Consider the following 68,515-nt stretch of genomic DNA (forward strand, 5'->3'; position numbering starts at 1 on the left):
ATTATGAATTTAATTATTTAGTTTCTCCATCCATCACAGACAGGCCCAACCTTCTCTATACCTCTGTCCCCTGTCTTGGGACTACCTGGCCAAGACCAAGAGGAAGGAACTCCATAGCTTTACTTGGGCCTGGGGGTAATGGAAGAAGTTTTAATTAGGGTGAAGCAGTATTTATAAATTTGGGCCAGTGAGTATTTATTTAATGATGCATTTATGTTTTAACATGTTTATCTGCAAAGAATATAAACATTCATAGCAGCATGTATATACAGGCAGGTGTTTCTGTTATTTGTCTGTAACTTTTTTTGTATTGATTTCAGAGAGGAAGGGAGAGGGTGAGAGAGAGAGAGAGAGAGAGATACATTAATGATGAGAGAGAATCATTGATTGGCTGCCTCCTGCATGCCCCCTACTGGGGATCAAGCCCTTGACCAGAATCAAATCTGGGACCCTTCAGTCCACAGAATAATGCTCTATCCACTGAGCCAAACTGGCTAGGGCTTTTTGTTTGTTTGTTTTTATTGATTTCAGAGAGGAAGAGAGAGGGAGAGAGAGATAGAAACATCGATGATGAGAGAGAATCATTGATTTTGTCTGTGATTTAAATACTAAATGTGGGTGTCCATGTACACAGAAGGGATAGAAGGAATTGGGGGTTAATTAGATTGTGACATTATCCTGAGTGGCTTTGGGCAACCTTGACCATGACAAGACATTTAGATAGGCAGTTTTCTGTATGCTGTACCTTTCTGGGACCAGCCTCATGCTTTCCCACAATCTTAGACTTCAGAGTTGGGAAGCACTACTCAATCTCCCAGGTATTGTGGTAAGGTCAGTGAAGGTCATTTGATGGAGTCAGCACCTTGCTGGGATTTCCCACCCAAAAAAACACCAGGAAACACACTTCTACATCCAGTGAAAATATCCTTCAGGAATGCAGGTAAAATAAAGACATTATTAGACGAGGAAAACCAAAATAATTTTTTGCCAAAAGACCTGCTTTAAAAGATTTGCTAAACGAAGTTCATCAGATAGAAGGCAAATGATACCTGAAGGAACCTGGAGCATCAAGGACAGAAATTGTAAATATCTGGGTAAACATAATAAACTATTCTCCTCTTGAGTTCTTTTTAAAAAAGATTTTATTGATTTCAGAGAGGAAGGGAGAGGGAGAGAGAGATAGAAACATCAATGATGAGAGAATCACCCTCTACTGGGGATTGAGCCCACAACTGAGGCATGTGCCCTTGACCGGAATCAAACCTGGGACCCAACAGTCCACAGGCCAACACTCTATCCACTGAGCCAAACCAGTTGGGCTCCTCTTGAGTTCTTTTTAAAATATTTGATAGTTTATAGCAAAAATTGTAATTCAAATTTTCACAATTAGAATTTTACGGTTCTAATATATATGACAACTATAACATAAAAGGTAGGGAAGATAAAGGGACTTATATGAAGGTAAAAATTCCACTTGAAGTGGCCAAATTTTGATTCTAGGTGAACTATGAAAAGTTACTTATGGCCCTAACCGGTTTGGCTCAGTGGATAGAGTGTCGGCCTTCGGACTGAAGGGTCCCAGGTTCGATTCTGGTCAAGGGCATGTACCTTGGTTGTGGGCACATCCCCAGTAGGGGGTGTGCAGGAGGCAGCTGGTGGATGTTTCTCTCTCATCGATGTTTCTAACTCTCTATCCCTCTCCCTTCCTCTCTGTAAAAAATCAATAAAATATTTTTTTAAAAAAAGAAAAGTTACTTATGTTTATTGTAATCCCTAGAATAACCACTAAAAATAATATACAAAGAGATATGGTCATAAACACAATAAATTAAAACAAAATACTAAAAAGGTGTTCAAATTAGCCAAAAGAAGGCAAGAAAAGGGAGCTGAGAACAGATAACAAAATGTTATACCTAGCCCTAACTGGTTTGGCTCAGTCGGCCTTCGGACTGAAGGGTCCCAGGTTCGATTTCAGTCAAGGGCATGTACCGTGGTTGTGGGCACATCCCCAGTGGGGAGTGTACAGGAGGCAGCTGATCAATGTTTCTCTCTCATCGATGTTTCTAGCTCTCTATCCCTCTCCCTTCCTCTCTGTAAAAATAAAATCAATAAAAAGTATATTTTTAAAAAAATGTTATACCTAATTTCTATATACCATACGAGAGGCCAGGTGCACAGGATTCGTGCACTGGTGGGGGGCGTGGCCTGCAGGAATCGGTCTGCTGTGGGAGCACCAATCATCCAGGTCAGCCGAGCGGCTGTGGACCCACCCTCTGATGTTGAACGTCTGCCCTCTGGTGGTCAGTGCCCGTCATAGCGACCAGTTGTTTTGCTGTTTGGTCAATTTGCATATTAGGCTTTTATTACATAGGATTATGAACGTAAGAATAGCTGTTGGAGAAATTAACTTCAGTTACCAGTCAAGTACAGCAGGTCCTTGAATAACGTTTTATTAAAAGTTGATGAGGCCTTAGGAACTTAACATTTGTTTATACCAATTAGGCTAAGGTAAAACTGAGTTCATTATACTTCATTTCACTTAAGGTTGCTCAACCTATCAATGATATTGAGAACTAACTGTATTCAACATCACCAAAGGGTCTGAATTTGAGGTTAATTAACTGCAGAAGATGTTTAGGGACTACAGCAGGAGGCCCTTTTGGCATGGACATCCCATTCACAAGGGGCCTCATATTTAGACTAAATAATATCTCAAGTAGTATGGTCAAAGACAGGATTGCAATAAATCCACTCTATATATTGTATAGTCCTATTATGACTTAAGGAATAGCACATTTTTTTATCCTATACTTTTTATGTATTGATGGTGTTTAACTCCTTAAATAGCATTTAAAATCTACCATAATCTCACTTATGTGTGGAATCTAATCAACAAAAAAACTGAAAAACAAAATAGATAGACATGGAAGCACAGCAAAGACTGAGGAATCTCAGAGGGAAGGGGGGAGAACTTTTGGCATCTCTATATATCTCTATATATAAAAGCCTAATATGCAAAGTGTCCCCTCAGGAGTTCAATCAACCAGGGGTTCGATTGCTCGCTATGATGTGCGCTGACCACCAGGGGGTGAGACTGAACGAAGGAAGGCCCCAGCTGGCAGCTGGCAGCCAGTAGAGATCTGGAATTTCGTGCACTGGGCCTCTAGTACATGCATAATCCCTGGACACAGACAATGGTGTAGTGAAGGGGGGGGGGCAGAAGCCGGTGGTGGGGTTCATTAGGGGAAAAGGGGCACATCTATAATACTTTCAACAATAAAGATAAACTTTTAAAAAGTAAAATCTACCATAATTTTTGCCACACTGTTTTGGAATTATTTTAATTTTTAAAATACTCAGAGCTCCCCCAAATGGAAGAAGCCTGAACCCCCTCTCTATCTCTGCAAATAATTCCTTTTACTGGGAATTTACTCTGTACCCGGTACTTGATTAACATCGCCTTTCTAATCGTCACAAGCCCATGAGGTAGGCAGTATAATAATTATCCTCATTTCAAAGATGAAGAAATGGGATTTTTAAAATATATATTTTATTGATTTTTTACAGAGAGGAAGGGAGAGAGGGAGTTAGAAACATCAATCAGCTGCCTCTTGCACACTCCCTACTGGGGATGTGCCTGCAACCAAGGTACATGCCCTTGACCGAATAGAACCTGGGACCTTTCAGTCCGCAGGCCGACGCTCTATCCACTGAGCCAAACCGGTTTCGGCTGGGATTTATTTTTTACTTTTTATTTTTTTTTAAAGAAAGTCGCCAATAGAGTCGTCTCTCGAACTCAGGAAATCTAATGGCCCCGCCTGAGCTCTTGTCTGAGTCAAGACCCGCTGCCTCAGCCTTTAAGGGTCCGGACTTGGCTGCCATCTAGGTGAGGCTGCAAGGGTTAAGGTCCCCGGAGGCCTACGGGCTCTCCCCGCCCCCTCACCCGCTTCAGGCCCCATCCCGGCGGAGCCCTTTCCCACCCTGGAGTCGGAGCCCGGGCGGTCGGCTACGCTGCGCATGCTCGGCCGCAAAGCACCGCGGGAAAAGGGCTGGGCCTAGGCGACCTTCCGGCCCCCTGGAAGTGGCCGTGAGAAACCTCCCCTGGCGAGCGGCCTGGAGAGAAACTCGTAAGCCTCCGTACGTGGCCCTGGTGTCGGTCTTTACGTCTGTGCCTTACGGATGGACGGAGAGTTTCGTCTGTGGACGGGAGGAGGAAGGGTCTTGTTGGGTAGAGTTTCTAGAGGCACCGCCGCGCGTGCGGTTTCCGCCCTCGGGGCGTCGGGAATTCGGAGAGGAGGCCCCTGGTTTGGGTTCGTGGTCTCATGGATGAACTGATGCTCACGGAGCCGGAGGGTTGTTGCCCCCCACTTGCGGCGTTTCTCATCGTCCACGGCGTCTGTGTCGTACTCGGGCTCTCAGCCTTTGGTTTCTCTGCGGCTTCCGTTTCTAAAACGTTCGTCTGATAACATTGGTGGCGTCTCCTTCATTAAGTGGTCATTGGTTTCAGCTTGGAAACCTGGAGCTCCTTTTGCAAATTGAATTGTGCACTCCCGATTTCAGCTTAAGAAGATAAATTATTTAAGAGTTTGACTTTTTTTTTAAACGTTTTTAGGTAAAGGTAATAGGATTTCTTTTTTGTTTTTAATATGTTTTTATTTTTAGAGAGATAAGGGAGAGGGATAGGAAGAAACATCAATGAGAGAGGAACATCACCCGTGGGCTGCACGCCCCCAACTGGGGATCAAGCCCGCTTTCCGGGCATGTGCCCAGATGGGAATCCCACCGACCTCTTAGCTCCTGGGTCTACCCACGTTCAATCACTGAACCGGTACACCGGCCCGGTTTAAAAGTTTGACCTTTGGTGAATTAGGATTTGATCTGGGGTTAGATGAAGGTGCAATTTTTAGCACTTTGTGTTTTGCTTTAATATGCAGGATTGAGACAAAACCGGTTTGGCTCAGTGGATAGAGCGTGGGCCTGCGGACTGAAAGGTCCCAGGTTCGATTCCGGTCAAGGGCATGTACATTGGTTGCGGGCACGTCCCCAGTGGGGGATGTGCAGGAGGCAGCTGGTCGATGTTTCTCTCTCATCGACGTTTCTAACTATCCCTCTCCCTTCCTCTCTGTAAAAAATCAATCAAATATATTAAAAAAATATATATATATATGCAGGATTGAGCCCTGACCGGTTTGGCTCAATGGATAGAGCGACGGCCTGCGGACTGAAGGGGCCCAGGTTCGATTCCGGTCAAGGGCATGTACCTTGGTTGCTGGCACATCCCCAGTAGGAGGTGTGCAGGAGGTAACTGATTGATGTTTCTCATCGATGTTTCTAACTCTCTCTCCCTCTCCCTTCCTCTCCGTAAAAAATCAATAAAACATTTTTTTAAAAAAATATGCAGGATTGAGAGCATCGTGGTTTGCATGGACTAGTGTTTGCAAACGGAAATGTTTTCAGCTTCCTCAGGATGCAATATCGGCACACTTTTCAATTAAACTCAACCAAAAGCTTGAAAGTAGATGAGTGGAGAATTTCCTCTCAGGAGTTGAATCCCCAATAACATCTGACAATTACTTGTACTTCTCATCCCAAATTTTATAAGACAAGAAGCCCTTAACATAACAAGAACCAAATTACAACACCTTGCCCATTTAACTCCTAGGTTGTGGCAAGAATATTACAGGAGTGGTTGCCCTTGCTAAATTAGTGAATTTGCTTCTGGGGTTTTCTGTGCATGAAAAAGGGTAGGTGTAAACTGTAACCTTCCTCGTCAATGACATAGCTACAAGGAATTGAACTATATTTACCCAAATGGCAGGAAAAGCTATTTTTTGAAAATCTGAAGTAAATTTTTCTTTTTAAAATGAGATGCAGTCCTGGCCGGCATTATTCAGTGGTTAGAGCTTTGGCCAAACACTGGAGGGTCACGGGTTCAATTCATGGTCAAGGATATGTACCTGGGTTGTAGGTTTGATCTCGCCCTGGGTCAGGGTGTGTGTGTGTGTGTGTGTGTGTGTGTGTGTGTGTGTGTGTGTGTGTAGGGGGTGGGGGGAGGGGAGGGCAACCAATAGATGTGTATCTCCCACCCATGTTTTCTCTCTCTCTCCCTCCCTCCCCCTTCTCTTTTCGCTCTCTTTCTCCACCAACCTCCCACTACCTTCCACTCTCTAAAAATCAATGGGGAAAAATATCCTCGGGTGAGGATTAAAAAAAGAGATGTGAATGAAATGTTTGCTGAACCTCAAAGGCTACTTATTTATAGGATTAATTTCAAAGTTTTTTATTTTCGAAGACCTTCCTGATATGATTCCTTTCTGCTTTTCCAACTTCATTTCCTTCCACTACCACTCTTGTATTTTTTTAAAAATATATTTTATTGATTTTTTACAGAGAGGAAGGGAGAGGGATAGAGAGCTAGAAACATCGATGAGAGAGAAACATCGATCAGCTGCCTCCTGCACATCCCCCACTGGGGATGTGCCCACAACCAAGGCACATGCCCTTGACCGGAATCGAACCTGGGACCTTCAGTCCTTAGGCCGACGCTCTATCCACTGAGCCAAACCGGTTTTGGCCACTCTTGTATTTTATCTTTAATAGTAACTCCACTCCTTACTGGTATAGTTCCAATATGCTTTTGCACATGCTGCCCCTATACCTGGAATATCCCTTATTATTGCTTCATAGAAACCTACTTTAAAACCTGGCTCAAGCCCTAACCCGTTTGGCTCAGTGGATAGATGGTCGGCTTGCGGACTCAAGGGTCCCAGGTTCGATTCAAGTCAAGGGCCTGTACCTTGGTTTCGGGCACATCCCCAGTGGGGGGGTGTGCAGGAGGCAGCTGATTGATGTTTCTCTCTCATCGATGTTTCTAACTCTCTCTCCCTCTCCTTTCCTCTCTGTAAAAATCAATAAAATATATTTTTTAAAAAACAAAACAAAAAAAAACCTGGCTCAAGCCCTGTGGGGATGACTCAGTCATTGAGCCTCGACCTAGGAGGTCAAGGTTTGATTCCCAGTCAGGGCAGATGCCAGGGTTGCAGGCTCCGACCCCAGTGTGGGAGTGTGCAGAAGGCAGCCAATCAATGATTCTCTTCATTGATGTTTCTCTCCCTCTCCCTTCCTCTCTGAAATCAATAAAAATATATTTTAAAAATAAAAATTATTGTGAATTTTGTTTTCTGCTCCATAATATATCCCTCTTTGGTGTAAAGAGGTCTCTAGGACTTGTTTTACTCTAATGTGCATCTGGAAAAGGAAGTCATGGATGTTATTCTTTTTTTTTTTTTGCTTTTTTTGTTCTTAGCTAAAGAAATGTTTTATATCATTTTCCCCTGCCTCAGAAATATGTTTTAGATTTATTTACATTTTCAGGGTACTTTCCATTACTTGTCTATTTGTATAGTGACCAACATGCTTGAAGGGGGATTTAAGATGCTGCAACTCATAGATGCTTTATTTTTAAATGATGTTTAGACTTGCATAGCATATTTACTTTCAGGTAAAGGGAATCTAAGTACTTAATGACAATCCAGTAATTAATTTCCAAGCACTTTTACTTTGCTGGTTGTGTGTAATGCTCAAATGGGCTGGGCAGAGACCAAGAAGCCATATGAGCTTTTTTTCTCTCTCTCCTTAATTTGAGAGAGAGGAAGGAGGGAGGGAGGGAAGGAGAGAGTCAGTCCCCAGGATGGAGAGGTGGTTGCTGGAGGCAGCCAGACAGATGGTTCTTTCTCATTGATGTTTCTCTCTCACCCTCTCCTTTACCCTTTATCAAAATCAGTAAAAACATATTTAAAAAAAGAAATGTCCTGCCCTAGTTGGTTTGGCTCAGTGGATAGAGCATCAGCCTGCAGACTGAAGGGTCCCAGGTTCGATTCCAGTCAAGGGCACATGCCTGGGTTGTGGGCTTGATCCCCAGTGGGGGACGTGCAGGAGGCAGCCGATCAATGGTTCTCTCTCATCATTGATGTTTCTATCTCTCCTTCCCTCTCCCTTCCTCTCTGAAATCAAGATATATTTTTTTTAAAAAAAGAAACGTCCAAACATGTACAGAATTTTTATTTGAGCCAAACTGATGGGATATGCTGGGGATCAAAATGTCAAATGCTGCCCTAACCAGTTTGGCTCAGTGGATAGAGCGTCGGCCTTCGGACTGAAGGGTCCCAGGTTCGATTCTGGTCAAGGGCATGTACCTTGGTTGCGGGCACATCCCCAGTGGGAGGTGTGCAGGAGGCAGCTGATCAATGTTTAATGTTTCTCTCATCGATTTTTCTAACTCTCTATCCCTCTCCCTTCCTCTCTGTAAAAAATCAATAAAATATATATATTTTAAAAATGTCAAATGCTCTGGAGAATAACAGTTTTTGAAGTTTCTTTTATACATTTGAAATTAAGGAAGAGACATAAGAAAGATTACATAAAGGTCAGAGAAAGCAAGGCAGGGATTGGATTAAAGAATAGTTAAGATTGCCCTGGCCGGCTTGGCTCAGTGGATAGAGCGTTGGCCTTCGGACTAAAAAGTCCCAGGTTCGATTCTGGCCAAGGGCATATGCCCGGGTTTCGGGCTCGATCCCCTGTAGGGGGCGTGCAGGAGGTCGCCGATCAGTGATTCTCTCTCATCATGGATGTTTCTACCTCTCTCTCCCTCTCCCTTCCTCTCTGAAATCAATAAAGAAATATATTAAAAAAAAAAAAAAAAGAATAGTTAAGATTATTTGCTCTCTTGAGGGTGGTTCCACCATAGTAGGGGACTTTTCAAAGATGTGTTAAACTAAATGCACCGAAACAATGGACAGGGCTTGCTTAAGACAAAGATAAACCTTTTACTAAAATGTTATAGGCCTGTCCTGAGCAGTGGTTAGAGCATCAGTCTGAGGTGCTAAGGGTCTTGGGTTTGATTCCTGGCCAAGGGCACATACCTCCATTGTGGGTTAGATCCCCAGCCCCTGTTGGGGTGCTTGTAAGAGGCACATGCTGCCCCTGTACCTGGAATATCTCTTATTATTGCTTCATAGAAACCTACTTTAAAACCGGCTGGCATGGCTCAGTCATATTTCCTGCCCCTTTCCACTCTTTCTGAAAATCAATGGAAAAAATATCATCTGGTAAAGCTTTAAAAAAATAAAAAGTTATAGGCCAGGGGCATGACTACCCCACCATGATCTGCCCAGTTAGGAATTTATGATCTGATCACCCTGTGAGGTTACTTTCCATAGAACCCCCTTTTTTTTGTTTTTAAATATATTTTATTGATTTTTTTTTACAGAGAGGAAGAGAGAGTTAGAAACATCGATGAGAGAGAAACATGGATCAGCTGCCTCTTGTACACCCCCCACTGGGGATGTGCCTGCAACCAAGGTACATGCCCTTGACCGGAATCGAACCCAGGTCCCTTGAGTCTGCAGGCCGACGCTCTATCCACTGAGCCAAACCGGTTTCAGCTTTTTTTTTTTTTTTAAAACCCCTTCTTTTGTCCACATGGGGAAGTATGCATTGGGGGAACACAAGTACTTCAGAAGCAGGTGAGAAAAATGTTTGAAAAGACACAGGAGAAGAAATAGGTCTTGGAATCATAGGATTCAGGGAAGGAGAGAATTTCAAGAAGGGAAAGAGTGGTTCTGAGGGGCAATTGGTTTAGAGGTTGGATCCGTGGATGTGTTTAAATGCTTATATATGAGAGGAATCAATAAGGAGGGGAAGGGGAGTTGATTCAGATGATAAATGGCTCAATAGGAAGGCAGTGGAGAGAGGTAGTGAGTGCAGGTGATGGGATTAATGTCAGATAGAAAGCTTTACATTTTCTAAGACTATTTGATAAATTAAAAATAATCAGGTTATTTTTGGATTTGGTGGCATTATGCTGTACTCAGACCAGGGAGAATAGAAGTGGAGAAGACTAGTCCCAGAAGAAAGTTGCGAAGTGGGAAGCAAAGCTGTATTGGGGAAGAGTGGATGAAGGGAAGAAAGTAAGTATTGGTACTGTGAGAACCTCAAGACCAAGCTATCTGAAGACCCTTTTGTGCTTGTATTAGCAGCAGGAAAATGGCACCAGGTGTGAACCTTGGTTCAGCAAACTCGGTTCTTGAGTTCTGGCTAAGGGAAGAATTCAGAGCCAAGACTCAAATTATAAAAGAACGTTTATTGAGAAAGTCACAGAGGTAGAAGTGGGCTGTAGGGAGTTGGGGGGAGTTCTGATCTCAGAACTCTTCATCAACTCATATTTCATTTTAGATATCTGGAAACTGTTCCCCAAGAAGAACGGAAGTGGAGAATTCCTTCACATCAGATACTCAAATGAAAGAATCACCAACAGAGGGTGGTGACAAGGCAGTGGCACCACCACTACTGCAGCTGGATGAAATTAAGACAGAACCCGACAATGCTCAGGTAAAATGGTGCTTGTTTTCTTTTTTCTAGAGCAGCATCAAATTATAAATTTTAGTTATTTAGATGCTGGTTTATTGGTTGAAAAATTTAAATCCCAAAGCAGTTGATCAAATAAAATAAGGTAGGTACTGTTCAGTGCCAAAACAAGTGTGTACAAGAATGTGATCTGAGAGAAGAATGAGCAGTTTGGAATTAGGTGTTTGGATTGATAAAAGGATGATATTATGGGCCTAAGGTTAACACGTTTTGTTTTTCTTAACTTGAAACAATTCAAATAACTAATATGTTTTGATGCTACTGCCTATATCAAGTTGTAGAATACATTTTAAATTCTTAGACTTATTTTCTTTTTAATTTTTTAATCTTTACAATTTTGGTTGTGTTTTTTTTAATATATTTATCCTATCTAATAAGGAGGGAATATGCTAATTGACTGCCCCGCCCTCAAAGATGGTGGCACCCAGTCCCCTCAGCCCCGCTGGGGCGGCAGGCACACAGCAAGGCCGGGCCCCCAGTCCCCCAGTCCCCCCAGGGTTCAGGTAACCAGGGCTGGCCAAGGCTTGTGCTGCTAGCAGTGGCAGCAGCAGAGACGTGATGGGGCGTCGCCTTCCCCTGATCGTCGGGTTGCCTCCTGCCCCCGAGGGCTCCCGGACTGTGAGAGGGGGCAGGCCAGGCTGAGGGACCCCCTCCAGTGCATGAATTTGCATGCACCAGGCCTCTAGTACATATACAAAGAGGGAGAGAGAGATCAAAACATCAAAGATGAGAATCATTGATCAGCTGCTTCCTGCATGCCCCCCACTGGGTGTTGAGCCTTGACCGTGAATCGAACCATGACCTTCTGGTCCATAGGTCGACATTCAGCCACAGTTTCGTGTTTTTATTCTTAAACTTTTTAAGATATTGCATGCTATAGAACTTATAAAGGATTAATTGGTTCAGGCTATGATTATTCTTTATAAAGTAAGGTCAGCTTTCCTTGGAATATTTGTATATGTTCTAGGTGAAATTTCTAATGAAGCAAAAAGTAAATTCAGTTTTAATTTATTTCTTGTATTTTGCCTAGAGAGACCCTAAAGTAAATCAGTGTCAAGTAAAGATGTGACTCCCATTGAGTTGGTGACAGTGCAGAATGTTGTCCATCTAGGAAGTGTCTGTTGCTTTTTCAACCCATACACATTAAAAAATAGATCAAGTTTAGACAGATTGCCTGTTGCTGTGAAAAAAAACAACAAACCTCCTTTGTAAAACTCATTCAGCCTAATCTAACAGTTTTTGTGTTCAAGGTCTTTATAAAGACAATTAGTCTTTATAGGTGAAGTCACATTTATAATAAAAGGATAATATGCAAATTGACCCTAACAGCAGAACGACTGGTTGCTATGACGTGCACTGATCACCAGGGGGTAGACGCTCAACACAGGAGCTGCCCCCTGGTGGTCAGTGTGCTTCCACAGGGGGAGCGCCGCTCAGCCAGAAACTGACTCATGGCTGGCCACTGCAGCGGCGGTGGCAGGAGCCTCTTCTGCCTCTGTGGCAGCGCTAAGGATGTCCCCTGAGGGTTCCCGGGCTGCCAGAGGGATGTCTGACTGCCAGCTGGCAGGTGGACCTCCCCCGAGGGGTCCCGGACTGCGAGAGGGTACAGGCTAGGCTGAGGGGGGAACACACACACACACACACACACACACACACACACACCCCGAGTGCACGAATTTTCATGCACCAGGCCTCTAGTAGAAAATAATGTAGTAATTGATTGGTGTTATTAGCCAAAGGTCACCAAAAGGGGAGTGTTTATCTATGTGCCGTGGTTCAATTCAATTGTACAAATTCACTGAATAGACTTTAGCATAATTTATCATTTTCTTCAGTTAAGTGGTTGTTTAAAATACATTGTGTTCACTATTTTCTTTCTTTTTTTTTTTTTTAGGAGTATTGTCAAGCCCAACAGTCCAAAACTAAGGAGAATGAACAGAAAATAAGCACTACATTTACAGACAGTGGTAATGGAATTATTTAAATTAATCCTATTTATTCTGACCAGTATGATAGCCAGTTTATTCTTTTTTAGAATGTCATTGATAGTGCATTGTTTTGAGTTATAAATCCAGAAGTAGCTTCTAAAATAAAATGGGGAAAAAAGCATACTTAATTTTATGTAAATACTGAATGTTTTCTTTCCTGTTTTATGTTTATAGCTTCACAGATGACTACAGGCATTCAGCCTTCTCTGGCATCATCTGGAATGAATAAAATGCTTCCTTCACTTTCAACTACAGCTATTCAGGTTTCCTGTTCTGGTTGTAAAAAAGTTCTTCTGAAGGGGCAAACTGCTTATCAGAGAAAAGGATCTACTCAGCTTTTCTGCTCCACACCCTGCATCACTGAATACATTTCATCTGGCAGTTCATCAGCTCTTCCGAAGAGAACTTGTGCAAACTGCTCAAGGTATATAATTCTAAATTATGCCCCTTTTGACTTCTCTACCAAGATCTTTTTTTTTAAAATATATTTTATTGATTCTCTACAGAGAGGAAGGGAGAGGGAAAGAGAGCCAGAAACATCGACGAGAGAGAAACATCGATCAGCTGCCTTCTGCACATCCCCCACTGGGGATGTGCCTGCAACCGAGGTACACGCCCCTGACCAGAACCGAACCCGGGACCCTTCAGTCCACAGGCTGACGCTCCATTCACTGAGCCAAACCGGCCAGGGCTCTACCAAGATCTTGATCAGAGTCTTTGCTGTAGTTTTCTACATTTTCATTTTTTCTGAAGAAATATCAACTTGGTTTAGGGAAAAGCTGCTTCTGTTTTCAGTTCCTCTAAGAGAGTCTTTAGAAATCTTTTTAGCCCTAGCCAGTTTGGCTGAGTGGATAGAGCGTCTGCCTGTGGACTGAAGGGTCCTGGGTTTGATTCCGGTCAAGGGCACATGCCTGGGTTGCAGGTTCGATCCCCAGTAGGGGTTGTGCAGGAAGCAGCCAATCAATGATTCTCATCATTGATGTTTCTATCTCTCTCTCCCTCTCCCTTCCTCTCTGAAATCAATAAAAATATATTTTTTTTTAAAAAGAAATCTTTTTTTGTTGTTGTTTATTGAGAGATTTGCACAATTTAAAATGTGAGTTCTGTTTCTCTTTAACTTTAAACAATGTGACTTCTAAAGCTTTTATTATATGCCCATTTTATTTTATTTAACTGTGTAGGGAGCAACCTTTCAAAAAATATTAATCGTATAACAGTTATTTTGGATCTTGAAGGTATAAATGAAGTTATTTAATTTTCTTGAAAAATTGAATAGCCATAGGTAAACATAGATGGATTGTTATAATCTTTTCAAAATTTCTGTGAGTTGTTGTGTTGGTCTTGGTTGTTTACTTTTTTTTTAAATATATTTTATTGCCGAAACCGGTTTGGCTCAGTGGATAGAGCGTCGGCCTGCGGACTCAAGGGTCCCAGGTTCAATTCCGGTCAAGGGGCATGTACCTTGGTTGCGGGCACATCCCCAGCAGGGGGTGTGCAAGAGGCAGCTGATCCATGTATCTCTCTCATCGATGTTTCTATCTCTCTGTCCCTCTCTCTTCCTCTCTGTAAAAAATCAATAAAATATATTTAAAAAATATATATATATATATATTTTATTGATTTTTTACAGAGAGGAAGGGAGAGGGAAAGAGAGTTAGAAACATCGATGAGAAACATCGATCAGTTGCCTCCTGCACACCCCCCACTGGGATGTGCCCGCAACCAAGGTACATGCCCTTGACCGGAATCGAACCTGGGACCCTTGAGTCCGCAGGCCGACGCTCTATCCACTGAGCCAAACCGGTTTCGGCAATTTTATATTTTTTTAAATATATTTTTATTGATTTCAGAGAGAGAAAGAGAGAAAGAAACATCAATAATGAGAGAGAATCATTGATCAACTGCCTCCTGCACACCCCACACTGGGGATCGAGCCCACAACCTGGGCATGTGCCCTGACCAAGAATCCAACTGTGACCTCCTGGTTCATAGGTCGACGCTCAACCCTGGGCACTGTCAAGGTTTTATAGCAATGATTTTTAATCTGTTTTTAGTTAATGAAATCTTAATATATTTCATGAATAAGATGAAAAAAATGGCTTTGAAAATGACATTTTAAATCATGTTAGATGACTTTTTTTTTAGAGCTATGTATTTAAGAAGTATCATTTCTGTCCTTTAGTATCCCAGTTGGAACCAACCAGAGATTCTGAGAGCAATCAGTAGAGTCCAAAATAGGCCCATGGACTAATGTTGAACACTTATTTGTAGGAAAGTTGTTCAGATCTATGCTCAGTTTGTTTAAGCTAATTTTAGGCACTTGTAACAAAATTCCCCTTTTATAAGGCTTTAGCAAATTAGAAGCAGCAATCTAATATACTAACAATATAAGCCAGTAAGCATTTTCTGAGTCCCATGCTTCTGTCAATGCAATATTTTCTGCCTTTCTTCCCAACTGGGTAATTTTGTGTCTTAAAGGTCTGCCTCAAATATCTTTACCTCTTATCTATTTCCACACTATTCCTTCCTCTTTTACTACCATCCACCCACCCTGATTTATTGTTCCATCGTCTGTTTTTATAGTATTCACAACTCCCAAAATATTGATCATAAAATTAATGTTTTAAAGAATTGATACTGCCCAGTTTAGATAATGAGCTTTTTTTTTTTTTTTTTAATGTTTTTATTGATTTCAGAGAGGAAGGAAGAGGGAGAGAGAGATAGAAACATCAATGATGAGAGAGAATCATTGATAGACTGCCTCCTGCACGACCCTTACTGGGGATCAAGCACCCAATCTGGGCGTGTGTCATGACTTGGAATCTATTTGTGACCTCCTGGTTCATGGGTCAATGCTCAACCCCTGAGCCACACAAGCCGGGCTACAATGAACTTCTTAACATTAGAAACTAGATTACAGTCATCTTTATATCCCCATCATGTAAACACTGCCTGGCACCAGTGGATCCTAGAATTTTTGTCATGAAGTACCAGGATAACAACTCAGACTGCATTTAGAGCTGTGTTTTAAACCAATAAAATGATTGATGATGTGATAATGAAATGAGCATGTTATTTTTGGTATCATCTGTTTAAAAGGCTAGAAAAATCATGCATAATACACTAAAACTTTGTAAATGTTGAACTGTTAAAATAGTGTTGATTTTAAGAGTATTTAATCTCGGGGGTAGGGGGAGGCAATGGGGGATAAGGTCACATATGTAATACCTTAATCAATAAAGAAAAAAAAGTATTTAATCTGAAAAACTATTATCCTGAAATATTGATATTCTGAAGGTTCTAGGTAGCCAGGTATGTTGGTCGTTTCCTGTAGTGGCAGTTCTCAAATTTTCTGCTCTCCAGGCCCCTTTACACTCTTGAAAATTATTGAAGACCCAAAGAGTTTTAGTTTTAGGTAGGTTATATCTACCAATAAATACTGTGTTAGAAGTTAAAACTGAGGAATTTAAAAACTAGTAACTGATTTAAAATAATAAACTCAGTGCATGTTGACATGAATACCATGAAAAATAGCCTTTTAAAAAATTTTTGTGAGAAAAATTTAGTGGGCATTGTTTTTATCAGTTTTACTTTAATGGCAGGCTGGGTTTTCATATCTGCTTCTGTATCCAGTTTCTTGCAAAATACTGTTTTGGCAGAAGTGTAAAGAAATCTGGCCTTACAAAATGTGTAATTGGAAAAGGGATGAGTGTTCTACTAGTGTTTAGATCATTGTGGATGCTCTTCTTTGAAAGAACATCAGAAAACAAGTGGTAGGTTTTTAAAGGTTGATTGTAACCATATCAATGAACGTTTTATACTGCTAAATTAAAACTCATTGGTCTATTTTGTACTTTGGTTATTTTCCCCATAAATGATTTCTGTTATGTGCAAACATTGGAAAATATTGGTTCAGTGAGTTATGCAGATGTTGATGTATTTCATTATGCAATGTTTTTAAAATCACTTTTTAAAAAAGCACTAATCTCATCAGGAATGTCTAAGTGATGGGCAGCAATTAAGCTGCAAGTAGCAGATACAAGTTTTCAAAAATTCTTATCCTCAATGAAGCTCAGATTTTATCATTGGCAATGAATACTGCCAGTTGTTTTCTTTGAAGTAACAGTCTTACTTAATTCATTTTTGAGAAAAAATATCTGCCAGGTATCCACTTCTGAGTAATAGTTGTTCTTTCAAGTAAAAATGTGTTTCATAGAAAAAGTGGCTAACCTAGGTTATAAGTCTTAACATTCCCACACATGGTTTTCCTTGAGACAACCATCATTCTTGAGTGCACATGGGTAATTCTTTATGCCTATATCCTATTTTACCGCACAGAAAAGATGTGATGTACTCAAGGATCAAGTTTAATAAAGTCAGTAATTTTTACATCGAATGCTTGGCAGTGTACTAGTATGGGTACAGTTTGGTGCTACTACCTTGATTTATGGTAAGGTTCTGGCAGTTTTACCCACCATTGCTTTTTTCCCCCCTCTCCCAACTTATCGAGGTGAAATTCACATAACAAAAAACCATTACAGTAACATTCGTACATTGACAGTGTTGTACAACTACCACCTCTATCTAGTTCTAAAACATTTCTGTCACTCCAAAGTAAAATGCTTTGTTTAGTTTCTCCACATTTCCCTCTCCTGTCCCCTCAGCCCCTGGCAACCACCAGCCTGTGTCCTATGTATTTATCTATTCTGGATATTTCATATAAATGGAATCCTACAGGTGATCTTGTGTTCCTGGCTTCTTTCCCTTAGCATGTTTTGAGCTTCATCCATGTTGTAGCATGTATATCAGTACTTTATTCTTTTTTATAGCTGAATAATACTCTACTGCGTGAATATACCACCATTTCTTTATCCTTTCATTCATTGATTAACATTTAGCTGTTTTAACTATTGTGAATAGTACTATTATGAACATGCATGTACATGTTCTTTTTTAAGTATTTGTTTTCAATTCTTTGGGGTAGAATTAAAGGGGCGTAGAATTAAATCTAGGCGTAGAATTAAAGGGGCCTACCATTGCTTTTCAGATATACAGTGAAAAAGGCAAATAACATCTTTTTTTAAATATATATATATATTTCTTTATTGATTTCAGAGAGGAAGGGAGAGGGAGAGAGAGATAGAAACATCAATGATAAAAGAGAATAATTCGCCAAAACCGGTTTGGCTCAGTGGATGGAGCGTCGGTCTGCGGACTGAAAGGTCCTGGGTTCGATTCTGGTCAAGGGCATGTACATTGGTTGCGGGCACATCCCCGGTGGGGGTTGTGCAGGAGGCAGCTGGTCGATGTTTCTAGCTCTCTATCCTTCCTCTCTGTAAAAAATCAATAAAAATATATTTTTTTAAAAAAAGAGAGAGAGAGAGAGAATCATTGATTGGCTGCCTCCTGCACGCCCCCTACTGGGGATCGAGCCCGCAACCCGGTCATGTGCACTTGATCGGAATCGAGCCTGGGACCCTTAATTCTGCAGGCCAACGCTCTATCCACTGAGCCAAACCGGCTAGGGTGGCAAATGACATCTTAATGTGGAAATAGTTTTGATTTTGTGGATTCCCTCAAAGCATCTGGGGGATCCCTAGGGATTTACAGACCATACTTTGAAATCTTCTGTCCTGTAGATTCCAAAGTTGGTCAGGTATGAATATGTGACATCATTTATTATTACTAGCACCAGCTAACACAGGTTAGGTAGTCCTTAAAACTGCACTGTCAGATGTGTTTTATAATCCCTACTTTATAGATGAGTAAATAACATGTAGGTAATAAAAATGACCTATAAGTAAAAGAACTAGATACTAAATTTAGGTTTTCTTATATCAAGGCTGATATTGTTACTATTTCACAGTTCTACAGGTAAATAAAACAATAAAGGAGAAGGTTGTTTGAGGAAGTGATTTAGCTTATAGAGAGAAATTATAATTATGGTAAAATGTTTAATGATGCCCTATTCTTCAGGTAATTGAAACAATAAGGGATGCCCTAGCTGGTTTGGCTGAGTGGATAGAGCATCAGCCTGCGGACTAAAGGGTCCCAGGTTCGATTCCAGTCAAGGGCACATTCCTGGGTTGTGGGCTCCATCCCCAATAGGGGGCGTGCAGGAGGCAGCTGATCAATGATTCTCATTCTTGATGTTTCTCTCTCTCTCTCTTTTTATCTCTGAAATCAATAAAAATATTTTTTTAAAAAACAATAAGGGAGAAGGTTGTCTGAGGGAGTGATTTAGCTTATAGAGAGAAATTATAATTATGACAAAACTGTATAATGATACCCTTATTATTTATTTTCAGAGACATTTTAAATCTAAAGGATGTCATCAGTGTCCAGCCGAAAGATACTACCTTTAGCAAAAATTTTTGCAGCCAATCTTGTCTAAGAAAACTATCTGTTAAGCTATATACTGACAGGATTTCAACCAAATGCAGCATGTGTCAGAAGACTACTCTTGTAAGTTGCAATTTTTTCATCTTTAGGGACTCTGATTGATCCGCTTAAAAACTAGAATTTTTACTGAATCTTTTTTTGTTTTTACCCTAGATTCAGTATGAAGTAGAATATCAGAATGTGAAACATATGATTTGCAGTAATGCCTGTTTTTCAAAGTTTCACTCTGCTAACAACCTCATCATAAACTGTTGTGAGAACTGTGGAGTTTACTGTTACACTAGTTCTGATCTGTTCCATATACTTCAGGTGGAAGGACAGTCCCATTACTTAAACAGTTCAAAGAATATTACAGCATGCCAGCAGGTATGAATAAAGATCTGTTGCCTAAAGAGAGGACCACTCCATTTGAACTTGACTGCATAGGACTCAGTGAAAATTTGAAGATTAAGTCCCTTCTGTTAGTTGGCTTGTGAATGGTTTCACTTTAGGAAAATGTGGGGGTAATAGATTTTAATGCCATTGGGAACAGTTTCAGTTGGTAAAATGGAGATGAAGTAAAAGACTTCTGGTAGTTCCTTTTTGTGTAATAATTCATGATAAGTGCTAGGTGGAAATTTTCCTAAAGAATCACAGGTGATCATCTTACTTTGAGGAAAGGCAAGCAGATGGAAGCTCGTTTATAAACTACAAATAAAGTTAGCACAAATAACAGTAGTCGACTGGTAAGACTCAGCCACAAAAGTGTTTTTGTTTTTAGTTCCGTGTATTTCTTTTTTTTTTTTTTTTAATATATTTTTATTGGTTTCAGAGAGGAAGGGAGAGGGAGATAGAAACATCAATGATGAGAGAGAATCGCCCCCCTCTGGGGATCGAGCCTGCAACCTGAGCATGTGCCCTTGACCAGAATCAGACCTAGGACCTTTCAGTCCGCAGGCCAACACTCTCTCCACTGAGCCAAACCGACTAGGGCCCATGTGTTTCTTTCTTTCTTTTTTTTTATAGCAAAGGTGGAGATTTATTGAAGAACACTTACAGACTCCCACGTGGGGAGGGGGAAAGGGTCCCCTGTTTCTTTACACTTAAGCAAGGCTAAGGTGAATCAAGAATGTCATGCTTTTTCTGAGTGAATCATAGGAGGAAATAAACCAATGAGAAATACCCCCCTACCATTGATAGGAGAGTCTTGAGTGGGTGGTCTGAGCAGAGAAGCTTTGGTAGATGCGATGAACACAGTCTGAGCCCCTTTCATGACGTGGGATTATCACATACCTTGTTTATATGATGCTTTGAGACCCAACTCTGTCCTTATAAATTCTTTCTTTAAAAAAATTATTGAAGATGGGAATCTTAACAAACCACAATTCAAATAGGTCATTTGTGAGCCACATGTTTTAAAAATATATTTTTATTGATTTCAGAGAGGGAGAGAGAGATAGAAACATCAATGGTGGGAGATAATCATTGGCTGCCTTCTGCACACCCCACATTGGGGATCGAGCCTGCAACCCGAGCATGTGCCTTTGACCGGAATCAAACCCAGGACCTTTCAGTCTGCAGGCTGACGCTCTATCCACTGAGCCAAACCAGCTAGGGTGAGCCACATCTTTTTTTAATTGATTTCCGAAAGGAAGGGAGAGGGAGAGAGAGATAGAAACATCAATAATGTGAGAGAAGCATTGATCAGCTGCCTCCTGCTCGCCCCCTGTGGGAGTTGAGCCCACAACCTGGGCATGTGCCCTTGACAGGAATTGAACCCGGGACCCTTCAGTCCACAGGCCAACGCTCTATCCACTGAGACAAACCAGCTATGGCAAGCCACATCTTTTTTTTTTATGGTTGACTGCCCACACCAGAGAATATAATGTCTTGGGGACAATGGAAGTCATGGAAATCTTCCAAAGGCAGGAAATGACATTCCTTATTTTCCTTCCTTATCCCTCACACTTAATAAATAGGCCTTGTCCTGGTTTTAAGAACCTATATTGAGCACTTACTTATCCAACCTATGTGATGGGGCAGGGCTGATTTGGGTAGAGGAGTTGAAAAGCACCACGTAGCCCGGCCACTGTGGCTCAGTGCGCCCCATGCAGCAAAAGGTCGCTGGCTCAATTCCTGGTCAGAGCACATGCCCAGGTTTCGGGCTTGATCCCCAGTAAGGGGGCATGCAGGAGGCAGATTATCATTTCTCTATCATTAATGTTTCTCTTTCCCTCTCTCTTCCTCTCTAAAAAATCAATAAAAACAGCCCAGCTGGTGTAGCTCAGCGATTGAGCATCGAGCCAGGAACCAAGAGGCCACTGGTTCGATTCCTGATCAGGGCACATGCCTGGGTTGTGGGCTTGATACCCTGTGGGGGTTGTGCAGGAGGCAGCCGATTGATGATGTTTCTCTCTCTCCTTCTCCCTTCTTCTCTCTTTTTCTCTCTATAAAAGAAAAGAGAAAAAAATCAATAAAATATATTTTTTTTAAATAAAAAAATCAATAAAAACATATTTGTTTGTTTTTAAAGCACCACCTAACACTGTGTAAAGCATTCAAGATATTGTGTGACAGTGTTAATGGAGAAAATCTAAATTATTAGTGAACTATAATAAAGAATTAGAAAGTGTTCAAATCTATCTATCTAAAAATGGAGTGACTTAAAAAGTGGGTTGTGGCCCTAACCAGTTTGGCTCAGTGGATAGAGCATCGGCCTATGGACTGAAGGGTCCCAGGTTTGCTTCCGGTCAAGGGCATGTACCTTGGTTGCGGGCACATCCCCAGTGGGGTGTGTGCAGGAGGCAGCTGATCGATGTTTCTGACTCTATCCCTCTCCCTTCTTCTCTGTAAAAAAAAAACAATAAAATATATATATTTTTAAAAGTGGGTTGTTTGGTAGAAATGTAAATATTTTGGCTGCATCTCAATAGAGTATCCTATATAATAAAGAGGTAATATGCAAATTGACTCTCACACCCTCACAAGATGGCCACCCCCGTGTGGTCAAAGATGGCCATCACAAGATGGCCGGCAGGGGAGTGTAGTTGTGGGCGATCAAGCCAGCAGGGGAGGGCAGTTCGGGGCAACCAGGCCTGCAGGGGAGCAAGGGCAGTTGGGGGTGACCAGGCTTGCAGGGGAGGGAGGGCAGTTAGGGGCAACCAGGCTTGCAGGGGAGGGCAGTTTGTGGTTAATGGGCCAGCAGGAGAGCGCAGTTGGGGGTGATCGGGCCAGCAGGGAAGGGCAATTGGGGGCAATCGGGCTGGCAGGGGAGCTTTAGGCATCGATCAGGCTGGCATGGGAGTGGTTAGGGGATGATCAGGCTGGTAGGCAGAAGCAGGGATCGGGCCTAAACTGGCAGTCTGACATCCCCTGAGGGGTCCCAGATTGGAGAGGGTGTAGGCTGGGCTGAGGGACATCTCCGCGCGCCCCCCCCCCCAGTGCACAAATTTCGTGCACCGGGCCTCTAGTATTATTATAAATATTAGCTTTCCCATAAGAATAATTAATTATAAATTATACCACTACGAGTGGCCCAGTGCATGGATTTGTGCACATTGAGAGGAAATTAATTAGAAGAAATATTTTAATATCACTATTCGCCCTTTCTCTATAAGAGAAGTGTTAAACAAATTCACTATCGACAATGACAGATCGAAACACATGCATGTGATTAGCACCAGCCAGAGCTTTATATGTATTGCGCATGCACAAGTCAACTTAGCTTTTTATATTCATAGAATAAACTTGCTTAATTAGACCTGCTTTCTGATTTAGCTAAACTTTTTCCAGCCCAGTGAAGCACCCCAACTTCTCTTTCACGTAATTGTCAGCAACACAGCAGTAAATATCAACACAAAGCAGGTTATTGTAAATCATGCAGGGAGAACAAAGGGTAAAATATTTAACTGCAGCAGTGTTTGACTGTATTCTGTGCAGTGAGAAAACCTGAAGTCATTTTCAAGGTCCACCATTTCTTATTTCTTTTTAGTCAAGTCAAGTTTCTAAGCTTTCTAAATCTCTGTTTTCTGGCTAATGAAAAGAAAATAGGATTCCACCGAGTTTCCTATCTGCCTACTCCAGGACTTCTGTGAGGATCAAATGAGATGAGGCCCAGGAAAATGCTTCACAGACATTTGATTAAAGTGTGAAATGTTTGCACCTGGCTATAAAGCAAGTCGTGTTCCTGGGCTGAAGAAACTGCAAGGAGGCTAGTCACTAGGGAGAGAAAGCTGGGCGTTGCTACATGACATCATTATCCAGCGCCCACAGCTACCGTTTCCAGGCTGGGCTGGGCTGGGCTGTGGGGTGCCTTTTGTACCATGGGGTCTCAGCAGCGTCAGCTGCGATTTGATAGGGTGTCGCTCTGGGGTGGTGGCTGGGCCTGTGTCCCACTTGGGGGAAGATGAGTGTTGCTTTAAGAGCACGAGGTCCGTGGTGCCGTTTCTCTGCGCATCACAGCAGCTCTTGCATTGAGCGTCTGCCCCTGGTGGTCAGTGCGAGTCATAGCAACCAGTCAGACAGTCGGACACTTAGCATATTAGCCTTTTATATATATAGATTTGCCCTAACCGGTTTGGCTCAGTGGATAGAGCGTCATTCTGTGGACTAAAAGGTCCCAGGTTTGATTCCGGTCAAGGGCATGTAACTTGGTTGTGGGCACATCCCCAGTAGGAGGTGTGCAGGAGGCAGCTGATCGATGTTTTTCTCTCGTCGATGTTTCTAACTCTCTCTCCCTCTCCCTTCCTCTCTGTAAAAATAAAAAAAATCAATAAAATATATTTAATATAGATAGATAGATAGATAGATAGATAGATAGATAGATTGATTGTTGGTTAATGTTAAATACCAGTGGATTTTTAGGGGTGTCTCAAAATACAACCATACTAATCCTGTATAATAAAACTGTACTATGCAAATTGACCCTCGTACCCTCACAAGATGGCTGCCTACGACCAGGCCGGCAGGGGAGTTAGTGAGGGACAACCAAATGACTGAACAAGCAGGCTGGGTGGGGCGACCAGGCCAGCAAGGGGGGCAGTTGGGGGCGACCAGGCTGGCAGGGGGGGCAGTAAGAGGTGACCATGCCGGCGGGGGGGCCAAGAGGGGTAACCAGGCTGGCAGGGGGGGTGCAGTTGGGGTTGACCAAGCTGGTGGGGGGGGGGGCAGTTTGGGGCAACCAGGCTGGCAGGGGGGGCAGTTGGGGGTGATTAGGCTGGCAGGGGGCGCAGTGAGGGGCGACCAGGCCAGCAGAGGGGGGCAGTAAAAGGTGACCAGGCCGGTGGGAGGGACAGTTAGGAGTGACCAGGCTATCAGGGAGAGGGCCGTTGGGGGCAACCCGGCTGGCAGCAGGGACAGTTAGGGGTGACCAGGCCGGCAGGGGGGGCAGTTAGGGGTGATCAGGCTGGCACACAAAAGCAGTGAGGGGCAATCAGGCTGGCAGGGTAGGGGCAGTTAGGGGCAACCAGGCAGGCAGGCAGGTGAGCAATTAGGAGCCACCGGTCCAGGATTATGAGAGGAATGTTTCTAACTCTCTCTCCCTCTCCCTTCCTCTCTGTAAAAATAAAAAAAATCAATAAAATATATTTAATATAGATAGATAGATAGATAGATAGACAGACAGACATCCCCTGAGGGGTTCCGGATTGGAGAGGGTGCAGGCTGACTGAGGGGACCCCCCACCCTGTGCATGAATTTCGTGCACCGGGCCTCTAATAAAGGATAAAAATACAAATTTTCAAAATTACACTCTGCTTTTGGTTTCATTGTTTCTTTGCCAATATTCTTTTACAGAAAAAAAAATTGTATAAGGTATTTTAATTTGTCTTTGTACTTTGTGCCCACAAAAGCAGTTCTGTTTTGTCATTGCCATCAGTGTTAACTTCTTAAATTCATGAATGATGGTTCCTGTTTCACTAGAAAGAATACTAGTAGGTGATGAACCTCACAGTTTCTCTCCTTTTCCTTTGCACACATACTGCTTATTGAACACACTTTATTCTATACCTCTTACTGCTTCAATGCTTTCTTTGAATATGCTTGCAATTTTTACCATGTAAGTTGGCCTAGAAAAAGTGACTTCCCACAACATCTTGTAAAGTGTGTTAAGACCTTTTCTAGCTCCTCCTTAGCACCAATAGGTTTTCCTGAATTGATGCTCAAACAGGGTTTGAGGGAAAAGCTGAAGTTATAAGACTTCTTTTTATTCATAAAATTGGCTTTGATTGCCTGGGATGGTGAACATCTTCTATGATCAATTTTTTCATTGCTTGCACATGTATTATAATTGCTATTAATATATCAGACAAAAAATACAAATAGTTATCTGATAGATTGATCTATTTCCTGCATTTCAATTATAGTAACTCATGATGCCTTTTCTGGTCTTTAATAAGGTAAAAATGTGGCTTCACTGTCATTAATTTGTAGAGCAGTGGTATTGGGTAAATTTTTATGATAGTATGTTAAAAATTTGTCATATACCAGGGATATATTATTTTCATCTCTAACAGAAACCAACCCGAACACTTACATCTGGTCTTTGCAAATCATTGAAGCCCTCAGATGAAATGATTGAGATTACCAATGACTTGGGGAAGACAGAGCTTTTCTGCTCTGTTAATTGTTTTTCTGCTTATGGTAAAGCTAAGATGGAATCTTCTACAGGTAATATTTGCTTAGTAAACAGAGGTTTAGTAATTACTGAAGAATATTACTGCTTCATTTAATTTATAACCTTGGTTCATTTCCAAATTAGATTTAAAATTCAGAACCATTCAAAACTTGTTGCAAAGAAATGGTTTCCAGTATTTTTGTATAAAAGGAAGACTACTTCACCAACAAAGATTTAATATTTATAAAGGTTGTTGTGTTAGAATAGAATTCCTGCTTTGTAAAAACAAGGCTATTAAAATTTTCACATGAAAGTAGAAAATTTGAGATTTGGAACTACTTTGAACTTCACCAAGAGAAAAGCACAGATAATCCAGGGCCAACTATGTAATACCATCAAAGAGCCACATATAGCGCCAGTGATGCTATTTACATAGTCAGTGGAGTGATTGATGCTCCTGGGACTTGTACATCTTGCAAAATGGCTTATTATTGAAATCTCTGCAATACTAGCTTAGCCCTAGCCAGTTTTGCTCAGTGGATAGATCGTCAGCCTGCAGACCAAAGGGCCCCGGGTTCAATTCCGGTCAAGGACATGTACCTCGGTTGCAGGCTCCTCCCCAGCCCATGCCCTGGTCAGGGTGCATGCAGGAGGCAACCAGTTGATGTGTTTCTCTCACATCGGATGTTTCTGTCTTTCCCTCTCCTATTCTCCCTAAAAATCAATGGAAAAATATCCTCAGATGAGGATTTTTTTTTTTTAAGTGAGAATTAAAAAATACTAGCTTGGATAGCAACCCAGCTCCATTCGTATTGAGGTTTGTAAATCCTAGAAGAGTTAGAAGTGATACCCATTAGTAGATTCTGTAGGAGTCTCTTTTCTGTTCTTTTTTTTTTTTCCTTTTTTTAAAAATATATTTTTATTGATTTCAGATAGGGAGGGAGAGGAAGAAAGAAATACAGACATCAATGAAGAGAGAGAATCATTGATTGGCTGCCTCCTGCATGGCCCCGGGGAACAAGCCCACAACCTGGGCATGTGCCCTTGACCAGAATCAAACCCAGAATGCAGGCCAATGCTCTAGCCACTGAGCCAAACTGGTTAGGGCATTTTTTTTTTTTAATTTTAATCCTCACCCAAGGATATTTTTCCATTAATTTTTAGAGAGAGTGGAAGGGAGGAAGTGACAGAAGAAACATCGATGTGAGAGAGACACATCGATTGGTTGCCTCCCGTACGAACCTGACCAGGAATGGAGCCTGCAACCAAGGTACATGCCCTTTGGCCAGAATTAAACCCAGAACCTCTGGTCCATGGGCTGACGCTCTATCTACTGACCCAAACTGACTAAGACTCTTCTGTTCTTCATGTATAATTTCACAGAAAAAATAGCTTTGAAATTTCAAACAAATAGTATAAAGACTGAGGAATTGTTTGCAAAGGTAAAAGATATAAAATGATAGGAAATATAAATTATTGTTTTAATGTTGTTATTGATATTATCCTAAAGAGCCTGGCTATCCCTAAGCCCTACTAAAAATTACCCCAATACACAGCAATACCTAAAGCTATTAGATGTTTGCATTGTTCTTTGAAACACTTGTTATTAAACAATGCTAATTGATTCTGCCTGCTTTATAAGAAATCTTTTTATTTTTATTAGTAAATGTTTCCATGGTGCACGATACTTCAGCAGAGCTACTTTCTCCAGAGAAGCACCTTTCTCCAAAGAAAGATACAACTCCAGTTATAAGCAATATAATGTCATTGGCAGATACTCACGCTGCCCTGCCCATCATGAACTCTGATATCTTACAAGGTAAAAATTGATGTGCTATTTGACATAATATAGTTTTGCCCTGCTTGATGAATCTTTCTATATTCTAAGTTTTATTTGTGTTGCCTGATATGAAAGAAGCAATTATTGTTTATGATGCTGTTTTATAGATTATGATATAAGATCTTAAATTTATGCTTTAACAGGTACAGTTTCTTCAGTAAGAGGAAATGTCCTATTGGATGTAAGTTGTTGGGGTTTTTTTTTGGCTATTGTCTTTTCTTAAGCTTTTTAAATCATTGTGTGTGTGTGTGTGTGTATCTGAGCATTTTAATTCCTATTTTGATCCAAGAGCTCAAAAAAGTAGAGAAATAAACACCTTTTGGTATTTATATTCAGTTTCCCAAATCTCAAATTTGAATTTAAATTATTAATAAGAATATTTAACTCGGCATAGTGGTTAAAGGTGGAGGCTCTAGCCCCAGAATAAAGAGAAGTATTCTTTTTAAATATATTTATTGATTTCAGACAGAGGAAGGGAGAGGGAGAGAGGGAGAGAAACAACCATGATGAGAATCATGGATAGGCTGCCTCCTGCATGCCCCCTGCTGGGGATCGAGCCCACAACCCAGGCATGTGCCCTTGACCAGGAATCGAACCCGGGACCCTTCAGTCCGCAGGCCGAAGCTCTATCCACTGAGCCAAGCAGGCTGGGGCAAAGAGAAGTATTCTTAGTCACTGTTTTTCCTTTAGGTTCTTTATTAATTTTCTTAATATTTATTAAGCAATTCTACTCATCTAAGCAATAAAAATTTTTATTATAATTATGTACCAAAGTCCTTTGAACAATTGATATTGATTCTAGATTGCAAATAGATGTTATAAATAATTGCTAATGTTTCCCCCTAGTGGAGTTCATACGGTAACTTACCCATTCACTTATTGTGTTATTAGAATAGATGCATTTGATATTTTGATTATTTGTAAACTGTTAAAACAAATGTTATTTTATCATTTTCTCCTAAAGGTTTCTAAGAGTCCACCCAGTGAGTCAAGCAGTGGTGTCGCTAATAGTAGTGTGGAACAACAGCTAAGCCTTTTGCCATCTTCATCAGTACTCAGTCAGCATACATCCCATATAGAAGTACAAAAGGATCAAGTGTCAAACCAGGATGCTACACTCAATAAGAAATCTATGAAAATAAGTAATAGACTGTGTTACCCAAAATTTACATCTAAAGTACAAAAAGTTAAAAGTAAATCCCAAAATATTAAAAAATCTTGGTGTTCAAATTTTCAGAAGTTAGGAACCACTATTAAAAAGGATTTAACATTCTGTTATTCATGCCAGTTGTTCTGCCAGAAAAAATATAGCTTTGGAGGAGAGTCATTAGCAACCCAAGGAATTTCTAATTGGAAAAAAACCCTGAAAAATTTCACAAAGCATGAAAAAAGCATAATGCATTTGAAGTCATTGCAATTTTGGAGGGAATACCAGTTTTGTGATGAAGATATCAGTGACAATTTATCTATTCATTCAAAACAGATGGAAGGAAATAAAAAGTACCTAAAGCTTATAATTGAAAATATTTTATTTCTTGGAAAGCAGTGTTTACCCTTAAGAGGGAAGGACCAGTCTATTTCATCTGTGAATAAAGGCCATTTTTTAGAATTGTTAGAAATCAGAGCAAAAGATAAAGGAGAAGAAATATTTAGACTTATGAATTCACAAGTTGATTTCTATAATAGTACACAAATTCAAAATGATATTATTGACATAATAAAGACTGAAATGTTACAAGATATTGTGAATGAGATCAATGTCTCCTCAGCTTTTTCAATAATATGTGATGAGGCAACTGATAGTGCCACTAAAGAACAGCTTTCAATTTGTGTAAGATACCCAGAAAAAACATCAAAGGCTATCATAATTAAAGAAAGATTCTTGGGTTTCATAGATGTTGAAGAGATGACTGGGACCAGCTTATACAAGACTATTACAACTTACCTGCAGCAAATTGGAGTTGATACAAATAAAATAAGAGGCCAGGCCTATGATAGTACTACTAATTTGAGGGAAAAATTCAATAAAAGTGCAGCAGAATTCAAGAAGGAAGAGCCAAGAGCTTTATACGTACATTGTTATGCCCATTTTTTGGACCTAGCAGTAATTAGGTTTTGTAAAGAAGTAAAAGAACTCCGAAGAGCTCTAAATACTCTGAATTCTTTGTTCAACACTATTCCTATGTCTAGGGAAATGTCTGCAAATTTTCAAAAGATACGTAAGCTAAGTCAAAACAAAACATGCAAGAAACATATATCACAATCATGTTGGACACTCCATGATCATACATTACTATCTGTGATTGAGGGCCTTCCAGACATTATTGAAACATTGGAAGTTGTATCAAGCCATTCTTCTAACACAAGTTTGGCTGATGAATTGAGTGATTTATTGACATTGGTTTCCAAATTTGAATTTATCTTTTGTTTGAAGTTTCTTTATCGAGTATTAAGTGTTATAGGAATTCTTTCCAAAGAGCTTCGAAGTGAAACCATTGACATTTTTTCTTTGTCTTCAAAAATAGAAGCAATTTTGGAATGTTTATCATCTGAAAGAAATGATGTCTGTTTCAAAATTTTCTGGGAGGAAGCAGAAGAAATATGTCAAAAAATAACCTGTAAAGGTTTTGAAGTTGAAAGACCTTCTTTTCATAAAAGAAGAAAAATTCAGGAAACAAGAGCTCTTAGCAATTCAGACAATATGTTTTTTCCTACCTCAACAGAAGAACACTATAAAATTGGCATTTATTACCAAGGATTAGATACTATATTACAGAATTTAAAAATATATTTTTCAGAATTTGATTATTGCAAAGTGAAGCAAATTTCAGAACTATTATTAAAATGGAATGAACCATTAAATGAAGCAACAGCCAAACATGTCCAAGAATTTTATAAACTTGATGCAGACATCATCCCAGAACTTAGATTTTATCGGCAATATGCAAAGCTCAACTTTGTCATAGATGATCATATCAATTTCAGCAACCTTGGCTACTTGTTTATTCAGCATGGTCTTCATAACAATATTCCTTGCATATCAAAGCTATTATATATTGCTTTGTCTTGGCCAATCACTTCAGCAAGTGTTGAAAACTCATTTTCTATACTGCCTCGTCTTAAGACATACTTATGTAATTCCATGGGACAAGAGAAGCTGAGTGGCTTGGCCCTAATGGCTGTTGAACAGGAATTAGTAAATAAACTGCTGGAGCCTGAAAGACTCAATGGAATTGTGGAAAAGTTTATACATCAGATGAAGAAAATATAGTATTTGCTCACTGAATTTACCTGAGTTTCATGTTTCTATTAGAATATAACAGTTTTTATTTCAAATGTTTGTCTAAGAAAAATATATTTTCAACTTGCCTTTTTCACTTTACATGGTATTTTTGAGATTGTTCCATGTCAACACATGAAGAATTTCCTGATTCTTTTTGTACAGCTGCCCAGAATTGTATGAATGTGCCATGATATATTGGAATACTCCCTACTAAACAGACATGTTAATTCTGTTTTGTTAGTATAAATAATGCTTCATTTAATAACTTTGCATATAAGTCATATTGCATATTAGTAAGTTACTGTAAGATAGAATTTGGAGTTAGAATTACTAGGTCAAAAGATTTGTGCATTCTTTATTTTTGATTGGCACATAGCTTTCTACAAGGATTATGCCAGTTTACAGTCCTGCCAACAATATGTGAGTCAAATATTTTTATTTTTGCCGATCCATTAGTTAAATAAAGGTATATTAATCTCTGGAGATTAAATGAGTGGAATTTTGTACTTTCACTTAAGAATAAGGTTGGGTATGTGTTTGAGCAATTTGTATATCCTTTTCTGTGAACTGTTAACATTTAGATATTAAAACCAAATGTTGCTGTGTTTTTGCATGAAACCCTGACAGAGTAGTCCACACAGTCCCAAAATAAGATTAGGTAGTGAAAAAACTCAAAAGCAGGTATAAAACCTGAATGGTATTGGCTGTCTGTATTGGTTCTGGAGGAAAAGCAGTGGGATGTCTGATGGCCTTGAGAACAGGTCTCCCAAATCAACAGCTTTCCATTGGAAAGCATGCAGGCCAATTTGAAAACAGCTAAAACAGGAAAGGTTCCTCAAGATGCCAATTTGCAGGTGAATTTAAGGGGACTGAAGATGTTGGAATAGGCTAAGTCCTTATGAACTCTTAAAAATAATAAACCTAAGTTTCATTCCAAAACAAAATCCATTTAAGGAGAAACTGCTCGCTGTAGATACCAAATTGAGCAGGACAGGCAGGGACAATAGGAGCAGAGGAAAGACAAGGTGCATATTGAAGTGAGAGAGAGAAGACAAGGAAGCAGATCTCAGTAAAAATACTAGTAATAGGATTTCTTGAATGTTGAAGCTAGAAAAGTTGTTCTGTCCCTTTCCCTCCCTTCTAAAGGGAACATGGGTTTCATATAAAAGTGAACAGAAAAGAATTGTGGCTCAGCCGGTATGGTTCAGTGGTTGAACATCGGCCTATGAACCAGAAGGTCACGGTTTGATTCCTGGTCAGGGCATATGCCTGGGTTGGCGTGAAGGAGGCAGCCAATCGATATTTCTGTCTATCCCTCTCCCTTCCTCTCTAAAAAATCAATAAAATAAAAAAAAGCCCCAACCGGTTTGACTCAGTGGATAGAGCATCTGCATGTGGAATGAAGGGTCCCAGTTCAATTCCTGTCAAGGGCACATGCCTGGTTGTGGGCTCGATCCCTAGTAGGGGGCATGCAGGAGGCAGCCAATCAATGATTCTCATTAATGTTTCTATCCCTCTCTGAAATACATTTTTAAAAATAATAAAGTAAAAAAAAAAAAAAAAAAGACTGCCCAACTGGCGTGGCTCAGTGGTTGAGCATCAACCTATGAACCCAGATCCAGGTCATGGTTCAATTCCCAATCAGGGCACATGCCCGGGTTGCAGGCTTGAAACCCCACTGTAGGTGTGCAGGAGGCAGCCAAAAAATGATTCTCATTATTGATGTTTCTATCTCCTCCCGTGAAATCAATAAAGGTACATTCTTTAAAAAAATAAATAAAATGATAAAAATTATAAAACAGCCCTGGCCAGTGTGGCTCAGTTGATTGAGCATCCTCCTGTATTCCCATTTGGGGCACATGCCTGAGTTTCAGGTTTAGTCCCCAGTTGGGGTTCGTGTGGAGGCAACCAATTGATGTTTCTTCCTTCTCTCTAAAATCTAAACTTTTTTTTAAAATACATTTTTATTGATTTCAGGGAGGAAGGGAGAGGGAGAGAGATGGAAACATCAGTGATGAGAATCATTTGACTGGCTGCCTCCTGCATGCCCCCTCCTGGGGATCAAGCCCGAAACCCAGGCATGTGCCCTTGACTGGAATCAACCCGGGACCTTTCAGTCGAGAGGCCGACGCTCTATTCACTGAGCCAAACCGGCTAGGGCCAAAACATTTTTAAAAAGCTATAAAACAATGTAAATCAGATTCAGATGAGTAGATAAAAGATCTGAAAGGATAAATGACAATTCAGGAAGCATTAGGAATGAAAAGTAATTGAAAACTAGAAGGAACTGAAAAGTGAATAAACAATTGATAATTTCTAGAAAAATGGAGATGGAAGGGATGAAAATGTTTTAAATCAGGAGATTTGTATAGAATATTCCTTGGTTGTAAAAAATAAGGAAATTTATTTTTTTTAAATATATATTTTATTGATTTTTTACAGAGAGTAAGAGAGAGGGATAGAGAGTTAGAAACATGGATGAGAGAGAAACATCCATCAGCTGCCTCCTGCACACCTCCTATTGGGGATGTGCCCCCGCAACCCTGGTACATGCCCTTGACCGGAATCGAACCTGGGACCTTTCAGTCCACAGGCCGACGCTCTATCCACTGATTCAAACTGGTTAGTGCGGAAATTTATCTTTTGAAATAGCATGGATGGACCTGGAAAGCATTATGCTAAGTCCGTGGTCAGCAAACTGCAGCTCACGAGCTACATGCGGCTCTTTGGGCCCTTCAGTGTGGCTCTTCCACAAAATACCACGGCCTGGGCGAGACTATTTTGAAGAAGTGGCGTTAGAAGAAGTTTAAGTTTAAAAAATTTGTCTCTCAAAATTAATTTCTATCGTTGTACTGTTGATATTTGGCTCTGTTGACTAATGAGTTTGCCGACCACTGTGCTAAGTGAAATAAGCCAATCAGAGAAAGACAAGTAGCATATGATTTCACTTGTGGGATCTAATGAACAAAATAAACTCAAAGACATAGTATGGTGATTACCAGAGGGAAAGGGGGTAAGAGAAGGTAGAAGAGGATATAGCGGAAATAGTGATGGAAGAAGAGACTCGACTTGGGTGGTGAACACAAAATACAATATACAGATTATGTATAGAACTGAAGTATATATACACAAAAATGCAGCAAAAAAAAGATTCAATAGAAAGCTATTCTGAATATAGAACACTTGGATATCCTATATAATAAAGAGCTAATATGCAAATGGTCCTTGCACCCTCGCACCGGGGCCAGTGGACCTGAGGCTGCACCCCCCCACCCACCAGGGCTTGTCGGGGGACCTGAGGCTGATTCCCCTGACCTGGTGACCGGGCTGGGGGACCTGAGGCTGGGCCAGGGGACATGAGGCTGCGCCCCCCGCCCCAACGCCGAGGCCAGGGGACCAGAAGCTGCGCCCCCCACCCAGTGGGGTTTGACAGGGGTCCTGAGGCTGTGTCCCCCCCGCCCGGCAGGGTTTGACGGGGGTGGGACAGGCCGGGTTTGGGTCTTGCACAGTTTCGAGGCACGCGCAGGTGAGCAGGGACTTGACTCTGGGTCCTGCGGTGCACCCCAGACTCTTAACAGGAAGGAGATTTTTATATACATTTTACTAGTTTTCTTTAATCTCTGACACTTCTATTATAGAGAAAGGGCAAATAGCAATATTAAAATATTTCCTCTAGCCCTGACCGGTTTGGCTCAGTGGATAGAGTGTCAGCCTGCAGACTGAAGGGTCCCAGGTTCGATTCCGGTCAAGAGCATGTACCTTGGTTGGGGACACAACCCCAATAGTGGATGTGCAGAAGGCAGCTGATCGATGTTTCTAACTCTCTATCCCTCTCCCTTCCTCTCTGTAAAAAAATCAATAAAATATATTTGAGCCCTGACTGGTTTGGCTCAGTGGATGGAGCATCGGCCTGCGGACTCGGGGGTTCCAGGTTCGATTCCGGTCAGGGGCATGTACCTTGGCTGCAGGCACATCCCCAGCCGGGGGTGTGCAGGAGGCAGCTGATTGGTGTTTCTCTCTCATCGATGTTTCTGGCTCTCTCTCCCTCTCCCTTCCTCTCTAAAAAATCAATAAAAAATATATTTAAAAATATATATATATTTGAAAAAAAATATTTCCTCTAATTAATTCCCTTTTAATGTGCACAAATTTTATGCACCAGGCCACTAGTCTGTATATAAAATGACTCCAAGTCCAAAGCAATGGAAAATACTGAACATAGCAGTCCTTGTGATACTAGCACAGCTAGTTAAGTTCATCCACATATTTTTCTTTACTGAACAATACTACATAGCAGTTAAAATACTGAACAATACTACATAGCAGTTAAAATACTGAACAATACTACATAGCAGTCCTTGTGATACTAGCACAGCTTTGTTAAGTTCATCCACATATTTTTCTTTTGTCTTAATACTTGATGAAAAGAAATCCCTGGTTCCAAACTAATAGGTAAATTGAGAGCCAGTCTCCCTAAGGTACAAAATAAAATATCAATAAATTACTAAGTACAAAAGTTATTCCTGCCGAAACCGGTTTGGCTCAGTGGATGGAGCGTCGGTCTGCGGACTGAAGGGTCCCAGGTTCGATTCAGGTCAAGGGCATGTACATTGGTTGTGGGCACATCCCCTTTGGGGGTTTGCAGGAGGCAGCTGGTCGATATTTCTAGCTCTCTATCCCTCTCCCTTCCTCTCTGTAAAAAATCAATAAAATATTTTTTAAAAAAAAGTTATTCCTCCTTACGTCTATTACTGCCAAGGACAAAGTTTTTTCTACTGCTCAGTCCAAAACCCTTTTCTTATACACACACTAGCTTCCCTTGTTCTCTTTTCAATGCAAGGCTGCTTTCCAATCTGTTGGGATTACTGCTCCAGCATTTGTTGTTGTTTTTAAAATATATTTTATTGATTTTTTACAGAGAGGAATTGAGAAGGATAGAGAGTCAGAAACATCGATGAGAGAGAAACATCGATCAGCCGCCTCCTGCACACCTCCCACAGGGGACATGCCCACAACCAAGGCACATGCCCCCGACCGGAATCGAACCTGGGACCTCCCAGTTTGCAGGCCGATGCTCTATCCACTGTGCCAAACCGGCTTTGGCCAGCATTTGTTATTTAGATGTCTTCTCCCTCTCCTTACCACAGGCTGTCATTCTCCAAAGTCCCTCTTTTTCACTGGTCTCAAAGAGTCACTGGTCCCTTTTCCTTTTAGGAACTGAGACATATCTAATCATTTTATGGAAACAATACAGATGAGCCAACCATCTCAGTTGAAGCATCAGCTATGAGTGAAATAGCCATCTTAGACAATAGCCATCCACCTCAACAGTCTTCAGAAGTCTCCAGCTCCAGCCTCCATCTAACTGGCTGAGCCCTATCAACACCCTTAAGTTGTCCTGAGCCAGCAAGCATTAGATAACTGGCTGTGCTGAAAATAGATCACAGGGAGCAAGGAATAAAACAAATTAGGAGGCAATTTTAATCGAGTTGATTTTCAATACATCTTGTTCAGTTAGAAAAATGAAGAGCTCTTAGGATAAAAATCAGAATCCTAACATGGCCTAGAAGGGTTTCCATGATCTGACTTCTGTTCTGGCCTCTTAATTATACAACTTCCAAGATCTTTTTTAAAAAAAATGAAATTCATGTAACATACAATTTATCCAAAATATACAATTTTTTAGTGTATTCAGATATGTATATCTGTCACTACTAATTTTATTTTCATTATCTCAGAAAGAACCTGTATCCTTCAGCAATCACAGCCTTATTCTCCATTACACTCCCCTTCCTCAACTCTGATCCCATCATAAACAACGATTAATCTACTATGTAGATTTTCCTGTTTTGACCATTTTATAAGTAGAATAATCGATGTGATATTTTGTGACTGGATTCATCTATGTTATAGCATATATCACCATTTCATCCCTTTTTACAGCTAATATTCCATTGTTTGGATAAATACTGGTAATTTGCTTACCCATTTATCAGTTCATGGACATTTGAGTTGTTCCCACCTTTTCACTAGTATGCTCAACATTCACATATTTTTGTGTGAGCATGTTTTTCTTTCAGGTGTTGGAATTGCTGAATCATACATAGGGTAATGGTTTGAGCAACTATCAGTTTTTCAAGCTGGCTGACACCATTTAAAATTCCCATCAGTAGTGCGAGGATTCCAGTTTCTCCACATCCTTCCCAACACTTATTTGACTTTATTCTAGACACTAGAGGCCTGATGCATGAAGATTCGTGCAAGAATGGGCCTTCCTTCCCCTGGCTGCCGGTACCACCTTTGCTCCAGCTAGAGCCGCCTTTCTGCTTTCCCACGCCACTCAGAGGCCCCGAGCAGCTGGGGTGGTGTGGAACGCCTGCATCGTCGCCATGCGTCCCACCCTGCCCCTGGCCATTTTTGTTGGGTTAATTTGCATACTCACTCCTGATTGGCTGGTGGGTATCACGAAGGTACAGTCAATTTGCATCTGACTCTTTTATTAGTGTATATGTGGGTGTTGATTTCCCCCTACCCAGCTTTACTCAAGTTTAATTGACAAAACTGTTAAGATATTTAAAGTATACATTGTGATTTGATAGTCATGAGCTGTTTAATGACAGGGACACATTCTTAGAAATGTGTCGTTAGGTGATTCCATGGTTGTACAAACATCAGTATACTATAAGCTTACACAGCATATAACTACAAAACGAGATTAAACCAAGCACAAGAAAAAGATTCACTTTAAGATGCAGTAAACACAAGATGAGGTTGCTCCTGGTATAACATGGCATATTGTTTGACAGCAAGCTTTTTTTTTAGAAAGAGTACACTTTAGCCGAAACCGGTTTGGCTCAGTGGATAGAGCGTCAGTCTTTGGACTGAAAGGTCCCAGGTTCGATTCCGGTCAAGGGTATGTACATTGTTTGCGGGCACGTCCCCAGTGGGGGATGTGCAGGAGGCAGCTGGTCGATGTTTCTCTCTCATCGACGTTTCTAACTCTCTATCCCTCTCCCTTCCTCTCTGTAAAAAATCAATAAAATATATTTTAAAAAAAAGAGTACACTTTAAAATAACAATAGTAAATACAGCAGTTACCAAGTATTATGTAATGTACATAATCATATGTGCTATACTATTACACAAATGGCAGCACAGGTTTGCTTATAGCACCATCACCAGAGGTAATATGTGGCATCCCTTTGTCACTAAATAAGGAATTTTTCAGCTCCATTAATCTTATGAGACCATTGTGTATCAACCCATTATTGATGAAACCAAATCACATAACTATATATAAATTGTGAAAGCTCCCATCACTTCACTTCTGAGAACATTCAAATTCTTTTGGCAAATTTCAATTCTACAATGCACTATTAACTGTAGTTACGAACTTTCATCTTATAGCTGAATTTTGAATTGCCATCTCATGGTTTTGAATTGCATTTCCCTATTGGCTGATGTCAAGCATCTTTTAAAAATATTTCTATTCAAACCCTTGGCCTACCTTTTAATTGGGGTTTTAAATTATTTACTGATATGTCTCCAGAATTGGTCTTAAGAATCCTTTGCTAAACTCAGGATCATGAAGATGCACTCCCCTACCCCCCACCCCCAAGTACCTGTTTTCATTGCTACATTTGGCTATCTGAACCACTTTTTTCAGTGTGGTAGAGGCCATATGAATCTTAGGATCAGTTTACCAATTTCATGAAGTCAGCTAGGATCATGTTGAATCTGCAAATGTTCAGAATACTGCCCATATTCTTTCAACAAACAGATGTTTTCCCATTTGGATCTTCAGAATCATCCACTCTTACATTCAAGTGCCATACTCCCTCTTGCCTCAGGTATTTAGAATTCATCCATTTTTGGTGCAATACATTACATGACCCCATATATCATGTGTTAAAATCTATGGGCTTTACCATGTTAGAAGTTGTGTGCTTTAATATTGCTTTCCCTTCACCATGTCTTCACACTTGTCAGACATTGTGCCAAGTATTTAAAATACCAACTACTAATCAAAATACAACCCTGCTAGGCAAGGATTTGAAGTTAAGTAACTTGTTAAACCAAATGCTCTCACAGGGCTTCCAATCCCTTCAGCACTAAGGACCTATTAATAATTTTCTCCTGAAGGCTCTAGTCTAAAAGCTTACCAAAATTAACGTTTCTGTACTATCAAATACTAAACTGTCTTTTATATCTTCTAATTACATGGTATAAACAGGAAGAGATCTCAACTTTGTTGACTTTGAACCCTGAATGACTGGTTTGAAAATGTGGTCCAAAAAAGACCAACAATCTGATAGGTGGTTAATCTTGTCCCAGTATGCCAAGGTTGCAGGATGGAACCATGGTTAGGGAACATACAAGAATCAATCGTTTCTCACTTAAAACACACGAACGAAAACAAAATTTGATGTCCAGCCCAGGAAGATGGCTTAGTTGGTTGAGTGTTGTCCCGTACACCATAAGGCTGTGGTTCAATTCCTGGTCAGAGCACATACAGAGGGCAACCAATTGATGTTCTCTCAGGTGAACACTCCTCTCCTTTCCCCTCTCTTAAATCAATAAGCATGTCCTTGGGTGAGTATTAAAAAGTAAATGAACCCTTTGCACTTGCTTTTTTCTCGAGCTGCTACCGATGCTAACTGTGTCATCCAAGTGCAAAAGGTTAAATTATCTTGATGTCCAAATCAGGTTGGTTAAGACAGAAGTGCCATCTAATTGATTAGTAATTAAAAGGTTGTAGGAGCTTCTGCCAAAAAAGCCTCAAGAAACAGTCCTGAATTATATACACTGAGTGCCCAGATTATGATCTCTGAAGGCGTTAATCTGGCGTGCGTGCGTGTATTAGAGGCCTGGTGCATGAATTCGTGCATTGGGTAGAATCCAGCCAGCCTGGCCAAGGGGAGGGGAAATGGGCAGTTGGCTGGCTTGCCTGCTGGTCGATCAATTTGCACATTAGCCTTTTATTATATAGAATATACACTGAGCCCTGGCCATCGTGGCTCAGTGGATAGAGCGTCAGCCTGCAGACTGAAGGGTCCCAGGTTCGATTCCGGCCAAGGGCACATGCCTGGGTTGCGGGTTCGATCCCCGTTGGGATTGTGCAGGAGGAAGCCGATCAATGATTCTCTCATCATTGATGTTTCTGTCTGTCTCTCCTCCTCCCTTCCTCTCTGAAATCAATAAATTAAAAAAAAAAAAAAAGGAATATACACTGAGTGGCCAGATTATTATGCGTTCAGAGGTAATAATCTGGCCAATCAGTGTATATTCTGTTCTATGTCTAGAATACAGAACCTCTTTAAAAATCACCTAGAGACAAGTTCATGACATAGGAAAATTCTAGAAAATTAAAGAGTCCTATTTAAAAACAGAATAAAAGGACAATCTGATTTTAAGAAGTCTTTATTAACAATTAGGTTGTTCATTCCTCTTTACCCTCTTCTTCACTGGTTTCCCGGACACAGTTCACCTGATCCTGCCAATAAAAGGAAACAATTACTTCCCAAAGATGTAAAAATCAGTTATCAAGTTAGTTAGCAACAACCAAGTAAACTTCCTAATAACAAGGAAATATTAATAACGGAATGTGGTATCAATAGTATTTAATGGTCTATATAATATATAAAGCTTAATTAAGATGTAGATTGTTTAGATTTCATACTGATTATAAGGGCCTTTTAAAACTGATACCTATCTATACATGCAATTTATAAAATGAGAGGTTAGTAAGCTACTATCCACAGCCACCTTCTTATAATTTTATTGGATACAGCCATGTCCATTTGTTTACAGTCTATGATTGCTTTCCAGCTAGACAGCAGAGTTGTGTTACACTTTAAAATTGCCAACCATTCTAACAGATTGTTCATATTATTTTGTTCTCCACCTATTTTCAACTATAGATGACCAATCCCACCATGTACCTATGTAGATGAAAAACAAAATAGGGAACTTCAAATTTTCTGAATCCACCTCTGTATGGTGCTATGGACAGAGGTAAATATATACATAGATACTATACATATACATATATATATATATATGTATGTATATACTTTTTAATTGAAAACTGAAGTCCGTTTTTCTGAGGCTTGAGCCAAACCAAGAAAGCCTACAACCTCAGAAAGCTGTTAAAACAAGTAAATATTTATTTAAGTATTGTAAAAACAGTATTTCCTGCCCTAGCAGGTTTGACTCAGTGGATAGAGCATCTGCTGCCTGTGGACTGAAGGGTCCCAGGTTCGATTCCAGCCAAGGACACATGCCTGGGTTGCGGGCTCAATCCCCAGTAGGGGGTGTGCAGGAGCCAACCAATCAATGATTCTCTCTCATCATTCATGTTTCTAGCTCTCTATCCCTCCCCCTTCCTCTCTAAAATCAATAAAAATATATTTAAAAAAAACAACACAACAGTATTTCCTATAAGAAAATTTTAATGTATAAAAAATTAAAATGATATAGTCAAACAAAGTAATTATTTCTGTACCACCAGAGTCCCTTTTTTCTGAAGGCAATTAACAGAGTAAGATTGCTTAACATACCTTGATACTTCCTCTGTCTTGCAAGTTTTGGCTTTCTCTCTTGGTTGGCTTATGCTTTGATAGCTTGAGAACAATTATCCACCTATTATTAAAAATGTAATTTTATTAAAATAAAGCAACATGTTCAGCATATTACATTCTTATTAATATGTAACATGTTGTTTTTATGTTTGGGTTCTAATCAATGGTTTTATTTAGCTATGTTATTGCTTAGAAAAGGTCTGGTCTACACCACGTTCATACTCTAAATTTTTTTTCACCTGTACATATGAAATTTTGCCTGTTACCAAGGACTAAACAGTTGTCACTCTACTATTTACTAGATAAGTAAAAAAGAACCTTAAGGAGATTTAAAGTGGATCCTAAGGTGAATTTAGAGTACTGAAAATACAGCATTTCTCCACTAAACTCAAGCCCTCTTTTCTGTTCTTGATTGTACCTTCTCAATTCTACTATTTAACATTTTGGTAATATTTCTCATCTTTCAACTCTCTCACATACACACCTATTTTCAAAAACCGAAATAGAGGAATGTTATCTTAGGTGAGACAAACATCTGAAAAATCAAACACGTTTCACCCCATCTGGCTAAATCAAATTATTGAACTATTAAATCTAATCCAAAAGACCTCTATTGCTAAGGTTAAGATTTCTAAGGATACTTACTTCAGGCGAATGAGCACTCCAATATCAGCCAACATCAATCATTCGCACCTAAAGAATAATAAGAAAAGTTAATATAAAAGACAAGGGCATAAGGTTTGAAAATGCTAGTTAACTTCAAAATTTAAAGAGTAAAATTCCAGAAACCAAGATTGGGGGCAAGTTACAGCATAAAAAAATAGGAAGAAACTTCATGGAAGGTAGAAGGGGGAATCTAAAATTATTCTCACATAAAGTAATAAAATAGACACCTGAATCAGAATGAAAACTGTATCTTCTTTAAAATACAAAAGCCTAACTAGTATTTATTTTCACCAGTCTGAGCACAAGTTTGACTGCAATCCAAAATATACTATCCCTTATGTGAAGGTATGTGACAACGTCTACCTTACCAAATGAATTTTTATCATCAGCTCTCTTTTCATAAAAGCACATACCCTGCTCCCCATTCAAGTATGTTTTCCATTCTCAGGTGGACTGACCACCTTCAGCAGAAGTCCTCCAAGAGTACCCCCCACCCCATTCCACAGTACACAATGCAGTTGTTATCCTGCAATCCTATATATTTGCCTTGTTTTTTCCCTCTAAGTCCTCACTGAGTTTTAAGTTAGGGCAGGGAAGCTTTGCCTTATTGGGACAGCAAGGAACCGGATTTTTTTTTTTTTTTTCCTGAGGGAGAAGACATTCACCTTCACTATATACCTACAGGGCCACTGCACAAAAACCGGACAGATCAGCCTTCACTCAAATTCTCGGTTTTTCTTCTTCCCTGATTATCAGTTACTGCCAAGGGCATATGAAATAGTTCCCTGTTGCACATTTACCATCCATAAGGGATACTATATCGTTTTGCATTCTTCCCATTCTCCAGATTATCCTATGCTGCAACCAGCCCTCCCTTTTCACCCTCTGAATAAAATCTTCTCAGCACTGGTGTTCAAAAGCAACATTTTTATGGTTGATGGTTTACCAACAACTGTGAGATTTCCACAGTTGAGTCTTAAAAATTGCCAATCATTATCTAGCAGCAATGACAGATGATTAGGAGCAGTGAAATCCTGAGTTCTTTCCCTAATAGGCCATTTGAGAACTGCACTAGCTGACAAGAGCACTGAAACATTATCAGCTAAAGCCCAAACCAAAAAAAGGCCCAAAACAAACATCCTGGCTCTCTAAAACCTGTCCACAATCATTAAGGGAAGGACAGTAAATGCAGGACTGTGGATCGTGTCACTGCAGCTGACAATGATTAACAATAGGAGACATGCAACCCCCGTTAAGGTTAAAAGTCCAAAACCAGTCACACACATCTATCTCTATTGGGGGAAAGTGAGACTATTATACAGTCTTTGTAGGTTTTGCAACCTTGTGTGGAAAGCACCCATTGCATTTCTTTCATCTTTCAGAAAGCACCTGTATCTGTTCCAAGGGCCTAACAGTACGAAAATGCATTCTGGCATCACACCTCTGAACATCAGACCATTCTCATTAAAAAGAGTAATTTTGATTTGTAATAAGGCTTATGAAATACAATGCAAGCACCTCGGTAGTGTTATTACTGAAACCCATTTATTCCCAGATTTTTGACTGAGTGGCTTTTTTAAGTCCCTCTGCACTAAGATTTACAAATTATAGCTACGTACAAATCAAAACTAATAAGAATAAACTTCAGTCACAAGTTTCTCATTTGAAAGTGCAAAAACCTATTCATCTTAAAAGCAGAATGAAGCAAAGTTAACCCCCCGCCCCAATGATATTCCTGAAGTCCATTATTACAACAAGCACATTCTCTCAAAATTGTTACTGGTTTTTTAAGAAATAAACCTGAGCTTTAATTTCTAAAACACTCAATCCCCAAAATCACGGCAGCAAGTGCTGGCCACCGATTTAATGGATCATGCCACAGGAAAACCCCATCAGGGTTACATGCCAACTTAGTGACACTCTTGTCACTAATACCTAAGTATTGTGTTTGTTTTGCATTATATTATTCATGTAGAGAGCTAAATTAATCACCATTTGTTCTTTCATCTAGCAGGAGAGTCAAAAGTTATTTGCTTGAATGGACTATGCATTACAGTACAAATTTGTTCCCACCTTGTGAATTGCTTGCTAAAGAGCAAGCCATTTTTCTTGATATAATGGAAGAAAATTCTCATATTCATGAAGAGTTTCCACACATTTATGCAAAGTAAACCTCAAACCTTCCAGTTACAGAGCAGAAAGCATTATATATAAAAGATGTTTCTCATGCATACTAGCTAAAAACCAGTTCAGAGAACAAAGTTGAGTTGAGGTCTGGAATAATAGTCGATGCAAAGCTTAAGAACTAAGCAACAAAGTAAGGTGGTTAAGACCTTTTTTTGGTAATTAAAATCTTGGAATTATAACATCACATCCCTAAAGCTAAGGTAACCAAACTCAAAAACCTACTCTGAACATTTGCAGTTATCCTACAGAATACGACGAAGTCTTATGATTGGGAAATGATTCCCACCATGTATCCAACTGTAGGCAAGTCAATGTGCCACACCAATTTTCCCCAGGTTCAGAGTATAAACATATTTAGTAAATATCATGTAATTTGAACTATTCACATTAGATTCCCGTCTAAGCCCAAGTTAGTAACAAAGATGTTTCTATGGAGCTCATTTGAAAAAAATTTAAATCACATTACGGAAAAAAAAAAAAAAAAAAGCCCTGTACTTTTAGTGTTAATTCACTCAACCTACAGAATAAATTACCCGAGATTGCATTCTGAAATTATTGATATTGCTGACCTATGGGCAGGTCAGTTGCTACAACAGACTAATTATCACATGCTATACAGTCCATATCAAGAGGCTAAAAAAGCACTCTACCTCCCAAGTATGGTTTGTTTCCCTTTCCCCCACACCACTGATATGTTCCATGTTATCTTCAGTTACAATGCAACTAAAGGAAACCACACAACTCAATCAGATATACCAAGGAATCAAGTTTGCACTTTTTATCTGAGAACTGCAACAGCACTGAATTCTGCCTGACAAATTACAGCTCTAAACCCAAACCCACGCACTTTTGATAAGCTAGCTTTACCATACAAGTGTTAGGTGCTGCACTGTTATTTCATTGTCAGAAGTGTGATGTCAGAATGCCCACGGAATAAAAGTACATAGCAAGTCACCAAGTTATATTATATTGCTTGTTACCTACCTGTATGCAGTCGGCAATGAGAATCTTGGAGCAAGCAGGAATACTACATCCGGGTCCTAATGTCCATTGCCATTTGCGGTACTACGTTCCTCACAGTTACGCACTGCAGAAATGCTGGCTAAATGCAGTTATGTAGCAGGCCACTACTTTAATAGTGCATAATTGCAGTCCAAGAACACCAGAAAACATTCCACCAAAACTTAGTGGCTTGCCCAAGAAAAGCCAAGTATCTAAGTTTTTATCTGCCATAATATGCCTCTTATAAAAATTGCACAGGCGTAACATTACAATTTCCCAAATTATAGTTTATAATAGTGGTATAATATATCTACATAAAAGAGTGGTAGGGTTTATAGAACTTGTTAATGAGTTCAATTAGTGTTCTAAACAAAGGATTGTGATTTCACTAAATAAATGAGCCAATGGGTTAAATGCTTATGAGATACCTATTAAATACACTGGGGTCTCTTCGAGAATGCGGTTTTTAAAGATTTGGACTACTATGTTTTAAAATGATCAGTGTTCCTCTTAAAAACAAAATTATGAGAATGGAAAAGGGGGAAATGGGGGCCGGTGATTTCTTCAAATGAGAAAAATGGCTAAATACTTTGAAACTATTACCTTCCCTCTCCCATCCCAAGTTTCAAATCAGCTTTTAGGCAACTTTTTTTAAAGATAACTTAAAATTCCCATTAGGTTAAAAACTATCATATACATTACAAGACTTACAGAAAGTCTATTTGAGTATCTTACAACCCTTGGTACACTGCTATTTCAGTGATAAAAGTAAAAAAAACTTAGTTGAAACTAAGCAAGATTATTTGCTAAACAACATTTAGCAATTCTACAGCCCTCAGTAAGGCCATCAAAACCACAACTTTCAGCAGATTATCCATGAGCATCCTTCACCACTCTTCAAAGGTAAAGTACTACCAAAAGCTTATTTTAGGGGTCTGTGCCAGCATCCCTTATAAAGAAAGGCATGTAATCTGAAAAATAAACTGAAACATTAATTTTATAGGCAGATTATCCCATTTCCCCACCAGCCCCCGCCCACACACATACAAGTTCACCCTCCATGGGTGTCCCATGAACACCCCTTATTTTATCATTAGTCAAGTCCCTACTATACAATCCAATCAAATTATAATGGACTTCTTTCAAATCAAGACCCTTGTTTCCATACAGAAAAATCTCATACATAGCACCAATTCATACCTTAACTGGGGACAAAACTTCCTCATTAATATAATTATGGTAGAACTACCACCCATTTCCAGGTGTCTTGGTGAATAGAAATAATGAACATTTTCTAATGAGATTTCCTTAATTAGCACATCATGTACTTGTCAGTCACACAACCAGAATTGGGTGACATGACTTCATACTCCACTAGTGTTTTACTTTTAGTATTATCCAGTTTCCCATGCAGAAGGTGCTCAATTATTTCAACAATAGATTTCCCTTTGTACTCAGGCACAATACTAAACTTCAGCATTTTAACCAAGACTTGATTTAGAATTTTACTTTTGCCAATTAGCACCAAGAACAGAGGTGAAAAGGAGGAAGACACATTCCATAGTAAAGAGTTCTTTTCTATAATGTACAAATTTGAATGTAACCATAACTAAGAACAAAGCCAAACCATTATTTTACCTACTTTTAGGAAGCTGTTCCCTCTGCTAAAATAAATACATTGGGAAAACAGATTCCCACTGTTGTACTAACAGACAACAGTAACAACATACTTTAATATTAAATCAGTATATCTAATTCTAATGGAAGGAGATTCAATGAAGTTGACAATAAACTGACAACACCATCGAAAAACTCCAAAACTTTATGGGTGGGTGGGACATTTATATTTGCACTGTGTAGCATAAGCGACTCTCTCCAGATTTAGTGTTGCATCAAAAGGAAACTATGGAAAAACAGATTAACAAGTATTTTACAATTAAGAATGAATGGCTATCTGCAATCCTACATGTCAACAGTCACCACTAATTCTTCAAAAAGAGAGCAAGTAGATTTATGGTCCTATAGTTTTCACCCAATGAAGTAGCAAAAGGAGATATAAAAGGTTCAGAGTACAAATGTATATATAGCTACACCTAGTTTATGGTTACTATACTTCTTACTTGCAAGTTGAAATTTTCAGACTAAACCCCATCTTTATAAATCACTTAAAGTAATACATGAAAAGACTTCATGTTTAACAATCTTTAATTCAAATGTGAAAGTTCAATACAAGCCAGTTGTAGGGCTTGGGACTTAACTCTTTTAAAAACAAAAATGGAGGAATGCAACAAAATGATCTTTCCACTTTTTCTCCAGAAACTTTCAAGAAAAGGATAACTCATAGGGCCATAGAAGATCCATTTAGTCATGCCCACTTTCTCCCCCTACCAATAGTCGTAAACCCAATTCCACAATCTTAATACATATTCCTGAATGAAGATTTACAGTTCAGTTTTACTTATATAACCATTTAAAAGTACTTAGCACCGCTTGCTTCCTATAATGCCAAACAAATCAAATCACGGATCTACTTCAGTATGTATTTCTTCTTTTTAAAACAAAGGGGTACTTATTTGTAAAAAGCAATACTTAGCCTACAAATACATTTCCTAAAAATGGCACATGCCATTTGAAGGTCTCAACACTCTCATGCTTTCAAAGTGGAATACCTAGCCTAATGTGCATGGAAGCATGAATGGCAAAATTGAAGATCAATATTATAACTATTTTATCTATTTATTTGAAGCACAGTAAAAAAAAAAAAAAAAAAAAAAGATACACTTTGGAAATTCGATGGCACAAGGTACACTGCCATAACTTGTGGGACATTATACAGTTAAAAAAAAAGGAAATAAAAAGGAAAAATCCTGTTTCAAAACACTGTATTACATAATTTTACCTGCCCAAACAGACCATTTACAAATATTAGGTCAATGAACTGCTAACATCCATAAAAAGGTAGCTTTCTTACTAAAATGCAAGAATTTAAAAGATTGATATCTAAACAAGAAAAGACAAAAACAAACTAGAATGAGAGCCTAGATATCACATCTAAAATCGGGGCTTTTTGTTTGGGCCTTCATACTCTTCTCTCCCTCTACCATATCCTGCTGGAGTTCCAGGCCCCATTCCTCTAGGACCCTGTCCACCCACAGGTCCCGCACCTCCCTGCCCAAAGCGCTCAGTACGCTATTGGAACAGTAATTATCAGTTCATTATATGTAGTTGATGTCCATGTGTGTTAAGTAAATATTTTAGAAGGTTCCGTAGTCAACGTTCGTCGATACAATCACCAATGAGTCGATCCACAGGTACCGGGAACATAGAAAGGAAAAAAGGGTAATTTGAAAATTAGTTTACGATAATACATGCCTTGTGGTATGTTCCCACTTGAGCCATTCTCATACACCTGTTTCAAAGAATAGATCCCTGTAGTGCTAAAAAATTTAAGAATTAGTGTAGATGTGAAAACCCATTCCAAAATGAGTTAAAGAAATTTCACATCAGAATAAACCACTGAAAAGCTTGCAAACTTCTCACTTTCAAGGTCTGAACAGGAAAATTAATTTCCAAGTAAGCCTAACAAGCCCAACCAGACAGATTCAATTCACTCAAAGAAGTGACAAAGGACCTACTCACCAGTTAGTGGCATGTGCTGCATAAGAAACCTTGTGCTTTTTCAAGATCTCAAGACACATCTGCTAAGTTGCAGAAATCTTAAAAGGTTCAAAGTTTTAATAAAATGCTACCAGACTACAAAAAAAAGCATAAAAGACTAATAGGTTTAGTCACTTAACCGGCACAGTAACGTGATTTTTAAAAAATGTGTTGCCATATTCTCACAGGTGTACCACCTTTAGGAGCCATCGCTCTATCACCAGAGACACTTATGTTTACGGTACTATTCTGTGTTGTTGCAAATTGACTGGATATACAGCCCACCCCATAACAGTCCAACTTTCCCCTAAGGACTTTGAAAAGCTCACTGGCACTTAGCTATGATTCCATGGTTTGGGTATCTCCCAAAGAGCCTAGCACCATGCTTAAGTGACTGCAATAAAGCAGCAGTTTATTTTTCCATCTAATTCCAGGTACTTCTAAGTCTTAGAAGGCTATGGATCCAAAAAGAAAAACCCTAGAGATATGCAAGCAGCGCAGCCTGAACTATCTTTCAAATTCCATTTAAAATAGATCAGCTACTAAGTATTACCACTACCCCCCCAAAAAAATTTTAAACAAAAAACAAAAATGGCATCAGGGTTTAACTGTTCCTCTTATGTTATAATTTCAAAATGTCTCTTACAAAATACTATAGGGCTACCTGAATAAGACTAAATCTCAATCCTTTAAACTATTTTTCAAAAACCTAAACATTTTAGGGTTTTAGCACACTGTACTATATATTTCATTAAGGCTAGTGAGGAAAATTTGGGGATTTCATAATTATATCATTACATTTTAAACCCACAGGTTGTTTTTTAACCTGTTATATGGACTATACAATTTTAACTGTGGGAACATCATGTGAAGTTACATTTTTAACAAATTTCCTTACATACCTACAATATGCCTTTAAGGAAACACATAAGCAAAAATGTTACCCACACTATTTTTAAAATTTAATTTGAAGAAAGCTTATAGCACTACATTTAACATAACCAGTCATTTACGATTCTAATTCCCCAAAAGTCATAAATGGGTTTTAAAATAGGTGAGGTCCCATACTAAATTCTTATGTTCCTTATTTGTAAAATGAAATTAGTGAGTTACATGCTGCAGCTTCCTTCCTTTGCCAAAATCCTGTAGGTGAACTAAGTAGACTTAATTCAGTTGTGAAAATGTCTTCTTCTTTAAACCCATTTCTAAAGCCAATATTCAATTCTCCTAAGGATTTGTAAAGCCCTAAACACAGCCACTCAGACCAATTCACATGGTTGTTCTAAAGCATCCGGATAGGCTATCTGCACAGTTAAAATATGATAGCATCAAGAAGGTCCAGGTCAAATGCACACAACTAGTATGCTTAAAATTATCATTGATTTTGTTGCTACTCTGTAGCAAAACAGATGTCTGTTTATTTTAGAATGTGTACCTATCGACAGCCCAACAGGTGGGAAACGACGAGTCAAAACTTTAAACAATTCCCTTTTCATGGATAGAAGCCACACCAAATATAGGTCAAAGTTCTACACATCACTAAAACATGCTTAGGAGTAGCAAACTACAAGTCTAATTCATATAGTTATGGCAAATGCCAGCTGAGTGAACAACAGGTTGCCATTTGATTACGCTCACTTAGATGTAATTAGGTACATTATCTAACATTTAGAATTTGGATTTGCCATGCGATGGAGTGCAAAAGTACACAAGCAATATAATAGAAAGCACCTAAGTCTACTCATTGCCAAAGATAACTCCAACATACTAACAGCACTGACTTCGAGTTGGCAACCTTATCTGTTTAGGTTACCACACACGGAGTTCTTCTATGTTGCCAAAGTATCCCTCAGTATTACAATTTACATGATAGGGAAACTAAAAGAAGTCCAGTCACCTACTTAAAAAAAACAAAACAAAACAACACACACAACAAAATAAAACACACACACAGAAGTTGTGAAAATGAGAATTTCCTTTGTACTACGTCCCACAGGATACATTACCATGTCGCTTCCCATCATGGAACCACTCATGGTTGCTGGTGGAACTCCAGGATTAGCTTCATAACCTATGCCACCTCCACCACCTAATGGTGGAAATTTCTGGCCTCCTGAACCATAGGGATCTAGGAAACAAAAATGCCAGTTATAACTAAACCAGAATATTGCTCTCCAATGGCATTGCTAATTTATTTTCATGCTTACCTCCCATGTTCATTGCTCCTCCACCACCCATTCTCATGTCTCTTTCTCTCTAATAGAAAAAAAACCAAACAACTTTCATGTATCTGTACTATACCCATAACATTTTTGAAAGTACAAAAAAATCCCCATACTTAATGTTTCTAACCAGTAAAAAAGGTTCATTTAAGGCAATTTAAAAAACTTGGAGTAAGAAATTTTAATTTACCCATTGACTTAATTTTCAAAAAACCTAAAAGCTTCTTCCCAAAGAATCTTTGGCCTACCAAAAAAATGGCCAAACTAAGGCATATAATCATAATACACATTTAAAATAAGTAGATATGTTATTATTTCACTCTAACTAGATTACAACACAAGTTTACTTACTGGATCCATGTAGCCCATTCGGCTATAACTTTCCTCTCTTTGTCGTCTCATTTGTTCTTCCATCTCACGTTGACGAATCATCATCTCTTCTTCCCTTCTACGTCGTTCCTCTTCTTGTCTGGAAATGTTCATTAAGTATTAAACCAAAGTGTTATCCACACCTTTTCAAACTCAATTTTGACTAAACTGCAAAATTTAGGTTCATCTTTTGTCTAAGTGTTAATGCAGAATCAAAGGCTTAGTTTAACAAGGTCTGCCCGGTGTGGCTCTGTTGGTTGACCGAAGTCTCCCCTGCCTTCCCTCTCGCTCTAAAATCAATAAAAACTTTTTTTTAAATAAAAGGCTTAAACAAAAGTTTACCTTAATTGCATTTCTTTACGTTTCTGCATTTCTTGATTGTGAAGTTCTTCCATGCGCCTTAATTCTTCCTGGCGTCGCATCAGATCTGAACATTGGAAAATTTTGTTTTGGATTTACATTAATGAGATTACAATAAGTTTTTAAAAAGACAATTGATCCCATCAGCAAACTTCAGGGAGTCTTTTACCTTGACGCAGGAGATTTGCCTGATGTTCATGATAGGCATCTTCCATTTCACTTTCCAGTTTGTCTTTTGCATCTTTCATGTTTTTTTCAACTTGTTCCCGTTGCTGTTTCTCCATTTCATCCAAGGACTTCCATCGCTGAGAATATTCATACTCAAATGTGCCATGCTGGGCAAAACGAGGAGGGGTTTCTCTCTCCCTGACAATATTTAAAGGTGAATCAATTTGGGATGCACTAAGAAACACTACCCGACTCCCCTAAAAATACTGGTCTGTCCCCCTGCCCTATCGCTTGTAAGGAACACCAAGGGGCAAAGACCACGTTGGTTCATTAAGAACAAGACAAAATTGTGAAATACACATACTTCAGAAACAAAAACTAGGCATTTGAATAAATGCTTCAAAACCTCAAACTTTCTGAGCCTGATGCTTTTATTAAGCATATTCATTTAGAAGAATTTGGCACATTTTAAACAAAACTGAAAAATTACTAGAACAAGTTCTCCCTTAAAAACTGCCCAAAAGTAAAAAAAAAAAACTGCCCAAAAGTTTAATCCATCTTACTTTTGATACATTGGATTCTTCTGTGCAAGTTTTTCAGGAAGACCATCTTCATCATCCAATTGTTCAAGTGGTTCCACAATGACTGGACGAGGAGTTCTAATAAAAAAGAAAGCTGCATCTTATTTTCCAGTTGTATCACAACTTCCTCATAAGAGTCAATAAACAAAAATTATTAAAATAAGCACAAGAACTTACGTTGTCAGTAAGAAAACGCCTTCACTGCATCTTTCAAATGCTTTTCTTGCTGCTGGTTTAGAAGCAAATTCAACAATGCCTTTCCCGGTAGATCTTCCACGATCATCCACAATTACAACAGCCCTTTCAATAGGACCAAACTGGCTAAAGGCTTCTTCCAACAGTTCATTGGAAACGTAAGGTGAAAGATTTCTAACAGAAAGGGCAGCAGCATGTGTGGCAAAGCGAACCCGAAGCTGTCTACCTCTCATGGGTGTATCATCAAGTTCAGCTTTGGCAATTTCAGCCAATGCCCTGGACTCCTGAAAGTTATCAGATATACTCATGTTAATGACCTAAAAAATGGCCTCATGCATACCCTGAAAGCCATAAGCCTAATTCCCATTCCTATTCTTCCTCCAGCTCCAAGTATATTCAGACAGCCCACCCTGACACCGTTCTCAGTAGTTCAAATGCCTTGCCCACCCCCTCCCCTTGATTCTTAGATACCAACGATTATACACTATACAAGTTCATCTTTTCTGCAGGAACGATGAAAACATTTTTATCCTCACCCGTGGATATGGATTTTTGGGGTGTGTGGTTGGTTTGTGCGTTTTTTTGAGATAAAGAGAGCATAAAACACTGATGTGGAAAAAACATCAATCAGTTGTCTGTGTATGCCACCCCCTCTAGGACTGAACCCACAACCTTTTGGTGTACAGGACCACCCTCCAACCAACTGAGCAACCCAGCCACGGCAAGAATGACAAAAAATTTAAAGACCAATTGATTCATGTTCGTTTGAAAACCAGTACATTTGTAGTTGCAAAAAAAGGGGACCCTTTATTTAATTATACATAAAAACCCAACAAACTCACAAGCTTAATAAATCCGAATCCTTTGCCTTTGTTGATAAAAACTTCTCCCGGTTCTCCATATTTAGCAAACAGTCTTTTGAATTCCTCCTCTGTAATATCAGCAGGTAGGTTCCCAACAAACAACCGACAACGCTGAGTGTAAGTTTTCTCTCCAGGTCTTCTCAGGAGAGACAAGTTGGCTTTAAACCCCTAGTGAAAAAGAAAGGGAATTTTCAGACACCAGTGACCTCTGCAAGCAGGGAAACACACTAATTTTTGCTCTTACCAAACTGGATTTTACCAACTGGGCTGCTCTTCTGTTTCGTTTAAAGTCAAATCAAGGTCCTACTACACTTGTGGGATTTCCAATGTAACCACTATCCTAACACCAAACAGCCAAAATCATTCAAAGTACTCGAGAACTGACACTTGGACCTCGCTACACATAGGTCCTTTTGGTGGATCATTCCTTCCTCAATTAAGATCAGCTCACGGCGTATTGTCTTCCTCTCCACCTCTACTGCTGTTCACCATTCTACATCTACATCAACAACCTCGTCCTTTCCATATGCTGAGCATCCCTAAGTAAAACTGTAGTAGACATAAATTAAAATGGACAATTAAATGAAAAAGGAAAAGAACAAAATCCCGTTATCAACGACATGACTTGGGCCTGCTCTTCCCCGATCTCTGGGAGCCTACATTTCACGGTCTACTCTACTCTGGTTCCCAGAACCTTCTAGCTTTAACGGGGCCGGCCCATCACGGCGGCTCCTCGCCGCTCCTCGCAGGCCCCCTCCCCGCGCTCAGGCCGCCCACCCCGGGATCGTCCGAGAGCCCCGCCCCCGCCGGCAGCGCGCAGGCGCCCTTCCGGTCTCCGACAAAATGGAGGCCGGCGGGGAGGGAGGGGAGCGAAGAGGGGCAGCGGCCATCTTAGGGGAACGGACGCGTAGCTCCGGAGACACTCACCTCCGAGTCGGAGATCTTCTCCTCGCTGCGGCCGCCGGGCCCTCCGGGAGGGGGACCCTGGTGGTGCTGCTGGTGGTACGGGGGGTGGTGCTGCCGTCCTCCGCGGGGCTCGACGCCTCCTCGGTGTGGCGGCTTAGGATGGCCGCCGGGAGTGCTGAGGCCCGGGCCACCACCGGGCTTCGGGCCGCCCGGCATTTTACCGCCTTTGGGACCGCCGGGTCCTGGGCCCGGCTTAGGCCCGGGGACCGGGCCCCCGGCGGGTGGAGGCGGCGGACCCCCAGCCTGAGGCGGGGTGGTGGAGACCACGCTGCTCGGAGGCGCTGGCGGGGGCGCCCCGGAGGGCGCCGAGGTGACAGCGGGCGGCGGGGTCGGGATAGGGCCTGGCCCCGTGGTGGCCCCAGAAGTCGGGGGAGTGGCGGGCGGCGCCGGGCCCGCGGCCGGCGGAGTGGTGCCTACCCCAGGAGCCGGGCCGGGTCCCGGAGGAACCACGGGCTTGGATGAGTCCTGTGGCGGCGGCGGCTGCTGATGTGCGGGCGGCTGCTGAAGCGGCGGCGGCTGCTGATGTGGCGGCTGAAGCGGCGGCGGCTGCTGTGGTGGCGGCTGCTGCGGCGGCGGCTGCTGCTGCTGCTGCTGTTGATGTGGAGGCGGCGGCGGGATCGGAGGTTTGGGGCCGACCGGGACCGGGCCGGGACCCAAGGGTCCGCGGTTCTGATTGAGGCCCATGCCGGGCGGCGGCGAGCGGAAGTCGTGAAGGCCGCCGCGGCCGCCGCCTCCTCCGCGCCGGTGGAAGCCGCCACCGCCACCGCCGCGACTCCGGAACCGATCTCGAGACATGTCCGTGATCAAGGGGCGGTCGAGACAGAAGCGGAGAAGTCGCTCAGGGAATGTGGATGCCACCTTGCTTCGCACAAAATGGCGGATGACACAGGCTGCGTGCCGCCTTTGTCCTCTTCTTATATAGGCCAGCTGGTTTGGCCCCGCCTCCTTCTTGATCGGTAGCTCCAATAGCCAATTGAAAGTGCCGTGCTTGATGACATTATTTTACGAAGTGCTAATCTCTTCTATTGGCTTCTTGGTGAGAGGCGGGAGGAATGAGGAGCTGAAGTCTCCAGTTGGCCAATGAGCGGAAAAGGAGTTGGCTGTAGGCCACTGTGATTTGCTGGGAGAAATTTGAATGGGTTCGCCGGACCAATTTTCTCCTGAAAGCAAATAGTAAGGGCTCTATCAGCTCCAAGGGAAAGATGATAAGGGCCCTTTTCTTTCTCGATTGCCCCGGAAGAGGTCTATTGTTATCCTTTCCCAGAAAGAACTTTCCCTGGTTCAAAGGCATAAATTCAGTGCCTGCAATTTACTATACCTTGTGTTGGGCCAGTGAAATAAAAAAAAAAATCAAATCTTACCGACTTCACACGCGATCTTACTGTCATCTAAGGAGCTTTCGGTGGGTCATTCCTCCCTCAATATTCGCTCTTTTATCGCTTCCCGGCCTTTTGGCTAAGATCAAGTGTAGTATCTGTTCTTATCAGTTTAATATCTGATACGTCCTCTATCCTAGAACAATATATTAAATGAATTTTTGGAGCAGGGAGATGGAATAGGAGCTTGCTCCATCCACTCCACGCATTGACCCGGTATTGCAGTACCTCCGGGAACGGTGCACACACTCACACACAAAAAAATTAGCTCTTTAGCTCATGGCTTATTGTCTTCCGTTCCACCTCTCTGTTCATCCAACGTCTATGTGGATGACCACCCAATACTCTGTCAATTCTTTATCTCCTCACCTCCAACAACCTTTCCTTCCATCCTATATCAGCTGCTTCATCCCCACAACTGCCCTAAAGGTCACCGTTGTGTTTATTATTGCCAATAAGTATTCCATCTTTAAAATCTCTATTTCAAGAATCTCTACTGTCTGATCATAATAACTGATTCTTTAACTTCATCAAAAGCTCCAAACCATTAAATGTATTACTTTTTCACTCTCACATTTTAAACTTTTTTAAAAATTGATTTAAGGGAGAGAGATCGAAACGAAACATTGATGGGTTGTCTCCTGCTCCAACCGGGATCAAATCTGCAACCTCCTGGTGCATGGGAGGACACTCCAGCCAACTGAGCCACACTGTCCAGGGCTCTCACCCTCTCCTATTCATAACTTGTGTTGCACAGTTTAGATGTTAAGATTGCTCACAAACATATACAACTCTTGTTTTCCTCCTTCATTATACTCACCTGGTAAAACCCCATTCTAGTTGGACCCAACAATTTACCTTCCTTAACAGAGGCTGAGGCTTTCACTTTAAATTTGTGACCACAAGTCTCAAAAGGGCGTTAGACTTTTCCTGGCACTCTTACTGAATTCCCCTAGTAAGTTCACTTTCCCACTTCCAGAGATAGTATATTTCATGCCTTCTCTGTTCAAACTCCTACGCCTCTTCTATCACTTCACCATATATAACCAATGCCTTTTCATATTTGAGAAAATTAAAATCATCAGGGAGGAACATTGTCATTCAACTGAGCCAATTTGATTTGTACTGTAGGGGCACAAAAAAATAACTTTTCTCCCACCTTCTAAATTCTTCTAGCGGGGCTAATAATCAAATTAACATGAGACAGAATAACAGAAGAAAAGATCCAAAATTTATTACTGGTGTACATTTTGGGGTGCCAGAAGATATAAGACCCAATGATGCATTAGGCAGTTAAGGTTTATGTGCTATTTTGGACAAAGGAGAAGGGGGCAGGGGTCTGGGATTTCAAAGAAAAAGTAGGCAATTCATATAAAAAGATCAAACATGTAAAATTCTTGTTGGGCCACCCAGAAACAATGGGACACAAAGGAAATGCAACAAACAGGCATTACTAGATTTCTCCTTGTCTGCCACATTTGGTTTACTATTATTATTATTACTAGTGGTCCTGTGCATGAAATTCGTACACGGGGTTGGGGGTGTCCCTCAGCCCCGGCCTGCACCCTCTCCAATCTGGGACCCCTCGAAGGATGTCCTACTGCTGGTTTACAGGGATCGGGCCTAAACCGGCAGTCAGACATCCCTCTCGCAATCCGGGACTACTGGCTCCTAACCGCTCACCTGCCTGCCTGCCTGCTTGATTTGTCCCTAACCAATCTGCCTGCTGGCCTGCTTACCCCCAAATGCCGCCCCCTGTGCCCGTGTGCTCGCCCCCAACTGCCCCCCATGCCAGTGTGCTTGCCCCCAACTGACCCCCCTGCTGGCCTGCTTGCCCCCACCTTCCCTCCCCACTGGGTTGCTTGCCCCAAACTGCCCCCCTGTTGGCCTGCTCACTCCAAACTGCCCCCCCCACTGTCCTGATCACCTCCAACTGACCCCCACTGATGGCCTACTCGCCCCCAACTGGCCCCCGTGCTGGTCTGCTTACCCCCAATAGCCCCGCCCCCCACCAACCTGATCACCCACAACTGCCCTCCCCTCTTGGCCTCTAACCGCCTCTACCTCGGCCCCGCCACCATGGCTTTGTCCAGAAGAACGTCCAGAAGGTCTCCCGGAAGGTCTCCCAGTCTAATTAGCATATTACCCTTTATTAGTATAGATTGTTAATCCTTATCCGAGGATATTTTTCCATGATTTTTAGAGATAGTGGAAGGGAGGGGGAGAGAGAGAAAGAGACATATTAATTGGTTGCTTCCTGCAAGCACCTAAACTGGGGCCAGGATGGAGCCTGCAATCGAGGTAGTGCCTTTGACCAGGGAATCAATCTGTCCCCAGGCCTACACTCTATCCACTGAGCCAAACCAGCTAGGGTTTAGTTTATATTATGATGCTAAGGTCCTTTAAACAGGTTTTTCTATTTTAATTTCTTTAGGCAGAAAGGGGAAGGAGCAAAGACTCATTGTGAGTCTTTTATTTCTTAATAACCAGCTTAAAATTAATATTCCAAAAGACACATTTTGGGGTGGCAATACTTTAGTCCCCCTCAATACCCATCTTTTCCATCTTCCTGATATCATGAAAGATGTGTCTTTGTTCCTTTCAAAGGGCACCTCCCCTCCAGTTCTAGGGTCCATTGATTTTTAGAGAGAGTGGAAGGAAAGGGGAGAGACAGACATGCCTTTTCTAGGACTTTTCCTTGGATCATCAATGACTTCTACTGGATCATTACAATCTTAAAAATAAACAAAACTTTCCCTTTATCCTATTATTTCATTTATTCACTCCTCTTTACAACAAAACTAAAACAAGTGATCTACACTAAAAGTCTCCATTTCCACCCCAAATCTGTTTAACCTGTTCTTAAACTAGCCAAGGATACCAATGATTTAAATATTGCCAATCCAGCCCTGGCCGGTGTGACTCAGTGGATAGAGCGTCAGCCTTCGGACTGAAGGGTCCCAGGTTCGATTGCGGTCAAGGGCATGTACCTTGGTTGCGGGCACATCCCCAGTAGGGGGTGTGCAGGAGGCAGCTGATCGATGTTTCTCTCCCATCGATGTTTCTAGCTCTCTATCCCTCTCCCTTCCTCTCTGTAAGAAATCAATAAAAAAATTTAAATATTGCCAATCCAATAAACACTTCTCTATGCTCATCTCTTTTTACCTGTTAGCAACATTCAATAAAGATGGCACTTTCTTTCATGAAACACTTTTCTCGCTGGCCTCTGTGAAACCATCTTCATAATAAAGAGATAATATGCAAATTGACCCTCATACCCTCACACCACAAGGTGGCCACCCCCCACATCATCACAAGATGGCCTGCAGGGGAGGGCAGTTGGGGGCGACCAGGCCTGCAGAGGAGGGCAGTTGGGGGAGACCAGGCCTGCAGGGGAGGGCAGTTGGGGGTGATTGGGCTGGCAGGGGAGGGCAGTTGGGGGTGATTGGGCCAGCAGGGGAGTGGTTAGGTGTCAATCAGGCTTGCAGGGGAGTGGTTAGGTGTCAATCAGGCTGGCAGGCGAGTGGTTAGGAGCCAGCAGTCCCGGATTATGAGAGGCATGACCAACTGCTGGTTTAGACCCAATCCCTGTGGGGTCCCAGATTGGAGAAGGTGCAGGCTGGGCCTCTAGTATTCTCATAACTTTCCTCCTGCATCAGAAATTTGTCTTCTCTGACTCCTTTCTCTTAGACCTCTAAATTTTGGGATTTCTCAGGGCTCATTTATGGACCCCTTTCTTTTTTTTTTTTTCAATTTTTTAAATTTCTTTATTGATTAAGGTATCACATATTTGTCCTCATCCCCCCATTCCCATCCCACACCCCTCCCCACGCATGCCCCCACCCCCCTGTTGTCCTTAACCACTGGTTAGGCTCATATGCATGCACACAAGTCCTTTGGTTGATCTCTCCCCTATATCCCCACCCTCCCCTCACCTGCCTCTAAGGCCCAACAGTCTGATCCATTGCTCCTTGTTTCTGGGTCTGTTCTTGTTCATCAGTTCATGTTGTTCATCATTTCCCCTAGATGAGTGAGATCATGTGCTACTAGAAATACACTTATAAGAACCAAAAATGAGACAAGCAATAATCGTTATGCTGAAAGGCAAATGAATCAGTCTGTAGTGAGTTTCTTTCTGGGCCAACAGTTCTTTTGCAATCCAATTTCAATGTCAAGCAGTTCTTTATGTGCACATGTCAGCAATGATATTTCAGTTCTGGATGGTGGACAAATGGTGGTAATGCAGGTCCGACTCTCTCTGGTTTGGTCCTGGGCAACCTGCAGTGACGCACAGCTGCTGACTGCTAGTATGGCAAGGCGACATCAGTGTCTTCCATCTCTGGACTGTTTCTCTTCTGTCTTCATGGCTGGAGTAGTCCTGTCGATTCCTCTCTGTTGCCAGAATCCACATGGTCTCGGAGTTGTTTTCTGAAAATATACAAACATATTCTCAACCAAAAGTTAATAAAGGAATATTTCCTATAAATTTGACTTGGGATCCTTTTTCATTTTTTGCCCAAATGGTTTTCCTCTGGCTTGTTTTGACACTATGTGTGTTTTCCATGGGTGTCTTGCTTTTAGCATTACAATTATTTTTCTAAAGTACAAATTTTCTAGATGTATTTTACTTACAGGATATTTTTCCTTACATGATATTCTACTATCCTCCCTTTTTTTGATTTAAATATTAGGAGGCTTTTGAAAAATTTTTAATGTAGTCTTGATAGCTTTTAAATTTTATTTTTTGCACTATAATATGACTGCTTTAGGTTCATTACCTGTTATGCAATTTTATCATGAGATGAACTATCAATAAAAATTTTAGTTAACACTTTAGGAACTGTTTTTTGTCCAGTACTATTAATTTTTCTAGAATATTCGCTTGCTTCAATTAGCCAATTTAAATTAGCCTGAAAACTTGACTACTATTTCACTGTCAAATTTATTACTCTAACAACAATCTTATTTTACCCTGTAAATATTAGTGGAACGGATTATTTGCCTTCTTGAGTAGGCCCTGAGCATTCCTGGTGGTAGGCTGGATTTAAATATCAAAAATCCACTTCCCCTCACCATGGGTTCAAGACAACTCAAACAATTCTTGTTGCAGTGAGAAGGCAGCTGCTGTCGGCCAAGTCTCTGTCTGTTACCCGGGTTCCGATTTGAGCTGGGCATGGGATGTTAAGCAGCCATTGGGGCAGGAGACTTCCTTCAGAAGTGGTGAGGGTTCAGGCCCCTGCTAAGTTAGGGGGGTGAGGATCTGTGCCCCACCTCTGTTGACCCCCAAGTTCTCTCCTGATGGCCCCTCTGCGACTGTGCCTGTCTTAGGTTGTTCCTTCCCTGAGGAATCTTACCCGTCTCTAGCTAACCAGCCATCCTCCGGGGCCAAGCAGGGTGATGTGAGGTTCAGTTCTGTCTCCTTGGTACCCTATGTCCCCATGGCCTCCACGCCCAGCACCTGCCTTGGGATCCCCTCGCCTGCTGGCGGGGCCCCAGCGCTGATCACATATCTTGGGGAACCTGGGTTTCTTCTTATGGACCCCTTTCAAGACTTCAAATTTAATAATCTTCAAATGTATATTCCCATGACAGCGTAGATCTCTCCTTTGAGCTTCTAACTCATACCCAACTATTTATTAGACATTTCCACTTGGGAGTTTTAGCTGGCATGTCAATTAATATATCCAAACTGGAGCTCTCCATTGTACTAAGTTATTATCATCTTTTCCCTAATTTTCCCCAGCATAGTAAATAGTATCCTCTCATTGTTAAAATGGCAAGGATTCATCCTCTTCATAAACTCCAAACATTAGTACTACCTCCAAAGTATATCTCGATTCCATTTACTTCTCTCCATCTCTATCACTGCAATCTAATATTTTTTTACCTCCATCTCTCACCTAAATTACTGCAACTATTTAACTTGTCTCCTTCCTCTCTTTCTGGGTCCACTCTAATCTATTTTCCATATGGTAGCTAGAGTGATCTTTTAAGAAAAAAATAATTCATAAAAAATTAAAAGTAACAATTCAGATGTCCTTTTCCTCCTGATGGGGAAAATGAGACATTTTCGGGGGTTAGCAATCTGAATCTGTGCCAGTAACCTAATGTACATTCTTGATAGCCTATAATTAAGTCACTGCCCCTTTCTCCACAATCTGATCTTGCAAGACCTGTTTACCTAAGTACTACTCCCATTTTACAGAGGCCATAAACCATGAACAACCCCCGGAGGGGGTTATCAGTGCTGGCGCCAGGCCAGGCCTTTAGGTGTGATCTCACGGCCCCCATCCCAACACCTGGGGCTTTTTGCAAAGCCCGCGAAAGGTCTAGAAGTCCCATCCCATATTTGGGGGACAAAGAAACCAAAGGGTACAAAGGGAAAGCTTCCTCCATATTGGCTTGCTCAGAGTTTGGAGAGAAACCGTCTCCCTGAGTCACTGTACCAGTACATGTGAAACATCTGAAAATAAATGGGTTTTTCCTGTGTCTCCAAGTACTCCTGTGTGGAGTCGCCTGGTAAATTCTGTAACACTCCCATATTTAAAGTGACTTCCGTTTATCTTAGAATAAAATCCAAACACCTTAGCAAGTCTACATGACCTGACTCAATCTGACCTCTCTCTGCTTCAGCATCTTTTCTCTTAAGTTCCCTAATCCTATCTACAGGGAGCCCTGTCTGGTTTTAGGATTTATCAAGTTATTTTGCATGCTTTTTGCCTTGGTCTACTTGAACTTGCTACTTACTCAACCTTCTGCCATTATAGCATCTCTATTCTTCTGTCTCACCTTGACTGTCACCTCAAAAAAGCCTTCCCTGCCAATTACCACAACATTTAAAGTAAGCCTCCTCTCTCAGTATGTGATAGCTCTCTTTGCAATTTGTATTTATCTTGTTTATTTATTCACTTGTTTATTGTCTGTCTGACTAGGATTCTGTCTGAGTTCTTTAAGGTGATACCACTAGCCCAGAGATGCTTAATAAACATGTGTTGAATGAATAAATGAATGAATGAAAACATAACAATGAAGAACAACCTTTAGTTCCATCTCCAGGACCTTGTCCCAAGGTCCTTCAAATTTCTGACACACTACCTTAGGGAAGTCATGATGTGTGAAGTGTTTAGTACTAAGTGCTCAGTAAATACTAGTTATTGATACAAAAAAAATCAGAGACCTCTAAAGGCACTTGAGTGTTAGAGGCTATAAGACAAATGGAGCCATCTGACCTGGCACAGTGGTTGAATGATGACCTATGAACCAGGAGGTCACGGTTCGATTCCTGGTCAGGGCACATGCCTGGGTTGCTGGCTCAAGCCCCAGTGTGGGGTGTGCAGGAGGCAGCTGATCAATGATTCTCTCATCATTGATATTTTGATCTCTCTCTCCCTCTCCCTTCCTCTCTGAAATCAACAAAAATATATTGAAAAATAACAGACAAATGGAGTTGAGTAATAAAAGTTTGGTTAGTGTATTCTTCTTGAAGAAGCAAGGAAGTTTATAATGCATTAAAAAAAAAAAAAAAGTCCAGCCCTAGCCTTTGGCTCAGTGGCTAGAGCGTCGACCTGAGAACTGAAAGGTCCTGGGTTCAATTCTGGTCAAAGTCACATGCCTGGGTTGCGGACTCTCTCTCCCTCTCCCTTCCTCTCTGAAATCAATAAAAATATATTTTAAAAAATGTAATGTAAATTCAATTAATCGTTCCAGACCTCAAGTGATTCCCTGTTCTAACCTTTCTTTTTTTTTAACCTCTCTTATATAGTACACTAGAGGCCTGGTGCATGAAATTCATGAACATGGATGGGGGTGGAGGGGCTGGCGGGGGTCCCTCGGCCCAGCCTGCATCCTCTCACAATCTGGGACCCCTCGGGGGATGTCAGGCCTAAACCAGCAGTCAGACATCCCTCTCACAATCTGGGAGGCTACATACAGGTGAAAGGCATCTTGCTGTTGTATGGGCAACTACATTTTTTTGCCCTAATTATAAAAAGTAGTACATAAAATGACCCTTCTGAGGCAGTAGTACCATTTTCCCCATCTTATGGGTGGAAAAACTGAAGCAGAGAGAAGTTAAGTAAAGGGCTTTGTCACACAGTTATAAGTGTCAGAATCAGGGCTAACCACAAAATGAGCAAGCCAGAATCCGTGCTCGTCATAGCTGTTTTTTCAGTGTTAGAGTAGTCTTGCCAGGTTTTAATTTTTAAATCTAAGAGACTGTTCCCAATATATAGGGTAGGGTCCCCAGGCCTGGCCAGCAATCAGGGCCATCTGTGGGGCGACCGGTGGGCGGGGCGATTGGGGAGATGGGGGGCCCTGCTGGCACCCGCCTTTGCTGGTGGCCTGGCGCCTCCCTCTTGGGGGACAGGCGCTCAACATAGGAGCTGCCCACGACTGAGGGTTTTTGTGTTTTTTTTCTTTTTAAAAATATTTTATTGATTTTTTACAGAGAGGAAGGGAGAGGAATAGAGTTAGAAACATCGATGAGAGAGAAACATCGATCAGCTGCCTCCTGCACACCCCCCACTGGGTATGTGCCCACAACTAAGGTACATGCCGTTGACCAGAATCGAACCTGTGACCTTTCAGTCCGCAGGCCGACGCTCTATCCACTGAGCCAAACCGGTTTCGGCACGACTGAGGGTTTTATTATATAGGATGTTTAATATACTGTTTAATCCATAAACACTTCTTTTCTTAAATTTATCAAACTAGCCCTTACTAGCCTTAAAGGGATTTTTTATTATTTTTTAAAAATATATTTTTATTGATTTCAGAGAGGAAGAGAGAGAGAGAAACACCAATGATGAGAGAGAATCACCAATTGGCTGCCTCCTGCACACCCCCCACTGGGGATCAAGCCCGCAACCCTGGGCATGTGCCCTTGACTGGAATCGAACCCGGGACCCCTTGGTCCACAGGCCGACGCTCTATCCACTGCCAAACCAACCAGGGCTAAAGGGATTTTTTATATATCACTGCCTCCAAAATGCTATCACTGGTTAACTGCTTTTCCTTTATCCAATCAACAACAGTTTTTCTATCTATTCAATTGCCTGTAATTCTTATTTTGTGAACATTTCCACACCCTTAGCAACATTAGCACTCTTTTGTTTTGTTTTAATATATTTTTATTAATTTCAGAGAGGAAGGGAAAGGGAGAGAGAGATAGAAACATCAACAATGAGAGAGAATCATTGATTGGCTGCTTCCTGCACAACCCCCACTGGGGATCGAGCCCACAACTCGGACATGTGCCCTTGACTGGAATTGAACCTGGGATCCTTCAGTCCACAGGCTGACACTCTACCCACTGAGCCAAACCAGCTAGGGCACTCTTTACATTTTAAAACTGTGCTAATCATAGATTTTGCCAGCAACAAAAACATTCTTTCCTTTGTTTGTTGCCTGAGAAACACTTTTTGGTATCAGCATGAAAGGGTTGTCAGGTTGAAAACTGAAGTTTTGGTTGACAACAGACATTTTTTCTTCAACAACTTGGTTGAACTGAATTGTTCAAGATGGGAGAATTCCAGAAATGAGGTTTGACTGTAGAGTAAAAGAATGATCCCACCAAAACCGGTTTGGCTCAGTGGATAGAGCGTCGGCCTGCGGACTCAAGGGTCCCAGGTTCGATTCCGGTCAAGGGCATGTACCTTGGTTGCAGGCACATCCCCAGTAGGGAGTGTGCAGGAGGCAGCTGATGAATGTTTCTCTCTCATCGATGTTTCTAGCTCTCTATCCCTCTCCTTTCCTCTCTGTAAAAAATCAATAAAATATATTAAAAAAAAAAAAAAAAGAATGATCCCTCCCACCGGTGTGGCTCAGTGGTTGAGCAGCAACCCATGAACCAGGAGGTCAGGGTTCGATTCCTGGTCAGGGCACATGCCTGGGTTACATGCTTGATCTCCAGTAAGGGGGCCTGCAGGAAGCAGCCAATCAATGATTCTCTCTAATCATTGATGTTTCTCTCTCTCCCTCTCCCCTCCTCTCTGAAATCAATGAAAATATATTTTCAAAAAAAGAATGATCCATCACAACTAAGTAGGGATGTCTATAATATTAGGGAAGTTATTATGATATTAGAAGAAAAGTATCAAGCTAATACATCCCATCAATAAATCAAATAAGGAAATAATAAATAAATAAAATAAGAAAAAACATATGGAAGCTCAAAGGGCATTTGATAAAATTCACCACTCATTGAGTTTTAACATTTTTTAAAGTTTGGAACAGGAGAATAATTCCTCTAAAAAAATTTTTTTTTCTAAGATTTTAAAATTGATTTTGAGAGAGAGAGGAAGGGAAAGAGAGAGAGAGAAACATACATGTGAGAGTGAAACATCAATCTGCTGCCTCCTGCACACCCCCTACTGGGATTGAGCCTGAAACCCGAGCATGTGCTCTGACCAGAAGTTGAACCGGCAACCTTTTAGTGTCCAGGACGATGCCCAACCAACTGAGCCACACAAGCCAGGGCTAAAAAAAGTCTTTATTATTTTGTTGAGTGAAAAAACATTCAGATTATATCAACCACATCTGGAAAGGGAACATTGCTAATTCCTCCATCCTACAGAATGGAAATAGCTGCCCCTTTGTGACCATTTAGTACTTTGTACCAGACGCTCCATTACCTCAGTTAATCGTCACAACAATGCTATGAACTAAATACCAGGATTATTCTCATTTTACGGATGTGGAAACAGGCTTACAGGAGCTAATACAGTTAATGAATGATAGAGCTGGGATTTGAATCCAGATCTCTCTGACTCTAAATTTTAAGTTCTTATCCATTCTGCTATATTTTTTCTTCTCTCATTCTAAATGTTGATGCCTAGGTTCAGTAATAGGCTTAGTTATTAATTTTTTTAAATGACATGAGTAGTACACTATGTAAATGTTAACTGTAAAAGAATAAAGTAATGGCCCGGCTGGCCATTACTTCATGTTTCTGTCTCTCTCTTTCTTCCTCTCTGAAATCAATAAAAATATATTTTTTAAAAAAGATCCAAGTAATGAATGAGTTTGTAGAGTTAAAACCAACTCTCTTTCACTCACTCCCACCCTATTGTTAAAAGTTTGATATGTGTAAAAAAAGTAAAATAAAAGAAAGGGGAAAAAGTTTGAAATGTGGCCCTGGCTGGGTAGCTCAGTTGATTAGAGGGTCATCCTGATATGTATAGGTTATGGGTTTGATCCCCAGTCAGGGCACATACAAGAATCAACCAATTTGCCCTAACTGGTTTGGCTCAGTGGATAGAGTGTCAGCCTGCGGACTCAAGGGTTCGATCCCGGTCAAGGGCATGTACCTTGGTTGCGGGCACATCACCAGTAGGGGGTGTGCAGAAGGCAGCTGATTGATGTTTCTCTATCATGGATGTTTCTAACTCTCTCTCTCCCTCTCCCTTCCTCTCTGTAAAAAATCAATAAAATATATATATATATAAAAGAATCAACCAATTAGTGCATAATTAAGTAAAGTGACAAATTGAAGTTTCTCACGCATGCTCTCTCTCTCTCTCTCAAATCAATAAATAATTTTTTTAAAGTTTGAAATGTGTACTAAAAGGAAAATCCTTTAATATAATAATAGCTGCCTCAAATAACAAACAATATCATAACAATAGCCAAAGTTAATTGATCATTTACTACATGCTAGTAAGTACATAATATTTAATTCTCATTTCAACTCTGAGATTGATAGTATTGTCTTTGTCTCCATTTTACAGATTAAAAAACTACTACCACTATAATCCAACCTAACAAGCAACATGATTTGCTGCAATCACACTGACTGCCTTTTAGTTCTTCTTTTTTAAAAAAAAAATATTTTTTTTATTGATTTCTAAGAGAAAGGGAGAGGGAAAGAATCATTGATTGGTTGCCTCCTACAAGCAACATGGGCATGTGCCCTTGACTGGAATCAAAACCGGGACGGTTCAGTCCACAGGCTGACACTCTATCCACCGAGCCAAACCGGCTAAGGCTGCCTTTTAGTTCTTTTAACTTATTTTATTCTCACCTGAAATAATCTCTCCCTGGCCACCCTCTTCCCATTTTTTGGTTAGCTCCTGTCCATCTTTCGTGACTTGACTTATACCTCTGAAGGCTTTCTGTGATCCCAAAGATCCAGTTGCTTTATTTGATTGGCACCCTGTACTTTTACTCCCACTTTATTGTAGAGACTTTCTAAAGTGTTCCCTTTAAACTGGAAAATCATAAGGGCAATGACAGAGATGCTCTTTTAACCCTAGAGCCTGGTGCTGGGATACTCAATATGGATTTGAGTGAGTGCATAAATGAGTGAATGAATAAACGCACTATCTTTCATTTTCTGAACCATTGAAGAATGCCCCTAGTCATAAGTGACTAATTTCAGATATTAAACAACTCCATAATTCAAATGTGTATAAATTATGCTGGACAGTATGTAGGACAATCTTTACCTTGAATACTCTGAATGTGGATGAACTTATGATTCAAAACTATAATTACAATAAATAAAAAGTATAATTATCCTCTGGTTTGACTTTTTATAAGGCCTAAAAGGGTACAGGGTGGATATAATATGCTTGATGAAACACATTGCTACTCCTCAATGAATTTTAATTGAATTGACTAAATTTATATCTTCTACTGTATTCCAGGGCCCGAGAAACCATGTTGGTTCATTTAATTTGTATTAATTTAGCTTCATAGTTCCAACTTTACAGAGGCTATTCAGTTTCCAGGTCTATCAGCACTTGTCTCTATAGCTTCATGCACACAATAGAGACCTCAACATATTTTGTTTGGG

At 40.7% G+C, this 68,515-nt stretch overlaps 2 protein-coding genes and 1 non-coding gene across 4 annotated transcripts; 2 read left to right on the forward strand and 1 right to left on the reverse strand.

Annotated features, from left to right (window-relative positions):
* The first annotated feature begins 4,093 nt into the window (after positions 1-4,093).
* Positions 4,094-31,052, forward strand: ZMYM1 (zinc finger MYM-type containing 1). Its single transcript, XM_028133320.2, has 10 exons — positions 4,094-4,137; positions 10,234-10,389; positions 12,320-12,392; positions 12,588-12,837; positions 18,722-18,878; positions 18,969-19,181; positions 25,307-25,460; positions 27,071-27,226; positions 27,391-27,428; positions 28,212-31,052. Exons 2-10 carry the CDS (start codon positions 10,297-10,299, stop codon positions 30,516-30,518), a joined length of 3,441 nt encoding a protein of 1,146 aa, XP_027989121.2. The 5' UTR covers positions 4,094-4,137; positions 10,234-10,296; the 3' UTR covers positions 30,519-31,052.
* Positions 31,053-39,934: 8,882 nt separating this feature from the next.
* Positions 39,935-55,246, reverse strand: SFPQ (splicing factor proline and glutamine rich). Of its 2 annotated transcripts, XM_008156960.3 has the most exons (13): positions 54,308-55,246; positions 53,360-53,548; positions 52,500-52,801; positions 52,305-52,400; positions 51,743-51,939; positions 51,556-51,640; positions 51,196-51,313; positions 50,830-50,878; positions 50,629-50,750; positions 44,948-48,154; positions 41,756-41,803; positions 41,090-41,171; positions 39,935-40,023 (listed from the first exon to the last, which is right to left on the reverse strand). In XM_008156960.3, exons 1-10 carry the CDS (start codon positions 55,139-55,141, stop codon positions 48,017-48,019), a joined length of 2,130 nt encoding a protein of 709 aa, XP_008155182.1. In that variant the 5' UTR covers positions 55,142-55,246; the 3' UTR covers positions 39,935-40,023; positions 41,090-41,171; positions 41,756-41,803; positions 44,948-48,016. The 2 variants fall into 2 exon arrangements, with proteins under 2 accessions (XP_008155182.1, XP_027989150.1); XM_028133349.2 differs by lacking the exon at positions 44,948-48,154.
* A 535-nt stretch (positions 55,247-55,781) lies between these two features.
* On the forward strand, positions 55,782-55,972 carry LOC114228205 (U2 spliceosomal RNA). Its single transcript, XR_003614318.2, has one exon. It is a non-coding gene; the product is annotated as a U2 spliceosomal RNA (small nuclear RNA).
* The last annotated feature ends 12,543 nt before the right edge of the window (positions 55,973-68,515 follow it).

Source organism: Eptesicus fuscus, chromosome 9 (genome assembly GCF_027574615.1).
Source record: "Eptesicus fuscus isolate TK198812 chromosome 9, DD_ASM_mEF_20220401, whole genome shotgun sequence".
Classification (NCBI taxonomy): Eukaryota; Metazoa; Chordata; class Mammalia; order Chiroptera; family Vespertilionidae; genus Eptesicus; species Eptesicus fuscus.

Excerpts from the sequence above, each read along its gene's own strand:
- ZMYM1 (XM_028133320.2), top strand. The coding sequence starts at position 10,297 with ATGAAAGAATCACCAACAGAGGGTGGTGACAAGGCAGTGGCACCACCA. Across the intron at positions 12,838-18,721 it reads ACTTGTGCAAACTGCTCAAG|AGACATTTTAAATCTAAAGG; the intron begins GTATATAATTCT and ends ATTTATTTTCAG. Across the intron at positions 25,461-27,070 it reads TAAGATGGAATCTTCTACAG|TAAATGTTTCCATGGTGCAC; the intron begins GTAATATTTGCT and ends TATTTTTATTAG.
- SFPQ (XM_008156960.3), bottom strand. The coding sequence starts at position 55,141 with ATGTCTCGAGATCGGTTCCGGAGTCGCGGCGGTGGCGGTGGCGGCTTC. Across the intron at positions 52,802-53,359 it reads GATTCGGATTTATTAAGCTT|GAGTCCAGGGCATTGGCTGA; the intron begins GTGAGTTTGTTG and ends GATAACTTTCAG. Across the intron at positions 48,155-50,628 it reads CCATGATGGGAAGCGACATG|CGTACTGAGCGCTTTGGGCA; the intron begins GTAATGTATCCT and ends CTGTTCCAATAG.